This window comes from Magnolia sinica, chromosome 6, assembly GCF_029962835.1.
Source record: "Magnolia sinica isolate HGM2019 chromosome 6, MsV1, whole genome shotgun sequence".
In the NCBI taxonomy this organism is placed as follows: Eukaryota; Viridiplantae; Streptophyta; class Magnoliopsida; order Magnoliales; family Magnoliaceae; genus Magnolia; species Magnolia sinica.
Window position 1 is genome coordinate 15,087,479 of NC_080578.1, and position 72,089 is coordinate 15,159,567.

General features: G+C 41.3%; 3 protein-coding genes across 8 annotated transcripts in view; 2 read left to right on the forward strand and 1 right to left on the reverse strand.

Annotated features, from left to right (window-relative positions):
* LOC131248358 (ycf20-like protein) overlaps nucleotides 1–5,226 on the forward strand; it is an 18,435-nt gene extending 13,209 nt beyond the window's left edge. The window contains exons 2-3 of the mRNA XM_058248619.1: nucleotides 1,792–1,993; nucleotides 4,644–5,226. Of these exons, the coding sequence (XP_058104602.1) occupies nucleotides 1,800–1,993; nucleotides 4,644–5,169 (720 nt within the window). The 5' untranslated portion in view covers nucleotides 1,792–1,799 and the 3' untranslated portion in view covers nucleotides 5,170–5,226. The remainder of the gene's footprint in view (nucleotides 1–1,791; nucleotides 1,994–4,643) is intronic.
* Nucleotides 5,227–8,047: 2,821 nt separating this feature from the next.
* On the reverse strand, nucleotides 8,048–31,937 carry LOC131248360 (UMP-CMP kinase-like). 6 transcript variants are annotated; one of them, XM_058248622.1, is made up of 10 exons: nucleotides 31,496–31,937; nucleotides 29,443–29,496; nucleotides 26,928–26,982; nucleotides 26,197–26,314; nucleotides 25,929–26,085; nucleotides 24,625–24,705; nucleotides 24,409–24,516; nucleotides 21,974–22,039; nucleotides 15,201–15,390; nucleotides 8,048–8,579 (listed from the first exon to the last, which is right to left on the reverse strand). In XM_058248622.1, exons 1-10 carry the CDS (start codon nucleotides 31,565–31,567, stop codon nucleotides 8,452–8,454), a joined length of 1,029 nt encoding a protein of 342 aa, XP_058104605.1. In that variant the 5' UTR covers nucleotides 31,568–31,937; the 3' UTR covers nucleotides 8,048–8,451. The 6 variants fall into 6 exon arrangements, with proteins under 6 accessions (XP_058104605.1, XP_058104606.1, XP_058104608.1 ...); XM_058248623.1 differs by having other exon boundaries at nucleotides 26,854–26,982; nucleotides 31,496–31,536; XM_058248625.1 differs by lacking the exon at nucleotides 26,928–26,982 and having other exon boundaries at nucleotides 31,496–31,510.
* Nucleotides 31,938–60,396: 28,459 nt separating this feature from the next.
* LOC131249511 (non-specific lipid transfer protein GPI-anchored 7-like) lies at nucleotides 60,397–68,110 on the forward strand. Its single transcript, XM_058250320.1, has 4 exons — nucleotides 60,397–60,742; nucleotides 65,843–66,241; nucleotides 67,837–67,860; nucleotides 68,100–68,110. The coding sequence occupies exons 1-4, from the start codon at nucleotides 60,457–60,459 to the stop codon at nucleotides 68,108–68,110; spliced, it is 720 nt and encodes a 239-aa protein (XP_058106303.1). The 5' UTR covers nucleotides 60,397–60,456.
* The last annotated feature ends 3,979 nt before the right edge of the window (nucleotides 68,111–72,089 follow it).

Below are 72,089 nucleotides of genomic sequence, written 5' to 3' on the forward strand. Positions count from 1 at the left end.
TGGTAATCTTGAGGGCCTATGAGAAGCTACAATGAGAAGAAGAAGAAAAAAGGAGAAAAAAATGGAAGAGAGAAACGATGAGGGAGAGAGAGAGAGAGAGAGAGAGAGAGAGAGAGAGAGAGATGCTTAGCTTATGTTGAAACCTTAGCCCTCTACTCTTATTTATAATTGTAAAAACACGAATGGGCCCTATGTGCCTTATTACATGGACTTCGGCCCAATGGGCCCTATTCAACTATCAATCTTTCAACACTCCCTCTCAAGTTGGAGTATCCTAATGAGGCCCAACTTGAAACAAGGGCTAACATAATCAAACCTAAGTAAATTTTTTTAAAAATAAAATAATAATAAATAAATAAATCTTCTCTAACAATTGGAAAAAGCAGAATTCGGAAGATTACCTCAAATAACTAGAATGGCTGTGATGAAAATGATGAAGAATAGTTTATGGTGATGGTGGGCATGGATGTACTATTGACTTGAGTTGCTACTATTTGTCTAATACATAGTTCATAACCCAAAAACTTACTCAACTCGATGTCCAACCGGGTCAGTCAACCTGAACTCTTAACCGAGTCTTTACTAGACTCGACTTGATATTTAATAATAGTCAGATTATAAATTTTCATAGTGGCTGTAAATATTTCAAAGTGTTAGATAAAATTGCTAAATGAAACAGCACTGCACTTGATAGTGTGCTGGCAGCTCACTTACACTTCTGGTCCGCATGTCTTGAGTTTGAATCATGCATATAGGTTTTTTTTATTTTTTAACCAAAAAAAAAAAAGAGATGGATGAGCAACATGGTGTGCCGTAAAGGCAGTTACGTAAAGTTAACGGTGGCAACCATTACACGTTATGGGGTCGTAAAGGTCGTAATGGCCGTTATGGATATAATGACCCGTAAGGCCGTTACAGCCCCCGTAACGGCCCATTACATCCCCCTTAAAGGCTGTAACGCCGTTACGGGGCTGATACAGGTTTTTGGGGTTTTTTCAATAGAAGAGAGAGAGAGAGAGAGAGAGAGAGAGAGAGAGAGAGAGAGAGAGAGACCGTAACAGCCATTAATGGGGCCGTAACGGCCGTTACAGCCCATATCGTAAAGGTAACAATGGTGGCCGTTACCGCCACTGTTACCATTACGGAATACCTTGATGAGCAACTTGCTTCGAGTTACGACTAGTCATATAGAGTCAACTGAGTCTTTGAGCAGATTTTGTGACTCGTGCAGAGTCCAGATCAAGTCACTCAAGAGTGAGTTTACCAAAGAATCGGTTCAGAATCTCGTTGAGTTGACTCACCAAGTTGTAGAACTATGGTTTAATTAAGGGGAGATGACCAAATTGTGATTTCCTCACTGGCATTTGTATTGAGGGTATTGATCCTGAATTTCAGTTATGCCTATTGCCAGTTGGACTTGAAAGAAACTTAACTGCAACCTAAGGGCAACTACCTCATTATGATTACTAGGAAACACCATTACTCTTTGTCACTCAGTCTTGATCAAACTGAATCTTCTCAATCATTTCACCTGTGCTGCTGTGCATCCAAACACAGCCAAAACTGTGAGTGCAATTCCACATTATAACATCGTGTTTATGGGCGTGTTTGTCGGTCCCGGTTTTGTGGTGGAAGTGGAACCAATGTAATTGCTCTGTTTATCCTGATAGAAGTTGTTCCCAGTTAGACTAGATGCCTTTCCTAATGGAATTAACGAGTCATATCGGATTCTCAAACTCATGCTTCTTGATATTCTCTTTTAATCATGGTTGCATTTTTTTCCATTTGCAGGTACATATATGGTAATGGCAACAAAATTGTCAGTTTTACCTGATTATCCGAAAAGTCTCATACTTCCATCTTCAAAGTGTTTAAGGTCGAAATTTCTAGTTTTGGATTGCCTTCACCGGACGGCATTTGCATGTAGTTGGAGACTCTACCCTGGTCTCTACCTTTGTCATGTAGCTATACCATCTTCCCTCAATGGTTCTAGGTAAGGCTTAACCTTAATCTCTCCTTTCTGATAAATAACACGTTTTTTTAACCTTAAAAAAATAAAAATAAAAAATAAAAAAAGAAGCGAAAAGTATAACTATAAAGGAATAGAAACCCCGATACATAAGAAGAGCCAAAAACTCCATCTTATGCATGTCTACTGAACATGTGAATTAGATCTCTACTGATTTAGTTATATCAATAATTTAACCAGTGGTACCAGTACTGCCATAAGGTTACAGTGGTACTGGCAGATGTGGGGCCCATATTATGTATTCACACCACCCCACATGTCTATCAAATGCGTCACCTCAGAAAACCCTTAGGACCCAAAACTCAGCCTGATCCAAAACTAAGGTCGGCCACAGCAAAGGGAACGATATGAGAGGGACACCCGCCCTTGAATTTCATAGGGGCCCACATGATTCACCAAACAGCCCAAATTTTGGCATGAGCATTCATCTGGATTAGACGAAGGGTTTGAACGGACTTGATTATATATATACAACACGGTGGGCCCACCATGATAATAAATGGCGGGTGTTCCCCCTCAATATGTTCCCAATGCTGTGGCCCCATCTGAGTTTTGGATCAAGGTGATTTTTGGTATGTGAGGGTTCTGAGGTGACACATCTTATAGATGGTCATTGGGACCCACATCTTCCCAGTACCAGCATAAGCTTAGGGTGGTACTAACACCACTGGAGTATGCCCCTTTCATCAATATCGGATATTAATATCCATGGACCCAGGGTTTGGTGCCCATGAGGTAACATTAAAAGATTGTTGGGACAATAGTACTTGCAGCTACCATACACGATGAATATGTACAGATGATTGCATCTTCATTATGGCCCTGGATGACTTGTATCTTGGGATTTGGTGGGATCTTGCTTAGTATGCATTGACTGGCTTTGTTCACAACTTTCAGGGGACATGATGTCAGTAGATGAAATATTGATGCAGGACAATTAACCACTTGTAAAAGCTCGAACTAATAGAACATGGCGAATTAATCCCTTTATCTTATAGCCCATGCCCCACATCCATGGGTTAGGTCCTCGGCCGAACCCTTCTCGCGGGCCCCAAATCACATGGGTTCTGCCAAGGTGTTTCATAACGGTAACAGTGGCCGTAACGGGCACCGCCGTTACCTTTACATAAGCTTAGGGTGGTACTAACACCACTAGAGCATGCCCCTTTCATCAATATCGAATATTACGAGGCTATTATGGCCTTTATAGGGGATGTAATGTTTGATTAAAAAGTATGAAAAACCTATATATGTCATGTAATAGACCATTACGATGTAATGTGCTGTTAACGGCAATTACAAGTCGTTTTTTTCCATAACGGCTGTTACAGCCGTTACGACCCCATAACGTGTAATAGTTGCCATCGTTACCTTTACGTAACAGCCTTTATAGCACACCATGGTTCCGCCTCACATGAGCCGCCCACCCCAAGTGTGCTCCCGCATCCCGCAAGCCGGCCACCCCACTCAAGCCCGGTGTGAAAATGTCCCTGCATTAATCATCCCCGATGAGGTGTCTCGAATACAAGATCTCTCGCTTTGATACCAATTTGATGCAGGACTATTAATCACTTGCTCTAAAATCTCGAACTGATAAAGCATGGTGAATTAATCCCTTTATATCATAGCCCAGGCCCCACATTCATGGGTTAGGTCCTCGGCTGAACCCTCCTCGTGGGCCCCAAATCACATGGGTTCTGCCTCACACGAGCCACCCGCCTCACATGGACCGCCCACCCCGAGTGTGCCCCCGCATCTCATAGGCCACCTGACTCGAGCCTAGTGTGAAAATGCCGCTGCATTAAAGATAGCACAAGATATATGAAAGGAACCGACTTCAGTGCACATCTCGTACAACCACTCTTGGTGCACACTACATATGCACAATGTTTTCCCTATACGAAGTTACCTAGCTACTAAAAATGATATCTGCTTGATGGTCAGTATATTTGACTAATTTTGCATGATTTACAGCTCATATGGAAACACCCTCATTTTCTTTTTGTCAGCGTAAGAATGAGCTGTGTGTTTAGCATGCCTAATACCTATATGTTCAAAGCAGAAAATGCCTTTCTGAAAAACGGAACGTTAATTGATCTTCATGGTATATTGTCATTGAATGTGTGGCCTTTATACTTGTGAACTGAAATACCAAATGATAGAGTGATATGCACAGTAGCAAATGACGGAAATGCTGTTAGTTTTAGCTTTAAGATGAAATAGGCTCATGGGTACACAATGTCCACAAAGATCTCTTGTTTGTATGTACACATGCAATTTTAGTGGGATTTCCATGTACCAAAAAAAGAAAAGAAAAGAAAAAACCCTCTTGGCATTATCACCATTACCTTGAAGACTTGACTCAATAATTGATGCCCATGGGCTGGTGTATCTGATGATTGCCTTCATGATTTAGTATACAAAAATTTTCAGACTTACTGACACCTTTGATGAATTTATTGAGAAATACAGAATTTCATAACCAATTTATATAGATACGTAATCTCCTTTTTGTTTCTTCATTTTACCGGGGGGGAAGAAAAAGCTATTGAACGTGTCCATCTTCAAATAATTTATCAATATGTATAATCTGATAGTTATTGAATTTGTTTAGGAGGATGGACTGGTCTGTCAGGAGTAGTGCGGATGGTGGTTCAGAACCTTCCAGGAGTGGCACCACTGGTGGGACTCGTCTCATTAGAGCTATACAAGCTTTTCAAATCAAGTTAAATGCAAGGATTGCAGAGACGAGGAAGGGTTTTCCGATGAAGGTGCTCTTTTTCTTGGTCGGTTTTTACTGTGCAACTGCATTCGCCACAGTCATAGGGCAAACAGGTGATTGGGACATTCTGTCTGCTGGATTGGCTGTGGTTGTGGTGGAGGGGATTGGGGCCCTCATGTATAAGGCTTCGTTGCCTCTGCTAGAGCAGCTTAAGAGCCTGATCACCATGTTTAATTATTGGAAAGCTGGTCTTTCTCTGGGTCTTTTCTTGGATGCATTCAAATATGAAATGGATTTTATTATTGGGTTATGTAACCCATTTCGTTTCTTGGATGCTTTCAAGCACAGAATAGATATGATTATTGGATTATGTAACCGTTTCAATTTTGAAATAGGTATGTTTCCTATATTTTGGTAATGCTTCTCTTCCCTTGAAAGCTGTTGACATGTGTGTGCATGTGTGTGTTTACTTAAACTTGGGTTCAAACTTCATGCACTAGTCTTTGTGAGGATGTATTGATAGTAGTTTCTGGGGGTTTGATCTTAGCTTGCCAATTGAAAAGAGATGAAACTTCAAGAATATTTTTGTTTTTGGCTGTTGCAGCTCTGTGGACACTGGCTTTTAGTTTTGAAGTGGCTCATGCAGACTCCTAGAAAGGAGCAGTTTGTGAGTCATCACCTTCCACATCTTGATTTGTGCCCATTATTCAGCCCATAGTTGAAACCTCAAGAGAAAAAACAGGAAACTGCCCAGTTGAGTTCTTGAGCTTTTAGAACTGGACTTTTGCTTATCAACTGTTTTTCATGAATTTGGTATTTCTTCTGTTTAGCTGATAATAGTTGGGACTTGCCCTGATTCTGTAACTGATATTCTGTGTCAATGGCAGCACCCTAGGAGCAAGTTTAGGTTTGCATCCCACTTCCATTGCTACCTTGTACGGGGCCTCTTGTTCAACATGCAACCTTAGTTGGAATGCACAGGAAATTACCTATTGTCCATTGTAATTAGCATGAGTGGTGATTAGTCCTGTAACGTGGTCGTCAGAGATATAGGGACCTCTGACATCCTAGGCCAGCTTCACTTCTTTGGGCTTCTTGTAAAGACTGATTAAGCTTAACACTGATGGTTGCCAGCCAGCACTGTAACCATCATTGTATTCCTTATTTGAAACTATTGTGGACATGCTTGGTATCTTCAAGATTTTACTTTGTACATGTGGGGGTCATAATTCTGTGATCTGGACCATTCGTATGTTGCAGGCCAAGGATAAACCATTCCATGAAAATCCAGCAAGTTAGAAACAGGCGCGGCTTCGGATCCACCGAGGAGGTCTGTGGGATCCGTAACCGTGGGGCCCACTATGATGTATGTGCCTTGTATCCATGCTGTCCATCCGTTTTGAGAAGTCATTTTAGGGCATGATCCAAAAATTGAAGCAGATCAAAATCTGAGGTGGACCATAATATAGGAAACACTGGTAATGGACAATTAAAAACTTCTTGTGGGCCACAAGTTTTGGATCAAGCTGATATTTGTGTGTTCTCTGCATCCAGGTCTTGTGACCTTATCAACAGGTTGGATGGCAAATAAACATTGCAGTGGCCCCTATAAAGTTTTTAATGGTAGAGATTCGTTCACGAATGTTTCCTGTGGAATGGCCTACCTAAGATTCAGATCGGCTTCATTTTTTGGATCATGCCCTAAAATGAGTTTTCGAAATGGATGGATGGTGTGGATGTGAAGCACATACATTACAGTGGGCCCCACAGGGATCCACTAATCTCAGCGGATCAACCCAAACCGCGACTGTTAGAAACCTAGTAGTTACCTATCTTAGGTCTCCTTTTTCAGTTAAATGTGAACTGTTGATGTATCTCTCTTCTTAGCAGTCTATTTGCAGGCCACAAATTGAAAGGTTAAGATCTTCTTATTAAGGCAATTCTCCTGGATGGTTCATCTACAACTGGGTCATCAATGTTCATTGAACCATAAACCACCCCTGTATAAACTGAAGAAACAAGTATAAAGCCTGCAAGAACTGGGGGTTTGAAAGGCCAAATGTTTTGAGAAGACAAGGCATAGCCCTATTTTTGAACATGATGACCTGTTCGGTTCTTGTTTTTTTAAATTTCCACATCTTTCTTCCCTTAGTTTTGCAAGGCTCTCATCTCCCTTCCAACTTCGCTTGGAAACAGACCTGTAAAGCTGAGACAAAGTATTTGGTTGTGCAGTAGGCAGATGTAATAGACAGGTTCCCACACCACACAGATACTGATATTACAATCCAAGTCCAACAGTCATCAGTCCTCACCTTTTCCCCTTCCTGATCTACCTACCATGAACCTTCTCACCCTACTGAGTTCCAACTAGAATAGTCTTCTGCAGCGGTCTCACCCAAATCATTTTTTCATCGAACCAAGCAAGCACCCCTGGAAGGGTCTCTCACCTTTGAATGACATCCTCCTCTTTGCTGTTATTTTGTATGCTCCTGCAGTTGCAGCATAAGAGGTAGAGGTTCACCATTCACACATAGAACTCATGCACGGTCTTGCAGTTGCAGCATAAGAGGTAGAGGTTCACCATTCACACAAAGAACTCATGCACGGTCTTGTTACCGGAAATCCCATCCATCCATCTTTGCATGCATGTGAACTGGATAGCATGTAATGCAGTAGCAATAATGCACACGGGCTTCAGGGGGTGGGTTAACAATCTCACACTAGCATACATATAGCTTGGACTGGATTTCTGGTGTTTTCGGTTGCCGCAGCATTACACACAGGTGGGTCCCACCTTTTCAGTGATCTAGACCATCCATAACGAGCATGCCTTGATAGACGAGCAATGCTGGGAAGAAAAGAAAATAGAAAATAGAAAGCCCTTGATCGACCATCCTAGCCATTGTGTCATTTGCCCTGCACATGGATGATCATCTGGACAAAAATAGAGTGGCAGTCCATAATGCAATCAGATGGCTGGGTTGTTCAGAGGAAATTTTTGTTCATGCCAATCCATGCTAGATCTGAAGAAAATGCTGGTAATTGAGAATGAATGTGGTATAACACAAAAACATAAAATTTTCCTTCAGAAAAAAGGAAAACAACAACGACAACAACAAAGTAAAACTACAATTCGTCCATTTCCATGTTTTACCAAGGAATGAGAGAATGAAACTATTTTCGAAAACGCAAATATGCAAACAGCATATAATCAGAGATGATCATTAAATTAGTTCACAGGTTTCTCCCATTTCAGATATTCTTACATATAGCAGACTTAGTAATAATAATTCATGGCAACAAGCCACACAATCTTCTTTTTCTTTAAGCAACAACCCCCCATCCTTTGATTTCCTCAATGTAGCATATATACATTTAAAAAGCAATCAGAAGCTAGTACCAGATAATAATCATGAGATGAAAAGCAGAACCAAGTACCGAAATTTATGCCTATGAAATAGATTGAATTCCAACTGTACAACAGAACCTTGTATACGCCACACGTGTAGCAGTACAGATGAGCCTGTGGTTTTAGTACATAAGGAGGCAGTTCACTGCAACATAACTCAGACCACAAAACTATGGTCTAGTCATGTGACGCTTACAGACACATGTAAGGACTGGCTGCAGTAATAACTACACAGAAGATTGACAAGGTCGATCAGTTCTTTGCAGTATTTATCTGCACACGCCGTAAGCATCATGCATCTATGTTGGGACCCGGATATGCAGGTAAGCTCATTATCCGCTTGTCTACAACTGGACTTCCCAGTGTGAAATGATAAAGGCTCTGGAACTCTGAACCTGTAAGCCCGAGAACATCGTGCACTGCAGAAGATCATAACAAGTTTTCATTACATATATTTTCAATTACCCAATTCAAAAGCCACTGATTATAGAGATATTCCAAGAGATGGAACTATATTTCAAATTGCAGATTATATGCTGATTCAACGTGAAGTATCGAGGCACTCATTTTTTGCAAGGAACGGTTTGCGTTGGTAATGTCAGGCCCAACTGCAAAACCTTGCCAAGCCATGGGATGAGAGGTGTGAGTCATGATATGACTATCCTTCTTGCACAAAATTCTTGTGGCATTAATTTTGAAAGTTAGGTCATCTCTTTGAGTAGGAATCATACAGTGCATCTCGATACTAAACAGGGTAGCCCATGGGATTTATAACAATCTTCTTTTTTTTTTCCCAATTTATGCCCATTAGCTTCTCGAAGAGAGGTTCATCCATTGGCTTCCCAAAGAGAGGTAGGGCTTTTCAACAAATGTCATTTTATTTGAAACGCACATTAATATCAGCAATTAAATTTTGGTTATCATTCACCGCAAATATGGAGTTGTATCAAGCCATATTGCCGTGTGTCGAGCTGTTTCAGCCTACACAGCCATATCGTTCACAGGCGATACCAGTATGTATGTAGTGATTGCATCGGTTTCAGATGACACTATAAACCTTGATCAGTATATAATCAAGAACCATAAGATGATTTAAAATGGAAAGCATCAATCATCATCACAAACTTGATCAATATATAATCAAGATTCATAAGATGATTTAAATGGAAAGCATCAATCATCATCAGCAGCAGCATCTAAGCCTTATCCCAATCAACAGAAATTCCAGATATGTTTTTTTCTCTACACTTCTTCAAAGACTGTCCAAGGAATATCACCCTTCAGGTTTGTAGATCCATGCTTTAGTTTGTGTCACTTGCACATACACGCTAGCTTGAAGGAGGGAGAGAGGTGTCAACTAAAAAAGGATCTATACCCACTGATTACCATGCAGATAAACCCAACAATTATTACCAATTTCATCATCATCATCTAAGCCTCATCCCAACTAATCAGGGTCGGCAAGTTTATCTTGCCTAAATAAGGGAGCAATTTATCATGATTCATGAGGGCTAAGAGATTTTAAGTTCATTCAGGCTTTCAATTTGAACAAGGAGACCCATGGTTCAATGATGTAAAACACTGAAATGATGGTCTTGGAAGCAGATAGAAGCCTAAATAGCACCTGTAGAGGCATAGGCTGTCAATCACTCATCAGCAGAAGCAGGGCAAGCTAGGTTGGTAAGTTGCATCTGGGCACCAGTTTAAGAGTTAAAAAGAGTCTCTAGACTCAGAACTAACTGATCACAATTTCATTACAAATTGAAGCAAAGGGCAGTTAAAGATCCAATTGCAGATCCTGTTGTTTAGACAGAACCAGCTCCATGGCACATCTTGTCTCACAGTTTATCTGATTTGATCAGCTTTATTAGAGTTTATGGCTAAATTGCCATGCTCTCTACGTCGGAATCCACATGCTAGGGCATGGTTCATAACTAGATTAGCACCTCTCAACAGTAGATAGAAAAATCAATGGTCATCCAGTTCATAATTCATATATGATAGGGGCATGCAGTTCACCAAATATCCCTCAAGTTGGAAGACGCTCGCTTGCAGGCAACCTGGCTTAAGGCGATAAGAACAAGGGCTGTTTGGATGACAGTATTGAGTGGTATTAGGATAGATGGAATTGCATTTCGTAATGATTACTAAGGCAAGGAATTGTTGATTGATCCCATGGGCCATTGAATTTTCAAGACAATGTTTGGATAGCCATTGCAAGTGTAATGATTAATGCTACAATGATTACAGTGTATAAGCACTGTTTCAAATACACTTATATTTGACTTTGACCATCAGATGACCCACCCAAATACTACTCTCAACAAATATGTTGGTATTTATGTAATGATTGCATCAATAGATTACAATTCCACATAATCCCGCGTGCCGAACAGGCCCTAAGCTCGTCCATGGTATAGCCAGTACCAAGGCCCAAGCCAATTTCATCTCCTCCCTCTTGGTTAATGCTGTTTGGACTTCTGATAAGGGTTCTATTTGTGATACCATTGTCAATTTTCATTCCACTTTGCCCTCAAGGGAATCTTAGGGCCTGTTTGATTTTCTGGCTCGAATGTAATTACCTTGTAAATGAGTAATCATTATTTACCAAGGTAATTACATGCATCTTTCCCAATGCTGAATTGACCGGTTACTTTTTAAATACTTAAATAGAGGAATTTGTAAAATAAATATGGGGCCCACCATAATGTGTGTGGCTTATCCACACCGCCCATTCATTATGCCAAATGAATTTAAGGCATGAGCCCAAAAATTAGGCAAATCCAAAGCTCAAGTGGACCACACCACACGAAATTGTGAGAATCGAATGCCTACCATTAAAAACTTGTTGAGGCCCTTAGAAGTTTTAGATCAGGCTTATATTTATATTTTTCCCTTATCCATGTCTATGTGACCCTATGAACGGGTTAAATGGTGAATAAACCTCAATGTGGGCCTAGTAAAAGAATCAACTTCCAATGGTAGACAAATTAAGTCCATTGTTTCCTTTCATGTGGGCCAATTGAGCATTAGATCTTCCTAATTTTTTCGGATCATGCCCTAAAATATTCTAATAAAACAGATGGACAACACGGATATATTATATACATTATGGTGGGGCCCATGGATTTAAGTCAACATTTTTGGACCGGTTTTCTAGGTGGAATTACAAACTCATTTTCAAACAAGTGAAAAAGTAATAATTACTTCTTTACCAGGGATTTACCGGGATCATGGAAAATCAAACAGGCCCTTGGGTGCAGGTGAATCTTGATAACCTATCCTTTGACTGTATTTCCTTGGAAGAGGCTGCCAATTTTGAGGCGGATGTTTGCAAGGAGGAAGTTAAGACTGTTGTTTGAGATTTAGAAAGGGACAAAGCTCCCGGGCCGGGGTTTCCTTTGGCTTTCTTCCAGGTTTTCTGGGAGATGTTCAGTCAGATCTGCTGGGCTTCATTCATGAATTATGTCTCTAGTCGCAAGCCACCTTAGATTGGTTGCTCCTTCATCGTTTTGATCCCAAAAACTCAAGGTGTTGAGTGTCTGAAAGATTTTAGGCCTATCAGTCTAATCAATAGTGTCTATAAAATTGTTGCGAAGATTCTTAGCCAAAGGCTGAGAGTTATTCTCCCCAGTGTTTGAAACATCAGTATCGCGTTACGTATCACATCCTTAGGATACAGATATATATCAATTAGTGCATGTGATATATCGTTTGTAATGAGTAATTTATTACACTTTTTGCAAAACATTGGAAAATGGTTGATTTTTCAATGGAACTTCAGGAATTGTTAAAAAAGACCTTAATACACACTTTTAAATTACATCTCAAAAAAAAAAAAAGTGCACATGATAGGTTTCCTTTGCATAGGGTCCTAAGCTATGTGACGTCTGACTAAACTAATGTAACTATATTCAAATTGAATGCGTAAAATTTAGAGTGTATGTGATGATCATTACATCAAACACTTTTAAATACTTCGAAATTAGTCTCAATTGACAGTTGGTTGAAGAGAAATTTTGAAAAAATAATAATATTTTAATAATTTTAATTAAAAATGATTTTTATTTTCCGAAAATTGACAAGGACTTAACAAATCAGTAAATCAGCCCTCATACATGCTTGATTTCATATTTGGAGTGCAACATTGCAAGCAATTTGGGAGAAATTGGAAAATTTTCAAACCCCAACTTTCCCAAATCAGATCACTTGCACTCAAATTTCCTCAAATCGGACCAAATACTCCTAAATACTTCAAAATCAATCTCGAATTTTGAAAAGAAAACATGGAGAACATGAAGAACCAATAGATATCGAAATCAAAGTTCCAACTCCATAAATTTTCACGCGAAACATGATGAACCAATGGATTTATAACCATTTGACACTGATTTAACATAATTTCAACAACAACAAAAAATGGATCATAAATTGAAAATGCTCACTGGATCGAACATGTGGGATATATCGGCACTACCTGTGCATTTCATATTGCACAGGTGGGATACAACATACAAGATATATCGTGGGATATATTAGCCAATATCGTCAATATTTAAAACATTGCTTCTCCATAAGATGATATCCCCATTCTAAAGTGACTTCATTTTCGGAAAACAGATCATCGATAGTGCTCATATTGCCAACAAGTGTCTAGACTCTTGTCATAAGGCTAATAGGCAGGGCATTCTTTGTAAGTTGGATCTGGAAAATGCATATGACCATGCCAATTAGTCTTTCCTTGATTATATGTTGCCTTGTATCGGATGTGGGGCTAAGTGGAGACTTTGGATCAAAGCCTGTGTTTCCTCAGCAAGATTCTCGATTCTCATGAATATCTCTCCATTTGGTTTCTTCCGAGCCTCTACGGGTCTTCGTCAGGGGATCCTCTTTCTCCTTTTTCTATTCGTGGTGGTTTCTAAAGCCTTAAGCAAGATGTTGATTAAGGGTCAATTTGTTGACCTTTTCCAGAGTTTTAAGGTAGCGAATGTTCCCCATCAATACCCTCATTTTTTACGAGGTTGACACATCCATGGCGGACACTCTCGGGAAGATAATCAGATGCTTTGAAGTTCTTTCAAGTCTCAATATTAATCTGGAATTCTCTTGTCAGAAGAGGGGGCTCGGCTGGCTGACATTTTCATATGCCACGCTGGGTCTCTTACATCTTCCTATATCAGCTGGCCTCTATGCATTGGCAAGCTTGCCAAGCATCTTTGGGATTCGGTGATTGAGAAAATGAAGAGGAAGCTCTCACCATATAAAAGCAATCTCCTATCCTTTGGAGGAAGGCAGCCCTCTCCAATCACCCTCTTTATTTCATGTCGACGTTCCGGTGCCCAAAGCCAATCCTTGATAGGATTGATGAACTCGGGAGGGACTTTTATGGCAAGGGTAAATTCCATGTGCTTAGCTGGAAGGAGGTCAGTAGACCCTATGCCGAAGGTGGTGTGAGATTTTGTAGGATTGAAGATGTGAATTCTACCCATTTGGGTATATGGGTTTCGAGATTTAGAGTCGAGAAGGGCAACTGGTGGAAGTCCATTGTTGCTGAAAAAAATGGTTATTCTACCATGGGTTCGTGAATAAAGGAGTCATCTCTTTTCGGAGTGTCTTATCTTTGGAAAACAATCACTCGTATTGTGAGCAAAGTGATTTCTCATGTGGGCTTTACAATATGGGATGGGTCGAGGGTCAAATTCTAAGAAGATATTTAATATGGGGATTCCTCGCTCCAAGATGATTTTCCTTCTCTAGCCCACCTATGTTTTGTTGTTGATGCTTCGATTGACTGTTGTTTCTCGGCTTTGGGAATGGGGATGTTTGGATTCCTCCTTATCGTCAGAACTTGTCTGATTCTGAATTCGATGATTTGGTGTTGCTTCTCTCTCATGCGCAGGGGTTCCAACCTTCTCTGAGAGTAAAGGATTCGCTGGTTTGGCTTAAGAATAAGTCAGGGATCTTTTCGGTGATGTTATTCTACTCGTTCATTGCACAGCACAGGATTTCTGGCCCTATTATCATACCAGTCTTGTCCGGTCTTACAATGCTCCCCCTAAAGTGGCAGCTTTTACGTAGCTTGTTGGCAAGAACAAGATCCTCAACATCAAGAACCTTTGCTAGAGGGCAATGGTGTTGCAAAACATCTGTCTTCTCTGCCTTAGTGACGTGGAGTCAATGAATCACCATTTCATCCATTGTCCATTTACTTTGGAAGTCCGGTCCACTAGTCTATCCTCCTTGAGCATTTCCTGGGTGATGCCCATCTCTATCAAGGGTCTTTCCCTTTCCTAGCATGCCAGTGAGATAGAAAGGAAGGGTAGGTCCAGATAAAGAGTTGCTCTTCTCGTTGTTCTTTGGTCAATTTGGGGTGAAAGGAACAATCATTGTTTCCATAAAATAAGTGACCCTTCAGCGGGGGTAATCAGTCAGGTTGTTTTGTATATTAGGGATTGGGTGCCCTGAAAGGGTGGTTTTTTGTTTTTCTTTCCTTTGTTTTGCTTTATTGTTTTGTTTTGGCCTCTTGGACTTCAATAAAGTGCATTATCTTTAAAAAATATATTTGAACTTTTATTGTTTGAATGGGAACTCTTGCTGTATTTTCTTTCCTAACCATTTCTTTGTTAATTGTCTAGTGGAAAGTTCAGGTTTTCCATCAGGGAGATTTTTGGCGCATAGACCATTCACAATGGGGCCCATAATAACAACAGTTTGAATTCCCAAACAATGGGCCAAACTTGGACAAACTAAAAGCCAAACAGTACTATACAATCTCCAGGCCCAAGCAATGTATAATACCTCATTTATCATCGTCTCATCTCATGTAAAGGCATGTTATCTAGAGGCACTTTCTAACACTAACAGATTAATGTAATCACTGCACCAGTGCTTGATTTGTTTGATGAATAACGAATAAGTTGGCCTTATGGAACTTCCATCATCATCCTCTCATTCCTCTCTCATATTTATAAAGCTTGAAAAGCTAGCTTGCGTTTTTTAGATTTGGGCTCAAGAATTTTAGGAAAGGGAAAACAACATACCCGCATCATCAAAGTAACAACCGATTCCAGTGGCAGATATTCCAACCGCATGTGCCTCAAGGTACAACACTTGACCGAGAATGCCAGACTCCCAAAACAACCGGGGGTACATCCAGGCATCCTTCTCACGGAAAGTCGGCTCGAAATGAGCAACCATGCCAAGGCTGAAGCAGCCGTCGCTGGCAATGTCCTGCATTTCATGAAAAATCAAACCAACATTAGTATGCTTACAACCATGTGGAAGTTCAGCATCCCCACTAGCTATCAAAACCAAAATAACCCTGGGAATTGATCCAATGAGCAGTGTTGTCAAAATCCTATGATTTACGATTTGAGTAGAATCTTAAGAAAAAATTATTTGAATCTCACCTTGAATCCCTTTTTATATGAATCCTACGATTTACGATTCAAATCCCAAATTTACAATTGAAATTATATTTGTTCTCTTCTATCTTAAGCTTCACTTGGCTTCATTTTATGTTTTTAAATTTGTAGGGGCTATAAGAATAATTTAGAAAAGGTAATTTATTTTATTTTGTTCTATAAGAGATTAAACGATATATATATTCTCTTCAACGTTAAATCATGGAGCTTTTTTTAATGATTTCTTACATGTTAACTGGTCGAAACACCAAATCGATGTATGACTTATCAAGAATGTTTTTATGAATGGTTACGATCATGCTGATTTATATGTATTGTGGAATGATAGTTAGAAATCAATCTTTTTTTGTCAGTCTACAGCATTCAAGAAAGGTAACAAGAACATAAATACTAAAGGATCCTTGCATGTTTTTTAAGGAAATTTTCTTTAAAGACAAAAAATAAAGGAAAGATGAGAATCCTTTAACACTATCACGACATGGTATTACTTCGTGAATATTGATGACTTTTTATTTTTTCTGATTTATTTATATTTTTCAATTTTTTAAGAAAATCATAAAAAATAAAAATAAAAAATAAAAAATAAAAATAAAAATAAAAAACTTATGATTTATGATACGATTTGCAATTCGATACGATTCGAACCCAATTACGATTTGTGATACGATAACAATTTTGACAAAATTACCAATGAGACGTCATCCTTCACCAATCCTCCTTGGAGCATATGAGTTACCAAATATCCAAGTCTATTTAGCTACCACACCTACATTGAAATACACAAAATGTCGAATACAAAAAGGAATTCCTTCAACACAGATCCTCCTACTAAGTTTAAAATCTAAAGGAATTCATCAAAACAGCCATTGCCTCAAGAAAATCATTGTCAGAAACCAAATTACCTGATGGCATGACAGTCTCTTGGAAAGCTCTTTACAATCACCTCTTGCAAGTCTATAGAGAGGCAGCTCCGCAGGGCAACCTTCTGGTTTCTCCCACTTGAATTCAGACTTCATAGCCCGCTTCAAGCTATCAAAATGTCCTTCATTCCTCACCAAGAAATACAAACCCATTGGTAATTCCTTCACTCGATGAACGAAGAGGACTGCATGTATCTCCGAATCCCACAAAAGAACCCGATAAGGAAATGCCAACTGCTTTCCCTGCTTCTTGGAAGAGCCCGAAGGGAGACAATGCAGGAGAATCTGATAGAAGGTCCCTCTCTCCATGACATGAACACCATCCATATCGACGGCACTCCTCCGCTTCCTAACAACTTCCCTCACCGTCAAATCCTTGTAAGAACCCTCCGAGAAAGAGCCATTGCTGCCTTGAAACGGCACGGCAGAGAATCCCGCTTCGATCGTCAGAGGCTTCTTCACAGCCTCTGCCGTCCTGTAAATGATATCCCAACACACATGATCTTTACTGAGAGAATTCGGGCTCCCATTCCACTGGAGAGACGAGAACAATTCAGCAATTGCAGCACTCAAATCCGTGTAATTGATAGTAAACCCCTGCGAGGAGCTGGGAAACACAAGCAATAGGCAATCAGGGTGCTCCAATTCCAGCTCCGGTAACCGACCCTTGATCGGTTGGGGCGGGATTTGAAACCCGTGACCAAACCCCAACCCCATAACCTTCTCCAAATCCGAATACCCCAGACCGTCAAGCAGCTTAACATCCCATCCGAGCGCAGCAGCGGCGAAAGCAACAGCCGCGATCGCATGGCCAACATCATGGTTGCAGTAACGAAATGCCCGCTCGCCATACTTCCACGATTCGCGCCAGAATATGGAGGAGAGGCCGACGAGGAAAGAATTTTCAGGGAAGAAGCGGCGGAAGAAGGAGGAGGCGGACGAAGAAGGTGGGAATTGGGAACGGAGCTCAAGGGAATGTTGCTTGGGGGCGTAGTGGGAGACGAAGGGAGAGTCGGAGAGGGGAGGGAGAGAGGGGGAGATGATGTAAGCTTCGGTAGGGTGGAGATTGCCGCTGCTGGGGTTGACGCGGAGAGACCAGGTGGAGAAGCCAGTGGTTTTCCAGGCGGAGAGGGAAAGAGAATCATAGAGGAATTGGGAGAGGGTGGAGAGGGAAAGGGGTTGGGGAGGGGTAGGGAGAGAGTGGAAGAGGGAAGGGTAGAGAGGGTCACTTGGTAGGGGTGGGTGGGGAGGGAGGTGTTGGAGAGGGAGAAGAGGTGATGGAGGGTAGAGACGGAAGGGATTGGGTTGATTGGCCCAGTCCAGGCCGTGGGGCCCACGAGCATATTTGTTGAAGGAGTGCTTGGTTTGGTTGTGGTATTTGAGGACTTGGGAGAGGTGTTGCTGTTGTTGTTGTTGTTGTTGCTGCTGTTGTCGTTGTTGTTGTTGTTGTTGTTGTTGTTGTTGGAGATTGGACGACATGATTTTTGTTGAGGTTGTTCTGGCGATGGTGATTGGGAAGAAGAAATGCGAAGGATGGATTGGGGAAGAGATTCGAGAGTGGAAATGAATTAGCATTTTTTAATTTTTTACTCTTTCGATATTTCTAGTTCTTTCCTTTTGATGAGGTGTTTGTTATTCGTGAGAACGAGTTCGATTCCTTCTTACTGGAACTTTTTGAATGAGCGAGATGTTTTCGGCGGTTCGGCGCGAGGAAGGTTTGACGGGTCGGGTGTTGTGTGAGATCACAGCCATTCGTCAGGTGGGGCCCACAGTCGACATGACCCAGCGCAAGAGCTGGGCTAGTCCCTCTCGTCGGGGGAAGCCGCAGGTAGTTGCTGCATACACACTTGCGGCCATCTGGGAATACTGACGGACCTATCATCTTGGATCAGCGGATGTGCAGAGTGGTCCAGCATGATGAATGGCAGGGATTTTGGCACACGTGAATAGCTTTCCTTTTCAATCAAGCGTCAATTAAACGCGTTACATGCTGGCACATGTGCCGTATACGTGTGCCTGACATGAGAGCTTTCCATCTGATGGGCCTACCTTGTGAATATCCTGGCAGGCAGGTCCACTCTGAGTTCCAATGCATGATCCAAACGGACTGCCAAGATGAAACTTGGCACCTGCTTCATCATGATCAGGTCCGTCAATCTGTTGGAACAATACATGGCCGGTCTGCGTATGGATATCATATCCTGACCGCTATGAATGCCCAGTGAGAGTTAATCAGCCCTTGGTAAGCTAGTGATAGTATGGCCAACATAGGAAGCTTTTCTTATTCTCTTGACCATCAAAACCGTTCAAGTGCCACATGCTGCACGAGATGGACCACCAATCGAAGGGCCTACAGTCCACCAATGAATGGAGAAACACGGAAAGGATTGGCCTACAATCCATAGGTGGAGCCACATTGTCGAAGCATTTAGGTAAAAGCATTTTGATTGGCGTATTTTAAGGGCGTATGCCATTGCCTGCCAAAAGCTGCATGGCACCAATCACTTATAAGTCTCACCAGTCCAACACGACGAGTTTTGCCATGTCTGGACTGAGTTACTCTCTGCAATGAGTTTAACCGTGGCTTAGTTGAAATCCCATCGAGTTTATCGGACTCAGCCGAGTTTTGAGTCGAGTCAGCAACTTTGAAATTGCAGCAACAATAATCTAACTGCGAACTATTGATTATTCTGTTAGGAAGAACATCCAAACAGGCCCATTTTTAAGCTATGGCCCATTCCAAAGAGCTGGCTCATCAACTAGATGGTCCACATCAAGGGACATTGACAGTTACTAATGGGTGCATTGGTTAGCTATGACAAACCAACCATTTGTCAAAGCAATATTTCAAGATTGTGGCTGCTCTGTGCCCAGATTAACCTGAAATAGCAAAATAGCAACAAATCTAGCAGCTATAATGCAGAAGAGACCACCAGCCCAATGGATAGACGTGGGGCCCACAATGCATACAACTTAAACGTGTTGGATCCCACTGCACGATCAAATCCCAAATATTTTTATGAAAACATTTTTATAGTATCAAATCCCAAATCTCTCTCTTCTTTTCTTTTTTTCCTTTTCTTTATCATCTTCCATTAATGGCTTCTTCCTCCACCGTGACCTATCCTTACCCATCTTCTCTCAACACAAGCGATTTTGTTTCCATCCAACTTGCCCAAACCAATAGTAATCTGAAAACATCTTTCCTATATTCCAACATGAAAGTTGAATGAGAATGGCCAATTAGACAGCTGCTTGTCTATTAACAGTTCAACCGATAATCTATTTCTGGCAGACTATTGGAAAAACAATTTCTTTATTTTTACATACAGTTGCTCTCCAACCAACCATAAGCTGGTAAGTACATCCTATGACCTAAAATGGAAAAAAAAAAAAAGTATGTACCATCAGTGCCAGCTCCAACGGTAGAAACTGTAACATGGGAACAAAGGATGTTTCATTGTACTCTCTCATTACATGGAAGTTAGAAATGTTGTGAAAATGGCAGCTCATCTGAACAAGGTATCTCCAAACAGATGATATCGTTTCCTTGCTTATTCTGGTCACTTCGTTTCCTTCCATTCAATCAGTTGCTGTACAAAAGTAAGTACTGGAGTCATTGGCCACTGCAGAACATCAGCATTGGATGCAATAGTTTCTCACTTCAAAAAGCATTCATTATAGTCATCAGAAACCCACCAAGTTCATGGATGTTAAAAAGTCAAAAATAGAATTCATTGAAAGTTAGAGCATGTAGACAAAAGCAACAAAGAAAAGGATGACTCAATAGACAATAGCAACCAAGCTGATTTATACCCCCATTGAAAGTGAGCATGTTTGCAACGGTGTCTAGTTGGATGGGTAATAGTGTCACATTCATTGAGAACCATCCACTAAGAAACATCAGATTCATGAGGGGTAGAAGCTATCGAAACCCAATTTCCATGATATTATATTGCTGGCTGATTATACTTTGTTGAAGGAACAAGGACAGACTATTTTGTCTGGAATATGTTTTAGTCATTTCATGTTTAATCTTTCTGCTAAAGATAGTTTGAGCCCATACCGGTAGAATTTCATGTTTAGTTGGTAGAATTTCCTACCTCTCGGTTTCCTAAGAATCAATACACTGTTATGCTTCATGTGTATATGCTTCGGATGATCAAGGAGATTGGGCCTAGCCCATGAGGAGGCTCAGAGACAAAAAGTGGCTGGATCCCAGGCTAGACGAAATTTTCACTAAACTGGGTAAGAGATCATTATGCATCCTACAACTTTGTGAATGATGGCCCTACTCTTGGAATCCCCAGTGCAAAAAATATGAATATAAAACAAAGAAAAATTAGGTATATGCTTTTATAAATTTTGGAGGTGAACCAAGAGGCCCCTTGAATACAAGGGAGTAAAAAGCTACAATTCCAAAAGCTCCCCAGAAAGAATTTGAATTTTGCAGAGCAACCATCACACGATGATTTTGCTAGAGAGCTGATCACATGCAAGCGCTATATGAACTTTCACACAGGCCACATCTTTCTCCCAAACACGATACATGCTGTAGGGTATTGGACCCACGCAAAAGGTGGGCTTCACCATGACGATCACCTGGAAATCAAATCAGGCTAGTCCACTCTTTGACCAGGCCCCACAGCCAAAATCAATGGACAGCCAATGGTCTGAGTCAATGCACAGATATGGCCCACCTAATGAGTGGATTGGCCTAATGTTAGTGCTAGGTGGTCTAAATGGAAAGGATCAGGTTATCTATTCTGCATGTATGACATGGTGATTGGAAAGACAAGGCTGTATGTTTGAGTGCACAGAGTGGTCCACTCTTAGTTACAGGATCCTTCTCACTAGGTACTGCTGTCGCTTCAGAGTCTTGCTCCCGCTGCTGCTTCTAACCTATTTATACTTGCTTACATTTTGAAAGAGATGCTTCCCCGCTCCCGCACCTGAATTTTTTGCTGCTTCGCTTCACGCTTTGTGCAACTATAGGCCCACTCATCCAGTAGGCCCCACTGTTGAAATCAATGGAAACTAGAAAGTCGATTGTCTGACTCAATGCACAGATCTGTGATGCCTGATAAGTAGCTCAGCCTTAATACAGTGCTAGGTGAGGCCGACATTTTCAAGGATCTGAATCCCTACACTGGTGACCTGTTGGCAGGAAAGACAAGGCTATACGTGGAAGTCTGCATACAGTGCCTGAACATGATCATTTCTCACTTCTTTAATAGTCAGCTCAGTTTCTTCACTGCCACTAGTATCCAGACAAATATAATAGGTATGATGCTTAAATTGTAAGGTGTCCTATGATCTACATTAAGTACTTTAACCCCAACCATTATACGTCCCCTGAACGAATCAGAGAAGATTACACATTCCAAACCACAAAATATAAGTGAGTAGGTATATACTACTAGTAGTTAGCAAAGGGCCAGAGAACAGTCCTAGAAACAGTAGACATACCTTGTATGCAGCAAATATCGGCCGAACCTTTTCAAAAATCTCATCTACATCTCCTACCGCATTGATCTGTATGAATTGATGGTCATGATTAGAACAACTGGAGTTAAGGTCAATAAAAATCACTTTTCCAGTTGATACATGAAATTATTTTGAAAAGCTCCCCTATTGGTTCGGATAAGGCTTAGATGATCATGATGAAGATGATTTTAAAAAGTTAAAAAAGAAAAAGACCATAGATTTGGTTTCTAAAAATTCATCATGCTTCCCACAAAAGTAAAGCATGCAAGCCCGGGATAAAGATAATTAATTAGAACACTACGAAGTCATTTTCTCTGAAGTATATAAGCACAGCAGAGAGAAATATGCCAACTTCTTATGAGCAAAAGAATTCAATCCTTGCACTGAGTTGTCCATACAAAATGCACTCTATATCATGGTACTGAAAATATTAGCAGGCAGATGGATTGAATAAAAGAAGAGTCGGTCAAACATCCAAGCTCCAAACAATAGCATGCACCCACAATGGAAACCATATGCCACCATGAATCTGATGTTTATAATAACAATCATGCCAGCCTCAAATCCAAACGTTAACAACTCATGCATGTAAGCACAGGCATGCACTCACATACAAGGGAGAGTCTACAAGTGCACAAAAGGTTAGGGTAACTGGTAACTGCATCTTTCCACACTTCATGTAAGCAACATTCACATATCTGCATGGGCAGAAGCATCCAACAGCAAGCTGATGGCCTACACTAGTTGGTGCCAAAATTTATAGAGTTGAAAAAAAAAAATTTAATGCCAAAATGAAAAGGTGTAGGGCGGTGAAGAAAGTAAACAAGGCAAAGTAAGGATTGCTACATTCCTGATTGGTGAAGGGCAGTGAGGCCTAAACAACAATGGTGATCAACCAAAGATATTGCTGCCCATTAGTTTATGTGATCTGGTAAGGGAAACCCTAAAAACAAAGAATGAAGATATCTTTTACGGGGAAACCTTCAACAAAAAAGGACAATAATAATTAAAGAAATTGGATTCATAGTCAAAGGTGAGACAGGTGTCAGTAAAGGTGCCTAGTAGACAAGGGATACAAAAACGGTTATGTAATGATATTGGCTTGGGCAGTGTTACACGATACAGGTCATAACGGCCGTGTCAAAAATTTTGGACCAGAACAGGCGCATAACAATCCATTATGCATGTATACGTCCCCTTTTGAGGGCTGTTTTTAATTTTTCCCAATCCATTTTTTTCTCTTTTTAACATTTTTGCTTCTTGCGACTATTTTTAACTCATTTTCGACTAGATTTGTGTTATTTTTGAAGATCAAAACACAAGATTTAAGCCATTTTTGAAAAATAGAAGATCCAAGGCAAATTTTAAAGAAATTTTTTTTTTTTTTTTTAAAAAGGTTTTTAAAAAAAATTTCCTAGCTGCATATGTATTGGTTTAACATTATCTTACCAAATAGACCTAATATTGCTATATTTGTATTCGATTTGGCCATGTTTGTATTTTTTTTTTTCATTTTATGTTAGTTTTATATAATTTCCAGCAATTTAAATTAGTTGTTATAAATTATTTGAAGTATAGATTGTTCAAATACATGTATGAAGTTTAGATCTACATGTGCATATACTAAATCAATGTTTTTCATCTATTTTTCTATTTTTTTGGTATTTTTGTAATTTCAAGTTATTTTTTAAATGAATAGTGATAGATTTTTTTTAAGTATTTTCTTCAAATTTCTTGAGGAAAATGATGTCAAATCCAAAGGAATATGCATTGGTGGAAAGAATCCCATGGATTGCATGAATTTCAGCTCATTTGGGAGCATGCTAGTGGTCCCAAATCGGTCAAACACTATTCATCTAAATTTATTTTATATTTTTTCATCAAATTTCTTGAGCAAAATGGTGTCAAAGGGTTAGAGATATAAACTAGTGGGATTAGTTCCACATATTGCATGAATTTTGAGCCATTTTGGAGGAATTCGAGTGTACATTGACCCAACACCATTCATCCGACTTTAATTTTTAATTTCTTTCCTAGATTTATATTGAATCATTTATATTAAATATAGGCGTTTTGAGGTCAGTTAAAGCCTCTCACTTAATAATATCATCAGGCGACTCGAGACAACATTCTTACTAAACAATGACTTGTTACACCATCATAAACATGCTCACAATCAGAAAATACATATTTGGAATCCTCTCATTTTTTCTGAATTTTTCTAGTATTTTTTCACAGTTTTTTTTAAAAATAATAACAATAATAATTCGACCATTTTGGGGCCATAACAGCAGTTACGGCTTGTAACATAATGTTCCAACAACTTGCCATTATTGTTATTGAATACCTTTCCAGGAGATCAACACAACCATGAATTGTAAAGCAACAGAATTCGAGATTATAGCTCTTCCAAATACCTTGTGTAGTTTTCCCTTTTCCGCGTAGTAGTTGATAACAGGAAGGTTTAATCTAGCAAAAACTTCAAGACGTTTCTTAACTGTGTCTATATTATCGTCAATTCGTCCCTGGGTAACACAATGGCCAATAGCTATATTCAAACTGAAATCAAGAAAGCTCCCTGAAACTAGAATGAGAAGAAGAAAAAAGTTATATTCTTTCATTATAAAAACAACCTGATTACGGCTTAGAACCCGTTTCACCATCTCTTTTTCAGGACAGTCAAAGAAAAGCACAACTTCCGGTTCCATTCCCATCTGCATTTGCAATCATATAATATTCACTATACTTTCTTCTCCTTTTTTGGAACGGAAAATACTCACTGTACTTCAAATCAAAATCACTAAAACTGTATATGAGAAAATAGTTCACAGTGAACAAAATAATCAGCTAAATGTAATAACAAGTTATGTGAGTTTGGCCCACTGGGTTATGAGAGCATAGCATATGACAAGAGGATCTAGGTCATGGTTCTAAATATCGGTATCAGGAGGTGTACCGGTCCAGCCGAAAACCGATACAATACGAGCATAGCATAAAAATATCGGATTCTATTGGATCGTATCGGCAAAAACAATTAAGCCAAAGATTATGAAAGATATCAGGAAAAAAAAAAAGGGGAAAATGAGAAATGCAACAATCTTTTCTTTTCTTTTCTTTTTCTTTTCTTTTTTTTATTTTTTAAAGACATTGTGGTCTATTAGACCATTTTTTTGATAACCATGTTGTCTGTCAGCTTGACATGCTGAGTGTCAATCAAATAAGTCCTAATTGAACACAAATCAAGGATGATCTAGTGTATTAGGGTCATTACATTGAAATAGAACAAGAAGAAGCAAAAGGGGAAAAAAATGAAAAGAAAAAAGTGAGAGTTTACCTTTTTTACCCCGATTTTCCCAAATAGTCCGTTCTGCTTTGAATCATCGAATCCCACTCAAATCATGTGTTTTGATCCCCAGAATAAGGACATTTGGTCTAAAATAAGTTTCTAAGCTTCCCCCAATGTTGAAATGAAAAAAGAACAGAAAAATGAGAAGAAAAATCTAAAGAGGGCTTTTATGGCCTTATCATCCCACAGAGATGGCTGATTCATGAATTTTTCTTGGGGACAAGCCAATACAGTTTGCATTGTGTTTGACCACAGTTGATACAGCTATATTGGCTGACACAATTCATATATTCCAAGCCATGACATGGTATTATTTGGAAATCCAAAATGAGGGTTACAGCCTACCGGGCAACCTCACATCCAGCCTTAAGAAGATTCTTCAGCAACACAGAGACACAGACACACGGATGCACATGCACACCCACACACCCGCAGACAGAGAGATCAATGAGAACTACATTAATTCCCTGGAGTATATACAATGCAAGTCTCAACAAATATTCATAACAACGATCCATATGACAACATGATTTGAATATCGAAAAATAGCTTTCATCAACCTCTTTCACAAAGAAATGAAGAGCAACTTACAATCCGTTCAAATGCAATACGATTTTCATCACTTCGTGGGAAACCATCAATGAGAAACTTATAATTCTCGCTTGATTCAATAGCTCTTTGGATCAACTTCACTGTTACCTCTGACGGAACAATATTTCCATTTTTAATTATGTCAAGGATCATTGCTCTGAAGACAAAATCATAGCATGAGTCAAGATCATCTTTGGCAATAACCGTGCATGCCAATAAAAAAATAAAATAAAACCTAAAAAAAGGACCACATAACTATCATATATACCCATTTTCACTGTTAGAACTAATCTCCTTCCTCAAAAGATCTCCAGCACTCAGGTGCGTGAATCCAAAGGTTTCCACAATCTTTTCACATTGTGTACCTTTCCCACAACCAGGGCCACCTGAAAACAGAGGCATAAATACATTTCACAAGCCGACAAAGCTGAAAATATGCTCACAATAATAGAGATCTCCAGGTATAAAAGCAAGGCATGCTTGCTAGTACACAATTATTACTTAATTGTTGCCTTCCAATTACTTCCCAGAAAAACATTACAAGAAGAGAGGAGTTGAAGAAAGAATTTCATGTATGGAATGTAAGGCAAACTCCAAATGATTTTAGTATAAGATTGTGTTCAGAGGCTATCTGGTAAGGTATCCATGCACATTTTCATCCCAACACCAGGCAACCCCTGCGAGAGACGTCTCAACAGGAGGCCTATTGCATTGCGGGAATCTGCGCCAAAAATCAGGATGAAAGATTTTTGGAGGATAACTCAACCGGCTGTAGTTAGCTGTCACTAGCAAGCTCCTTCAATACCAAGATCAAAAAAAAAAAAAAAACTTTTCATCTTGATATTTATGGTGGGATACCCCATGAACAGAGTTCATCTATTGCCCATGGGACCACCAATACAAAGATGAAAAGACACCAACGTACCTTGTTCTTCTAGAAACCAAACTTTGCCTTTACACATTAAGTCCTCTGTATCATGAAGGAATTATGGTGCTTACCTAGTACAAAAGTTATGAATGGGTTTTTCTGTATAGAGGAAATTCCGTCTTTCACCTACATCCAGGCATATTGCTCATCAAAGTAAAATAATGTGACTTAATCAAGTTTATAATTTTGGGCACTCCCTAAATGAATGTATCCATGGAGAAATAGAATCGCATTTCACACAGATCACCGCATCAAATAACCCATCTTTTTTTTGAAATGACACAGAACTTTATTGAAACAAGAAGACGAGCTACAAAGCTATGGAAGCATTACGGAATAGGCCGCTAACAGCCAATGCTGAGTGGCCCTCTTGTTACTCCCTCTTTTGCAAGAGAAGCAGCAATTGCATTAGCATCTTATGAGAAAAAGGGGAAACAGCTCCTGGGTCAATACAACACTTTCTAACCTCAGCAATGTAAAGAAGATAAGACCCAAGGGCCTGACATCTTGGAAGAAACCCAGTTAATAATATTCTATGACCCATCAAATAACCCATATGTATTAAAAACATTATAAAACAATTGTGACAAAAAAGCCTCGACAATAAGGCCGAGATGCATTAACATGCATCTTAGCTATGTCTAATTGCCCAAGCTCTAACATGTAAAATCCATATATCCCCTTCGAACAATGTAAACAGCACAAGCTTTTTTGTGCCATATCCATTAAAAAGCATCGTCAAAATGGATACAGCATCCTGCATTCAGTGGTACCAGTAGATTAAAGGCTCAAAAGAGTGGGAATCCCACTACCATGTGGATTGACGCAATTTTTCTACCGTGTGTACATTCCCATAATGATGGTGCTTTTCTAAAATCAAACTTTGTTGTTTAGCATCTTGGACTAGATGAAATTGTAACTGCTGCAAGGGGCTACATAATGAGTGGAGTAATGCACCAAGCGAAGAAGACCGGAACCATCTGTTTTGTGATGGTCTCGTAGCAGAGAAAGTTTGGATGCACTTCAGCATTGTGTTACTGTTCGGTGTTTCTTTCTATGTAACTAAACAATTATGAAGCACAGTCAGCAATGGCTTACATTGGCCAAAGATGCCAATCCATTCATGATTCTTAGCCTGTTGGTCCCTTATGTTATCATATAGGAGATCTGGCTTGAATGTAATAGAGGCCGGTATGAGGGAGAGTCAACTATATCTGGCAAGTTGTAAGAGTTATTAGCAGTTAGTTAAAGGGGAGTAGCATTTAGAGGTACCATCCTCTCCTCTCATTCAGGTATGCAATTAGAAACTATTTCATTGGCTCATATTGGTATCAAATGTATGTCTGAGAATAGGAAGCAACTGTTGTTGGTCAAGTGGCATAAACCTCAATGGGGATTGATCAAGCTTAATGTGGATGGGACATCAATGGAGAGTCCAGGCCCAGGCAGAGATGGTAGTAAAGGGACCAAGATGAGAAGTTTTCATTGGTTTTGAGTCTTTTGACCACCGTTTTGGTGTGGTAACTGATATGGCTGCTGAAGTGAGAGCAATGTTGATTAGTTTAGCCTACTGTGAGACATTAGATCTGTCCAAAGTGGAACTTGAGAGCAATGTTCTAAGTATCGGTATCGCTACAAGTTTCGCTAGCCAGGGATATGGAAACAATATCGATATCACTAATAACCGGAAATGCAGGGAAACATGGGAAAAACAGTGGAATTTTCAGCGAAACTTTAGGAGATGTTAAAATGTACATATTTGCATATTTAGAAATTAAAAATAAAAATAAAAAAAATGCAAAAAGAATGCATACATAACAAGTTTCCATTTAATGGGGCCTTAAAAGCATGTGTTCTTGTAAAAAATCAGTCTAACCATCCCATCCAGCCTATCTAACCATCCAACATTCCATCCAAACATTTATTGATATTGCAAAAAATCAACAACACATGATATTTCACCAAGAAATCATCAACAATTGTAAAGGAAACGAAAGATTGTGGTCTCAATATCGTGCATATTGCGTTATCGATAATATCGAGATATTATCGATATTATCAATGACAAATTGAACACTACATACAAGTTGAGAGTGACACCAAAATTGTGGCAGATGGCATCATGAAAAATCAGAAACCACCTTGGACAATGTGGTATTTTTGGTGGGACCTAAAAAAGGAAGTTGAGTGGTATAAGCTCCAAAATACCTGACATACATATGGAAGGAAATATATTCCAGATGGATTGGCAAAGAAGGGGATCATGTGCCTGAGGAAAAAAGCTTTTTGCTTGTCTAGACAAGTTGCTGAAGGAAAATAGAGGGCTTGTATTAGTGGATAAATTGGGTTACGGAAGTTTTAGAAGTGAATGATTTGAGTAGGTTGTAAAGTTTGGGTGGGTTTTTTTTTTTTTTCTTTCACTTTCATAATGCATGAGGGTTGTTTTTTGAGACGTTTGGCTAAAAAGTCCCCCTTTTTATGTATCCTTTTCTCTTTAATCAGTAAAAAAAAAAAAATCTCAATTGCAACACATCACTAAAATCCAGAAGATACATAAGAAAACCCCAAAATAAAATAAAAATTTACCGGATTCACAATCTCAGTGGTGAATACTTCCACAAACTTCAATCCTTGTGGTGCCTGCAATAGATATCCACAAGCAACAAATTAAAGGCTTGTAGTGTTTGCAGAAAAGAATGTACAAATATGGAAACACAGATACAGCCTTAGGGATCCAAATGATACAGCAATGCCAAACAAAACAGCTAAATGTGCATTTGGAGGTACTCCAAATCATCAGCTGTCTGAAGTTGGTGACAAAACATATGGCTGTCCATCCATCTATGCATGTGAGGCAGAACAGAAATCGGAAACCACATTAGGTGGATATCATTTTTTATAATACCAGCACCGATTCCTGATATTGATTTGAACACAATAATCAGAGTAGAAAACAATCTAATGTGACTTTCTATTTCCACCCCGTCCAAATGCATGACGAAAAAAATAGCCATCCATTCTACCAAAATATTCAAGCCATTTGTTGTCCAGGGCACATCCAAACGCAGCCTTAGCTTCTGCAATTATAGCAAAGCTAGCATGACAAACTACAGCGCTGATTCCTGATAATGATTTGAACACAATAATCAGAGTAGAAAACAAACTAATGTGACTTTCTATTTCCACCCCGTCCAAATGCAAGACGAAAAAAATAGTCATCCATTCTACCAAAATATTCAAGCCATTTGTTGTCCAGGGCACATCCAAACGCAGCCTTAGCTTCTGCAATTATAGCAAAGCCAGCATGACAAACTACAGCACTGATTCCTGATATTGATTTGAACACAATAATCAGAGTAGAAAACAATCTAATGTGACTTTCTATTTCCACCCCATCCAAATGCATGACGAAAAAAATAGCCATCCATTCTACCAAAATATTCAAGCCATTTCTTTTCCAGGGCACATCCAAACACAGCCTTAGCTTCTGCAATTATAGCAACGCCAGCATGACAAACTACAGCGCTGATTCCTGATATTGATTTGAACACAGTAATCAGAGTAGAAAACAATCTAATGTTACTTTCTATTTCCACTCCGTCCAAATGCATGACAAAAAAAATAGCCATCCATTCCACCAAAATATTCAAACCATTTGTTGTCCAGGGCACATCCAAACGCAGCCTTAGCTTCTGCAATTATAGCAAAGCCAGCATGACAAACTAGAGCGCCGATTTCCTGATATTGATTTGAACACAATAACCAGAGTAGAAAACCATCTAATGTGACTTTCTATTTCCACCCCATCTAAATGCATGACGAAAAAAATAGCCATCCATTCTACCAAAATATTCAAACCATTTGTTGTCCAGGGCACATCCAAACGCAGCCTTAGCTTCTGCAATTATAGCAAAGCCAGCATGACAAACTACAGTCAATCTTGCTCGAGGCTTCAAGAGCCAGGGCATCATAACATCCATGGTCAGCCTCTATTTGACCCTCGAGTAAAGCCAAGTACCACCTCCCATTTCAGAATTTTCACAACCCAAGTTGGCAACCAGCAATCCTCAACCTCAAGTATTAATTTTCAATACAATAGCCATAGGCCAGTACATTAAAAGGAGGTTGATTTATGCGCTTCCTTCAAACAATCTCACTGTTTATCATCTCAATCTGTCAAAAGACTCAAAACCCACCAATTTGCTCTTCCATCAATCATTCCCAATGGAATGTTGCCATGACCATTTTTAAGGTAGGATGGCACGACCGCATTAAAGACAAACCACCCGCAAAATTAAAATGAATAGACGAATTGACTTGTCCCATTTCATCACTTTCGATCTGAGCCATTCCCCCTACCTACGTTAGCTATAATCAAGCATCGGTCCTGCCCGTCCATCGAATGACAAAGCATCGCTCACAATACATGTCTGCTTCCGTTGGTGCTTCGTAAATTCTATGTAGCTGCTAACATTTTGGAATTAAGTTGTATACTAACAACTACAGACATCGATTTTCCCGACCCGGTCATTTGAACGGAGATCTAAGCTAACCTTTTCAATGGTAGAAGACCTGTCGCAGCATTGATTCATATAAGCGATCGCTAATTTACCAGTCGTGCAAGGGTTTTATTTATAACCTGATGAACTTGAAGGAGAGATGATTTGCGTGGGTGAATGCAAGAAGAAATGAACGACAGTCGCCTCCACATCTCTGTTTTGTTTTTTTGTTTTTTTTTTTAGTTTTTCTCTCTTTCTTCTTCGCTAGCTTTGGCTATGCTTGGATTTGTTGATTATCTTTCAGCGAGGCGATCTGTCGAACGTCTCACCTGCAATGAGCTTGTGGTTAGTTGTAGCGGGAAAGACGGGGATGTAAGAAACATATATGAAATGAGCGGTTTTGGCGGTGGAGAGAAAAGGGTTCTGGAAGCGTTTCTTTTATGAGTGGTGAGCAGAAGATGCTCGGAAAGTCTCTTTCTAGCCATGCTCCTAATCCATGGGCGCGACTTGGCTGCGAAGTGCGAACCCGAAACCAGCCACTTGGGTGCGACCCTGACCGTAGGTCCCACATCGATGCATACGCTTTATATCCACGCCGTCCATCTATTTTTCAGATTATTTTAGAGGGCGGTCGCAGAAATGAAGAGAGAAATTTTTCATATGGACCACACCACAGGAAACAGTGGTTATTGACCATTAAAACCTTTCATGGGCCATACAAGTTTTGAATCAAGCTGATGTTTGTTTTCTTTTTCCTTTCATACAGGTCTTTTTTTACCTTATTAATAGTTTGGATGGTCAAAAAAATTACCGTGGACCTAGGAATTTTTAACAGTGGCATTCAACAACCACTGTTTCATATGGTGTGGTCCACCTGAAATTTTTATCTTCTTCATTTTTTAGACCAAGCACTAAAATAATCTGGAAAAACATATGGACGGCGTAGATATACAATGCATGCATCGAGGTAGGTCCTAGAGTCAGGGTCGCACCCACGTTGCTGGCTCCGGTGTTGCAGCAAGTCCCGCTCCCAATCCATAGGTAGGCTGCTAGGGTGAGTCACTGCGACGCGGATTCGGTGGATCCGGGAACTACCGATCTCGGTGGATCCGGGACTGTGGGGCCCACTATGATATATATGTTTTATATCCATGCTGTCCATCTGTTTTTCCGGCTTATTTTTAGGGCAAGACCATAAAAATAAAGCAGATTCAAATCTCAGGTGGGCTGCGCCATAGAAAACAATGTTAATTGAACGCCCACCGTTAAAAAAATTTTAAGGGTCAAAATTTTTTTTGATCAATCTGATTTTTGTTATTTCCATTCATCAAGGTCTATGTGACCTTATTAACGGGTTGGATGGCAAACAAACATTACGGTGGGCCATAAGAGATTTTTAACGGTGGCATTCAATCATCCGTGTTTCTTGTGTTATGGTCCATACGATCATGTCCTGGACGGCGTGGATATAAAACACATACATTATGGTGGGCCCCGCAGTCCGTATCACTGCAGCATCCACCCAATGAAAGCCATAATCCTAAATCCGCCGGCTGAGAAATGGTCGCCTTCATGATGACGGTGCAGAGTTATCGTGTGACCCACCAACTGTTCTGACTTCAAACTGCCAGCGACAGGTTTACGTAAAGGGCAGCAGCACGTGGGATGCAAGCTTCAGTGCATCCCGGGATTGACAGAAGTCAGTGGATCCCTGACTGTGGGGCCCGCCTTGATGCACGTGTCTTACATCCACCCTGTCCATCCGTTTAACCAGATTTTTTTAATTAAGACAAAAATGCAGCAGATTCAAAATATAAGTGGCCCACACCACAGAAACAGTGATATTGAACGCCCACCATTAAAAGTTTCTTGGGGGCACTAGAATATTTATTAGCCATCCAACCTGTTGATAATGTCACAAGGTTGTGGATGAAAGGAACATACAAAAATCAGCTTGATCCAAAACTCTTGTGTCCCTAGGAAGTTTTTAATGGTGGCCATTCAATCACCACTATTTCCTCTTTTGTGTGGTCCACTTGAGATTTATATCTGCTGAATTTTTGGTATGCTAGAGTGAAATGATCTTGCGAAAAGGATTGACCGAGTGGATGTAAGGCATATGCATCAAGATGGGCCCCACAGGGATCCACTCACCTCAGCGGATCCGGGGATCCACCCAAGCCTCTTCCCGACACGTGAATGCTAGAGGTGGACTGCGGTTTCTATCTTTCAATTAATGCGCGTACAGCCCAGCTGGCAAGTGATCCATCAGGACTTTTTATATTATAATTAAATGAACATGAACCGTATGGCCTACCTTACGAACGGGTCGTATGCTGCGCACGTGTCAAATCGACGTGTGGGTGCTTTCTTTTGCCGTTGGAAGATGGGGGCACAGATCCCCGGATGATACACTAGACATCGTGGAACCACGTCAAGGTAAACGGAAGCGGATTGCGTACTGAGTAGCTGAGTAAATTCTATGGGGCCCACCGTGATCTATGTATTTTATCCACTCCGTCCATCCATTTTATTAGATAATTTTAGGGCTTAGTTGCAAAAGGAGCATATCCAAAGCTCAGGTGGGCCACACTACAGGAAACAGTGTAAATTGAATGTCTATCGTTGAAATTTTCTTGAGGCCAAAGAAGTTTTTTATTTCGCCCTCATTTATGTCTGTGTGATCTGATGATCAAGTTGGATGACAAATAACACTACGAGGCCCAGGAAGATTTCAAATGTGGAAATCTCTACTCCCATGGTTTCCTGTGGTATGTTCCACTTTAGCTTTACCTGGACTTCAATTTTGGGCTGGACCCAAAAACTGAGCTCCAAAAATGAATGGACAACGTGAATAAACTACGTATTAAATCTCAAACACAATCTGATTTCAAGGTAAGCAACATACATGGTGGAATGAAGTAGAGCTTGCTAAAATGGAAGCGGATTTCCCTTGCTAGCATGGTCAATGGACCAAGCTGGCCCAATGGGCTTCTGGGATTAGCCTGCTGCGGGCCAGACTTGGGTTGGAATTAGGGCCGAAAGTTGGCGGGCAACCCTACCGACCCCACATTGGATTGGACTTGGGCATAATGTATTGGGTTCGGTCTCGGGCTTAGGCTATACAAACACCAACTTAATAAAACTTATGTTGGGCTCAAGTTGACATCTGGGGTTGCCTGACCCAACCCGAATCCGTTCGATAAATAAGTTACTTGTAAAACATAATTGAATGTGGATCGTCTGGGTTGAAGGCACAAGAAATTTTAGTGCCATCGGGTTTCATTGGTCCATGTTATTTCCGATGACTTAAGGCAAGATATGCCAAATTTCTCCCTCTACACAATACGACTTTTAAAGTAGTTATCCTGTATTTTAGCTTGTTTGTTTAGAAAAAAAAGAGGCTATTTACAATAAATAGCTACATATATAATTAATAAAATTATAGGTACAAAAAATAATGTCTATATTGAAAATATAATATACTAATATAATAATAAAAATATTAGCATGTATCAACCTAACAAACCCAAACCGAGCCCACTTGAGTTGGGCTTGGATTGAGAATTCCAAACCTGAGGTGAAGTTGGGTTAGGGTTGAGGTATAGGAACCCTGGGTTGGGCCAGGGTTAAGCACCAACCCAACGCAACCTGCCCGACTTTCAGCCCTAGTTGGAATATCAGACCCGGCGGCTCCGTTTGGTCTTAAAATTCAGGCTCAATTTTCAAAGGAGTCTTCGACATGCCTGCCTAAAAGCTCGGCCTAGCTACTTTTTTCAAATAAAAATAATAAAAAGCTAAAAGCCTCTTTTTCCTTCTAAAAAGCAGATCCCTCTTTAAAGCCTCTCTCTCTATATTTCCAAAAATGAATCCTTCTTTAAAAAAGTATATCTCTCATAAATTCCTCCATGAGAAGCGAATAGGAAAGGAGAGAGGAGAGGTGCGGAATTGCTGGCGGACTCAAAAAACAGATGATGAGTTTTTGTCTTTTGTTTTTTTTTTTTTTTTAGAAAAAAAAAAAAAAAAAAAAAAGTCGAAGATAGATTTTGTTTTTGCCTTAAAAAAAAAGAAGAACGTATGTTTAGTTTATGTTTATGTTTATGTTTTTTTTTCCCCCCCCTAGAAGAAAGGGTTTTAATGGGTCTTTTGTTAATAATTTTTTTAGATGGGTTTTCAGGCTTGGGATCAGCTTAGACATGCTGGCTGGACCCGGGCTTGACTCTTTTGACTTGTTATAGACTGACTCAGGTTGGGCCAACATTGACAACTTAGGCTTGACTTAGATAGAACTCGGCCCGGCCCTAACTTGACCTGTTGACACCCCTACCCATGACCAGGCATAGAGATATTCTTGTGCCTGAGGTTGTGGGGCGCCTAGAGGGTGTTTGTGACAAATCCACTTCGTTCATCTATTTTGTAATAAAACATGAATTTGAAAATAAAGTAAATCCAAAACTCATGTGAGCCATACCACATGAAACAATGTGGATTGAAAGTTTGTGATGACAAAAGTTTTGTGTGTTGTATTTTAAATTATTTTAAAATAATTTAGTGTTTTAAAATATCCATTGGAATGAGCTATGACTGTGGCCATAAGTGCCCTATAGATATGTCTTTTCACTTAAGTCTGAAAGGTTGCATCCTTTCATATTTTGTTTTGAAAAGTTGTCTTTTGAAGCCTAAGGGTCGCACCAATTGGTTTAAACTCAATACTCACAACCCCTTGTGAAAGGGTGTCTCTACACCCTTAAGGGTGTCTTTTCAGAGTCTATAAATAGACTTCTACATTTTGGCTTTAAGAAGGATTAAAAAATCAGGTTTTCTCTTAAAAATATATTCAAGTATTTTCTAGTTTGGGTTAAAACTACAAGTGGTTCGAGCCCGTGTACAATGAGTACACCGCTAGAATCGGGTCATAGTCGTTGTATCCTAGAGGTTGATTGCTCTGGAAACTTGTTGCACTTGGGACACTATCCAAGAAGAGCAAATTCGATTTCAAGCCGAGTGACTCACGTCACGCCTCGACTTCTATAAACCGATAAATTTTCTCTTTTTCTCAATTTAAAATTTATTTTATTTAAATAGTTTTTCAAACTCCATATCCCAATATTGCGTTAGGATGATATTTGTGCCTATAGTTTATCTGAATGGTGATAACCCTATGAACGATTTGGATGGCATATAAACATCATGGTCAGATTCAGGATGGTTTCAATTGTGGACGTTTATTTTGCCACTGTTTCATTCAGAGTGGCTCATGTAAGTTTTAGATCTGCCTGATTTTTATACTCATGTCCTATTATAGACTTTAAAAATGAATGGATGAATTAGATTTGTTATGGACATCTTCGTGGGCCCACAACTCCGTGCACAAGGTATATCCATGTGGAAACACAATAAGGCAGAGAGCACACGTGGCATATGAAGTACCAACCGAGACTAACCATAAAGCAAAATGAAAAAAAACAAAACAATAATCACCATTAAGTAGGGAGAAGTAAAGAAAATAGTATTGAAAACAACAAGAAAAGTAAGGGAAAAAAAAAATAATAGCAACAACGGACACCATTAAGTGACGAGAAGTAAAAATTAAGTGTTGGAAATAACAATCACAACGGACACCATTAAAACGTCGAGAAAAGTCATTGCCAACAGTTTTTAGCTGTCGGCGTTTCCCTGTTTTTTGGTAATGAACCTACTTTAAATAAGTTTAAACTTAGCAAAAACTATGTATGCAAAACCCTTGGTAAGCTTAGATTAGAGTTGGTTTAAAATTTGTGTAGATAGAAGCAATTTGGTAAAATTCATGTTCTATCAATTGCAATCGAGCAGCTTCGATGGCATCAAAACTATGGCCTAACAGTCCAATAACCAAATTATGAAAATTCCGGATATGTTCGATATCGAAACTTAAGTTTTGATGGCATCAAACCTACTTAGATAACATCGATATAAGGCCATTTATCTCCATAAAGCTTTGAAAAACTCTAAGTATATTCGATGCAATCGAGCCTCTTTTGATGGTATCGAAGTAAGTAATCGATGGCGTCGAAGGCAATTCAATAGCATCAAAACTTGGACCAGTTTGTCCAGCAGTTTGTCCAGCAATCTTTTAAAGAAAATTGTATATTTCGGATGGCATCGAAACACTTTCGATGACATCGAAATTCAAATTTCGATAGCATCGAAAGGCTATTCGATGGCATCGAAATATGGACAAAACTGTCCAATGAGTTTTCATAGGAAAATCAGTTTATTCTCTATGCCATCGAACATGCTTCGATGCCATCAAGCTCATGTTCGATGGCATCGAAAAAGTGTTTAATCTGTCGAGCAATCAAAGTGTATTTTTTGAGAAAAATCTCAATGGCATCGAGCCATCTTTCGATGGCATCGAGCCATCTTTCGATGACATTGAAGGGCCCTTCGATGGCATCGAAGGATGATCGATGGCATCAGACAGAATTTGTTCATCACCTATATGAAAATCTTGGTGCATGAAGTCGATGACATCGAACAAGGTTTGATGACATTAAAGGAAACTTCGATGGCATCGACTACGACAGATTCTGCCTGTTTTTTTTTACCGTTGGGATTTGACTTTATATATCACTTGGGTTGCTAAGTGAGCATTGAAGAGAGCTTTGAAATAGTAATTACTATATTTAATACCCTTACTCTCAAGCCCTCTTTTCCAAAGGAGTTCATCATTCAATTCATGGTTCAAAGGTATTTATTGGTTTATTCAGTCTTGATTGAACTGTGAACTTCAGTCTTCATTGATCATTCAGCAGCACTCTTTAATGACAAATCATTGTGTTGGGATCATTAAATGTTTAGCTTTTGGGAATCTTCTTTAGCTCTTAAAGATCCATCATTAACTAAAGTAGATCAAACCAAACCCTAACCCAACAACCTCGGTACCCTCGATTGGAGCCTACAAGCGGTTGCAATTCAAGGGAGCTAAAAACTCTTCATCAAAATGAAGATCTTCATCAACATGTGCTAAAATGGGGCTCACTCACTTACAAGTAAGTTCTAAAGTCCATTATTTTTAAAGTCATTTTCTTGTGTAGGATTGAGATTCAAAGTTTGGTTCTACAAACTTGCTAAGACCTTTCGTAAGTGTGAGACCTGTATCCTAGTCCGTACCATTCCATAGACTCCCGCGATCCTCCCGGTCGAATTTCAGCAAACCATGACTTGTAATCGGTATTTACACGCATCCCTGAGTCGTACCCTGTCAATCTGAGTTGGCTCAACTCGAGATTTGCACCCTTGCGACCGCACCGTCGCCGCGTCTCGCACGTCGATGCGATACCCAGGCCAGGAGATGTGGGCATGCGTTCAGTTCGAGGAAAACGCCCCGCATTTGCAAACCCAAGAGAATATGTCTCATCAATCATGTTAAGTACATATCTCATCCACAAGTACAAGCAACCCCTAAAGTCAACTCTCTCTCTCTCCACCTATCCATTTTTAAAGTACACCCATCACTCACCCATCACCCATCCCTTACATCATCTCTCTCGCTCTCTTTCTCAAACCATTCTCCCAAGTAAGAGAGCAACCGTCCATGGCTTTCCAAGGAGAGGAAGAAGCTAGGTGTGGCCCACCTTCCTACCACCCAATCCCACCCTCCAAAGATCATCTCAACCATTAAAATTTATCCCTTGGAGCTCTAGAATCCATCGATGGAAAGAGGAGTCCAAGATCTAACAGTGGGTGTTCATAGCATGAAATGGTGATTTTGATTTAGGGCCCACATGATTTGGGACCCATATTAATGTAATGTATATATTGATGCTTGTGTTTGAGGGGCCCATAGTGGCGGACCCCTCCATCGCTCGTCTCTCTCTCTCTTTCTCTCTCTATCTATACTTTATTTATTTATTTATTGCGGTCCACCTTGATGAATGGATTAGATCCACACCGTTCATCAATGGCAGCCACCTTGCTATCCACTTTACTACCCTGTTGGGCGGGCTTTGTTTGAAAAGAAAACACAAATATCAACTTTCTAAGACTGGTGGGCCCCACACATGTGGACCCACCTCAGTGGAGGCATCTCAACCGTCCATCTATTGGACGCTGGGCCAGCATCCCAACAGTCTAGCAGCTGGACGTTGTTATTGACGCCAGTAAATTCTGTGAGCCCCACCATCGGCAAGTGTTGAATCCAGGTCGTCCGTCTGTTTGGGGACGTGGACCCCACCACCTTGGTGCATGTGTTTTATACACACCGTAGATTTTTTATTTTTTTAAAAAAAGAAGCAAATTCAAATCTTTGGTGGGCCACGCACGTAGGACCCACTTGCTATTGAAGAGGATTGGCTGGTGTATGCCTCCACTAGCTATATAGCTACTGTATTATATCAGCAAGTTCTGTAGGCCTCATCACGAGATATGTGATGTATCTACACTATTCACGTGGGGCCACCTTGATGTTTGTGGTCTATCTAGACCATCTGTCCATGTGAGACGTGTGGACCCCACGAGATGTATGGGTTTTATCCCCACCGTCCATCCCTGGACGTGGGACGATGGGAACCCACGTTAATGTACATGTTTCTCCATGCCGTCCTCCATTGCAGTGCGTGGGCCCACCCCACACGTGTGGCACATGTGGGCGGGTGGGACCCACCTTGATGCATCTATTTTATATCTAGTCCGTCCATCTGCCCTAGACGCTGGACTATTTTATAGTAATATATATATATATATATATATAATATGATAATATATTAATATCATATTATGGTGGCCCCACGTGGGACCCACCTATGAAGAGATTGGCTGGTGTACGTATACACCAGCTATATAGCTACTGTATTGATGTCTACATGATCAGTGGGTCTGATCATGTGGTACGTGTTATATCCACACTGTGCAACCGTGGGCCACACCGTGATATATGCTACATAGCAGCTGTGGGACCCACACACGTGTGGACTCCACATGATGCATGTGTTTATCAACGCCGTTCATCTGTGGACGAGCAACACCCTGGCTGCTATATTGACGTCAGCTTGTTCTGTGGGCCACACCATGATGTATGTGATGATCCACATCGTCCAGATGTTGGATGGTGGGCCACGCATGATGTAAATGTTGTAATCCCCACTGTCCAGATGGCTGGACAGTGGTGCACACCATGATGTATATGTTATACTAGACCGTCCATCTACTGGTGGGCCAGCAGCCCAGCTACATAGCTGTTGTATTAACGTCAACAGTGGTGGGGAACTAGTCATGAGATATGTGTTAAATCCGAACCATCTATCAGGTGGACCACACTGCAAAGATCAGCGGAGGATTGAACGCCTACCATTGAAACCAGTTGGGGTCCGAGAAGTTTTGGATAAGTATGAAATTTGTTTTCCTCTTAATTAAGGTCTTTGTGACCTTATGAACAGATTGGAAAATAAACGTTATGGTGGGCCCTGGTAATTTTAAGGGTGGAAATCATTATCTCCACTGTTATTTGTGGTATGGTCCAAATGATTTTTCGATATGATTTATTTTCTTGAAATATTCTTAAATGATCTTTAAATTAGATGAATGGTGCAGATGGTGCGGGCCTATTGATGCGGCCCACTTGATATATATGTGTCACGCCCCAAACTCAGAAACCGGGCTCACAAAATTTCCGATCGCCGAATCCGGCGCCGACAGCCTCCGTAGTGTCTCATTCTCAGATTTCGACACTTATATATTAGATTCCGATCCTGGGATCCTACAAGGAGGATTTTTCAACGTACATTTGTCTCATAAGAAGCATAACCACAAGTATACCCAAATCATAAAGGCAACATCATCACCACATATCCACTAATATAATCATTTGAATACAATGCTGAAAGGGGAATACATATATCGAAATCAAAGCTCCAGAGGACAGCTGCACGCTTCAAGCTCAGTGCTGCTGCAACCTAACGCCACCTGCACGCTTCAAGCTCAATGCTGCTGCAACCTAACGCCACCTGCACGCATCTATCGTGCATAAGCTTACAAAAACTTAGAAGGTGGTGAAAGTGTGTGTACAAGATAAGTGCCAAGTGTACAATAAAGCCCATAAATCATACATCATCGGAATAAGCGGAAATACTGACAAGATCATGAATCATACGGTATCAGAACAAGCGGAAATATGCGGTAAGTCCATGAGTGCTATCAGCCGTACCAAGGCCATGCGATGCAAAACATAATAAGATAATAACAGATGCTGAGGATGCAATACAATATGCAAATTCTGACGAGTCATGAATACCATCAACCTCATCTAGGCCATATAAGTACAAAAACATAGTAACCCAAAATGCTAAGTACTGCAGATGCAATGTGATATGCGGTGCGAATGAAATGACCATGCTGGAATGTGAAGTCGGGAGGATAGTACGAAGTATCACAGGCTATGGGGTCCATCACAAGGGACTTCTATCCAAACCAGTCCCATACCTAAATTTGGATAGTTAGACACAATGTGGTAAACTCCTGATCTCAGGTTAGTCGCGCGCCCAACCGAAATCTTGGCCATGCAATGGTACATGTAACAAATAGTTACGCACCACCTGCCTGAGTGGATAGTAAATGAATGAATGGATATGCAATTCCTGCTCATGATTCTACATATTAGTATGGTTGCTCTTTGGAGAAATCACCGAAATTTATTACACTCGACATCGACTGCCTCTTCCCTAGCTGCACAGCCCAGCGAGCAGAATAGACCTCACTATCCGCCTGACCAACAGTCTGCCAATACCTACCCGGCTCGTCAATAGCGGACCCATTTACGAGCTGGTCATACTCAGCCTAGCTTATAGCCCCCTCACTCTGGCGAATAAGGCCACACCCCCTCCCAACCGACCACGATACAGTGGGAGACGCGGTCTACCGGTATTCGGCACTTGGGCGCTCATGTTCCACTCGGTCTAGACGTTGGGGCTCCTGGCCTTGAAAGTTCTAGGATTTTCACCCAAGGACATCCTAAGTGCCTATAATGTTAGAACCAAATATTTTCGGTGTCCCATCTAGCCATCCACGATGTATCTGTGGAGGACACAACCCTGATGTCGTTAGGTCGTACAATGATCAAGTCACACATATGCGAGATGCATGAGTCACACTATCCAGTCATGAAGCAATCCTGCGCATACTGCGTGATAATGTGGGGCACTCCGTCTCATAAGGAGTCCCGTAAATGGTTTACCCAATGGCGTATGCTATGATCAAACATTCCTCATATCAGGCATACATATGATGCGTATGGGCATGAATTATGGAGTTATACTAAGCATGTTATATGGTGATGAACTATCCTCACAACGAAGATAGGCCTAGAGGCCTATACGTAACAAGTATGGGCCTATCAATGGGCCCTAGAGAGAGTTATAATGCAGACATTTAACCAACATTATTCTTACAATGTGGATGTTAAACCAACATTGCTCCCAAGGCATGGCCCGCCATAAATGTCATTACATAACCCATAATGGAATCACACAATGCAATAGACCTTGTATACATCCCATTGGGCCTCGACCCATGGGCCTTATAATACATCAAAATGGGCCTCATCATATGGTCCTCATACACATCAAGGTGGGCCTCAATAACGGGCCTTGAATACATCACAATGGGCCTCAACCCATGAGCCCTAATACAACTCAATGGACCTTAACAAATGGGCTGAAAATATATCACAATGGGCCCCAGCCCACGAGCTCAAATACAACTCAATGGGCCACACCAAAATGGGCCATAAATACACAACAGGTGGGCCCTACACATGGGTCTCATATGCATCAAACAGGATGCGTCAATGGGCCTCATGTACATCAAGTGGGATGCATTAATGGATGACATGGATATACAATACATTCATCACGACAGTCCGCACAAAAGAACGGTCATGGATATAAAACAGATGAGTGGCGTGGAATACACCACATAAATCTAGTGGGCCCCACGGACTTGCTGGCATCAATACCTCAGCTATTAAGCTAGTTTGAGGTACTCCAGTCAACTTGCATCCCTCGTCCATGGATTGGATGGTGTGGATGCAATACTTTAAATCAAGGTGGGCCCCACACGCTGCCATGGTGGGGCCACATCTAATGAATGGACAAGGTGGAGAAATGCATACATCATGGCCGGTGGAATCCCACCGTCCTTGCACTAGACGATGAGGATACAACACTTACATCAGGTGGGACCCACGCTTATGGACGGCGTGGATTAAAACCCATATATCCTGGTGCGTGCCACACCAGCAAATGGATACACGGTTGGGATATAACTCGGACCACATGATGGGGTCCACGTGGTCAGTCAATAGCAATACAACAGCTATATTGCTACTGTAGGTACACCGTCCATTAGTTTCCACCAAAGGTGTGTCCCCCATGGAGCCCACCATAATATATAATATCTACACACACACACACACATATATTATTATACTATTCCAAAATGTCTTAAAAGGATTTCAATGGTTGACGTTCAATCCTACACTGGCAGTGCAGTCCACCTGATATATCTGCCTCATATGAGATGGACGGTGCAGATGAAAGGTGAGTCCACGTTGGACGGACTGGATGTAAACACGGTGGCCCCACGCGTGCATCATGGTGGAGTCCACGCCCAGCGAACTGGACTGGACGGTGTGTACAAGACCCATACATCATGTTACCACCCACCATCCATCCATCTGGACAGTGTGGAGTACAATACATGCATCGGGGTGTCCCATGTGGGCCCCACCATAACGTTTATATGCCATCCATCCGTTGGTAAGGTCGCACAGACCCGGATTGAAGAAGAAAAACAAATTTCATAACGTTCCAAAACTTCTGTGGCCCAGGAAGGGTTCCCCAGGAAGGGTTCTAATGGTAAATGTTCATCATCATCGTTTCCTGTGATGTGGGCCACCCGAGCTCCACACACGGCTGATTTTTGGAGGAGCCACTGCCCAAAAAGGGGGCCACCAAATGCACGGTTTTGATATTCTACACACATCACGGTGGGGCCCACAGCTGGGACCGTGGGTCCCTGCTGTCCGTCCGCCAATACAGCAGCGTCCTGCTGCAGCGTTAGCAGTAGTAGGCACTACATGCATATATTATATTTTTTTATTATTTTTTTAAACAGGGTTTTTCTGCAGTTTTTTCCATGTGGGGCCCGCATAAGGAAAATCCACCCCAGCCATTGGTCTCTACAGACCATAACAAATCTATGCCCAATATTGGGCTTATTTCGGTGTACAGAAACAGCAGGGTGTATTTTAACGGTGAACACCACTATTTCCTATGCTATGGCCCACCAGATACTCAGATCAGCTTCATTTTTCGGCTCAACGTCTAAAATGACTGGGAGAATGGAATGGGGGGTGTGGATTAAACCCATACGTCAAGGTGGGGCCCACATGAGCAGTCATTCCCAAAAGTTTTTAACTCATGATACTATTTGTATTTCCAAGTTCACGTCTAGAAGCACGCTGGACTGTTTTTGGGTATAGGAATATATTTAAGATAGGCCCTGCTTAGGTGGGCCACCACATGGCTAGGTGGTGTAGAACCTACACATATATAAAGTGGGCCTCGCCTACAAGTGGCTTGGATCATGCTTCATGGTGGGGTCCATCCAAGTGGGCCACACTGCCACATCAACACACAAAGAAAATAAATGAAAAAGAGAGGGAGAGAGAGAGAGAGAGATCGAGGGACACGCGTGATGGAGGGCTCCGCCACTATGAGCCTTCCCTTGCATTCAATCATACATCAAGTGGGCCCCAATACATGCGGGCCCACCAAATCAAAGATCAACAGTGAAAGTTCCTTCTCCGCCCAAAATGGACGGTCTAGATGACCTCTATCCATGCAAATTAAGAAAATAAACATCATGATGGGGTCCATGGAGAATGGCCCCACCATGGAATGATCATGATAATCAAAATGGGCCATCGGCCACATCTTAGGGTACAAAGTGAGATTCATACCATCGACCGGTAGGCCTCACTTGGCCCATCATAAAAACATGAAGACTATCCAATAAAAGCACCCACCGTTTGATCTTCTTGGTCCGTTGGAACGTCGGTCTCCTTGTGCTTCACTTTGATGGAGAGGATGAGAAATGAATGGCTAGGATGATGAATTTTTGGGATGGAAAGGTGGGCCACACAACTCACTTTTCTCTCATGGAAGAACTTGGACGTGAGCTCATTTTGGTTGCTGGGAACTTGTGAAGGGAAAGAGAGAGAGAGAGAGAGAGAGAGAGAGAGAGAGAGAGAGGGTGGTTTTGAAAGAGAAGTGATAGGAGATGGGTGATAGATGAGAGTGATGGGCGAGGTGATGGATTGGTTGACTTTTGGATTTACTTGACTTGTGGAGAAAGAAAACATGAGTTATTTTGTACTTGATATGAGGTGATTGATGGGATTGATTTGACATAATGTAGAGATTCTCTTGGGATTGCAAACGCGCGACGTTTTCTTTGAAATAAACGCCGACTCACATCTCTTAGCCAGGGTATCGGATCAGTGCGCGAGTTGCGGCGTTGGAACCGCGGCGACGATGCGGTCGCAATGGTACAAGTTTCAAATTAAGCCGACTCAAATCTACGGGATACAACTTAGGGTCATGCGCAAATGTCGATTATAGGTCAGGATTGCCGGACTCCGACGGAAAGGATTGCGGGAGTCGACAGATCAGTATGGACTAGGATACTGGTCTTACAATATGAGACCCATTAGTGCGGCCCATTAATGCGGCCCACTTGATGTTTATATAACCCATGTGGTGAGGCCCAATGTGATGAATTCGAGGCACATAAAATGCGGCCCATTGTGGTGTATTTGAGGCCCATCGGCAAGGCCTAATGACGCAGGGATGAACGTGATGAGGATAACTACCCCGAATCCACGGAGCTTCTCTGGACTCCTCACAGAGACTTCTCGAATCCACGAGGAAAAGAAAGCAGAAAATAGAAATAAATTCTAATAAATTCGAAATTGATTAATTGATGAATAAAAACGAGTTCACAACCCTTTAAATAGGGCTACCAAGCAATGGGAAAGAAATTAGAAGCAAACTACAACTCAAACTCTTAGAATCCGCGACTTACTATAAATAGTAAACTTACTATTTATAGACGGTCGTGATGTCTACTAGTGCATAAGGTTTTCGGCCAAAAATAGTAAGTGTCCTATTTGGCTTCACCAAACCGTTCTCCTAATTATTCTAAGCTCTTTTCATGTTGGGCGCAACTCCTAAAGCCCGACGGATGAAGAGTTATAATCAAACTAAAACTTACTATTTATAGTAAAAACGAAATTAAAACAGGGAAACGACCATCAATCCAGGGGTTTTTCGCAATTCCGGGCTGCGTAACCCTGCGTAGCTGGGTTAGTTGGCTTCAGTAGCTCGTTCTACCCCAAAATCATATATTTTACGTCAGATAACTCATTCCGGATTGCAAGATACGCCCGATTTAAGGTTTGATGGTCTGGATCACTTCTGTCGTCGACCGGGCCTTTTCTGATCCATCTTGGCCATGTAATTGTCTGCGACCCACTCTACATCAGTCTCCTCCACTTCAAAAGAACTCGTCATCGAGTTCTCGTCATGCTCTGGTTCATGATACTCGGTCAGGTCCGCGACATTGAAAGTCTGTGAGATTGCCATATCATCTGGAAGATCAACAATATAAGCGTTATCATTAATCTTTTGGATGATTGGGACGGGTCCAATCTTCTTATTTTTCAACTTGTTGTACGTCCCGGTCGGAAATCTCTCTTTGCGCAGATGGACCATAACGCGGTCGCCCACCTCGAACACTTTTTGTCGCCGATGCTTGTCCGCTTGTTCCTTGTACTTATCGTTCGAGGCATGTAGCTTGGTCTGCACTTCTGCATGGATGCCCATGATCTTGTCTGCCATATGTTCTGCTGCAATGCTCGTGCACAGGTGCTTGGGCGGAGGGACCAAGTCAAGTGTGTGGCGAGGCACTCGTCCGTATATAACTGGAATGGTGATCTCCCTGTTGAGCGGTTCACCATGTTGTTGAATGCAAACTCGCTTGAGACAAGGCCAAATCCCACGCTTCAGTTTTCTCCTGAAATACGGCGAAGGAGGTTTCCCAACGTGCGATTCACAACTTGAAACTGCCCATCAGTCTGTGGGTGGTAAGCACTGCTGAATTGAAGTCGTGTATCGAATCGATTCCATAAAGTCCGCCAAAAGTTGCTAATGAACTTCGTGTCACGATCGGAAGTAATGGTCTTGGGGACCCCGTGTAGCCGAACGACCTCCCTGAAAAATAAATTCGCCACGTGTGTTGCATCGAGCGTCTTCTTGCATGGGATAAAGTGCGTCATCTTTGAGAAACGATCTACCACCACGAACACCGAATCCATGCCGCGTTGTGTTCGTGGGAGACCAAGCACGAAGTCCATTGATAAATCCTCCCAAGGACTGTCAGGCACAGGTAACGGGGCGTAGAGGCCCGTATTCTGAGATTGTCCCTTGGAGGTCTGACAAACATGACAACGTTGTATGACTTTTTTTACATCACGTATTAATTGCAGCCAGTAATACCACTTTTCCACAAGAGCTCGCGTCTTGTTTCGCCCAAGGTGTCTACCGAGGCCACCTCCATGTAGCTCCTGAATAATCTACTCCCTCAAAGAACTTTGGGGATGCACAATCGATTCCCTTTGAAGAGAGAATCGTCTTGTATATGAAGGTCACTGAGGTGACCTTCTTGACACTTCATCTAAGAATCTTTGAAGTCCTCATCCTCGGTATACAGCTCCTTGAGACAATCGAAGCCGACTACCTCGTTGCTCATTGTAACTAGTAGTGATGCACGACGGCTAAGTGCATCGGCCACCTTGTTCTGCTGCCCTGACTTGTGCTTCAGAACGAACGTGAATTCCTATAAAAACGTAACCCATCTAGCATGCACACGATTCACGTTAGTCTGACTATTAATAAACTTTAATGTTTGATGGTCAGTGTACAAAACAAACTCTCTTTGAATCAGATAATGCCGCTAATGTCGCAGCGCCTACGGACAACTCAAGCTCATAAGTCGACCACTTCTTTCAAGCTTCATTGAGTTTCTTACCGGCCTGCCTTCCTGTGATAATACTCCTCCAATTTCGACGTATGAAGCGTCACACTCAACCTCAAACAGTTTGTCGAAATTAGGAAGCACCAAGACCGGTGTTATAGACAAACGATGCTTGATCTCATGAAAGCTCTTATCAGCTTTATCGGTCCACTGGAACGGTCCTTTTTTCATGCAATCTGTTATAGGCGCGACTATGGTGCTAAAATCTCTCACAAATCGACGATAGAAAGTCGCCAACCCGTGAAAACTCCTCACCTCATGAATGTTTGTCGGGATCGGCCATTCCCTAATAGCTCGCACCTTTTTATCGTCCACACGAATGCCTGTGGACGTTACAACAAATCCTAGAAACAATAGGCTGTCAGTTAAAAAACTACACTTCTTCAAATTGAGGTACAACTTGTTAAGTTGTAGGACCTGTAGCACCTGCCTGAGATGTTTCCTGTGCTCCGCTTCATCTTGGCTATATATCAATATGTCATCAAAATATACTACCACAAATCGGCCATTGAACGGTTTTAGAACTTGATTCATTAAACGCATAAAAGTACTCGGTGCGTTCGATAGGCCGAAGGGCATAACCAGCCACTCATACAACCCTTCCTTGGTCTTGAATGCCATTTTTCACTCATCACCGGGTCGAATACGAATCTGATGGTACCCGCTCCTTAGATCTAGTTTAGAGAACACCTTGGCCCCTTCTAACATATCGAGCATGTCGTCCAATCGTGGTATTGGAAACCGATATTTGATGGTAATTTTGTTGATTGCTCGGCTGTCGACACACATGCGCCAGCTTCCATTTTTTTTTGCGTTAATAATGCTGGTACGACACATGGGCTCATGCTCTCTCTCAAGAGACCCTTACGGATCAATTCCTTCACTTGCCCCTGAAGTATCTCACACTCCTTCGAACTCATCCGATAATGAGGGCGATTGGGCAGGCTAGCCCCAGGGACGAGGTCTATGTGATATTGGATGTCCCTCATGGGGGGCAATCCATCAGGTAAATCCTCAGGCCAGACTTCTTTAAATTCGTTTAGCAACAGTCTTAAACTTGGAGGGATGTTTAAGGGTTCCTCTTCCTCGCCCTTTACTATTACGGCGTATACCTCGCTAGTTTCCTTGGATTCCTCTATGAAATCCCGAATGGTCAAGAGGGAACTCCCCTCCACTTTAGAGGCTTCAAGGTGGTTCTCTGGTGCCATAGGGGCAAGGATTATTTTTCGACTATCCTTGACGAATACGTAGACATTATCTCGTCCCCGATGGGTCGCATCACGGTCCGACTGCCAGGGTCGACCGAGTAACATATGACAAGCTTCCATATCGACCACGTCACAAAGTATTTGATCCTTATAATTTTTGCCAATTGAAAACGAGATAGTGCATTGTTCAGTTACCTTGGTCTCATTCACCTTTTTTATCCAGCCAATAGAGTATGGGGAAGGATGCTTCATCGTTGGTAGCCGCAACTTGTCCACCATTACTCTCGAGATGATATTTTCGCTACTACCACTGTCTATGATCACATCACAGACCTTTCCGTTGACGGTGCACCGAGTACGAAATATATTGTGTCGCTGTGGATGTAATTCCTTTCGTGGGGCATACAGTAATCGCCTCACAACTAGAAATTCGCCATGATCCTCGCCCGTCACTCCATCGCCACCTGCTATTTCTTCAGTGGTTTGTTCATGTTCATCAAAGCGATGGTCTTCTTCTGCGGCCTCATCTTCAGTGCCCCCTTCATTTATAGTCAAGTGCGTTGCGGGACGTTGAGGACAAGTGTTTGATAAGTGGCCTGGTTGGCCACAGCGGTAACAATTGTTCGACCTTGGCCGAGTATAAGGATTTGGAATCCTACTCGGACCTGCTGTTGTGGGTGCTGCACGTTGAGGTCTGGATGAGCCGCTCCCCGTATCACGATTTGCGGTTGTAGGAAGTTGAGGTACTGGATCTTTTCCTCGTGGCAGCACTGGATCCTGCGTGGGACCCGTCATGGGGGGTCGATTTGAAGGATATGGACGAGCAGGAGCTCTTGCAAGTTGTGTTTCTGCCCTACCCGCCAATTGAACTGCTTCATCCACGGTCCCGACTGAGTACATCTGAACTCGATCCTGAATTATCGGTCGCAACCCACCTATAAATCGTGCCACCTTCTGTGACTCAGATTCTGACAGATCGTTTCGTGTATCCAACCGTTGAAATTCTTCTGTGTAATCTGTGACAGTTCGATTTCCTTGTCTGTAATTTTGATATTGCTGGAATAATATCTGCTCATAATCACTGGGGAGAAATCGAGATCGAAGAAGACGTCTCATCCGTGGCCATGATGAAATGGGCGCCTTGTTCTGGCGGGCTCGTGAGAGTTGTAATTGTTCCCACCATGCAGAAGCACCAGATTTTAATTTAAATGCTACCAATTTTACCCTTTTATGATCTGGCACGTCCATGTAATCAAAATATCTCTCTACTTCGGCTAGCCAATCGAGAAAATCTTCTATACGTAATAAACCGTTAAAACTAGGAAGTTCAGCCTTACCTCGATAGTCTCTTTCAGCACGATCTAGATGATCACCTCCATGGATTGGTCGTCGAGCAAAACCCTCATTAAGGTCCTCGTCGCTAGAACTTGAATCATCTGGTGTAGCCCTACGGTTTGCCACTGGTAGTGCTCTACGAAAATCGGGATTGTGTCGTACAGCAACCATGGGTGGTGGAGCCACCATGGGTGGTGGAGCACCGCCTAGGGCTCGGGGCGGAAGTAGCGCATCCGCAAGACGGTCGAGAGTTGCCTGCAGCCCTTGCATGGTCAATTGACTCTCCCGGTGGAAAGCTTCCATTCTTTCCGAAAAATAATGAATCCCTGGATCACCGTCCATAGGATTTTGATTCATACCTTCGTTGTTTGCCATCGGCTCAAGGGAAATCCTCGCTCTGATACCAATTGACGCAGGGATGAACGTGATGAGGATAACTACCCCGAATCCACGGAGCTTCTCTGGACTCCTCACAGAGACTTCTCGAATCCACGAGGAAAAGAAAGCAGAAAATAGAAATAAATTCTAATAAATTCGAAATTGATTAATTGATGAATAAAAACGAGTTCACAACCCTTTAAATAGGGCTACCAAGCAATGGGAAAGAAATTAGAAGCAAACTACAACTCAAACTCTTTGAATCCGCGACTTACTATAAATAGTAAACTTACTATTTATAGACGGTCGTGATGTCTACTAGTGCGCAAGGTTTTCGGCCAAAAATAGTAAGTGTCCTATTTGGCTTCACCAAACCGTTCTCCTAATTATTCTAAGCTCTTTTCACGTTGGGCGCAACTCCTAAAGCCCGACGGATGAAGAGTTATAATCAAACTAAAACTTACTATTTATAGTAAAAACAAAATTAAAACAGGGAAACGACCATCAATCCAGGGGTTTTTCGCAATTCCAGGCTGCGCAACCCTGCGTAGCTGGGTTGGTTGGCTTCAGTAGCTCGTTCTACCCCAAAATCATATATTTTACGTCAGATAACTCATTCCAGATTGCAAGATACGCCCGATTTAAGGTTCGATGGTCTGGATCACTTCTGTCGTCGACCGGGCCTTTTCTGATCCATCTTGGCCATGTAATTGTCTGCGACCCGCTCTACATCACCTAATGTGATATATATGTGGCCCTAAGTGAGGCCCATTGTGATGTGCATTCGGCCCTTGAGTGAGGCCTATGGTGATGTATATCAGGCCCTCATGTGAGGCCATGGGCCCACTTTATGTTAGGCCCTATATGGGCTACTTCTTGGGAGCAATGTTGGTTAAATGTCTACATTGATGGACAATGATGGTTGAATGTCCACATTGTGACATTCCCCTAGGCCTTGTTAGGCTTATTATCATTGATTCCGATTGTCGAGGCTGATTCCGATTGTCGAGACAGATTATTGAGGCCAATTCTGATTGTCAATGCCGATTATCGAGGTTGATTATCGATACCGATTATGAGTATGTGACAGCATAACACCATAATACATGCCCATACGCATCATCTGCATGTCTGTTATAAGATGTGATTGACCATTGCATATGTCATAGGGCTGGTTGTTTATCAGACTCCCTGAAAGACGGAGTTGCTCCACATGAAGAGCACTACGTACAGGTTTGATGCATGACTGGATGGTATGACTCATGCATCTCGCATTTTGGGATATGACTACTGTACGCCCTAGCGACATCCCTCCATAGGCATATCGTGGATGGCTAGATGGGACACCGAAAATCTTTTTCTACATGGGGTGCCATATATGTCCCTGAGTGAAAGTCCTTAAACCTCCGTGGCCAGGAGACGCTCTAACGTCTACACCGAGTGGATACATGAGTGCCCGAGTACCGAATACCAGTAGGTCGCGTCTCCCACTGTGTCATGGTCGGTTGGAAGGGGGTGTGGTGGATATATGAGCGCCCGAGTGCCAAATACCAGTAGACCGCATCTCCGACTGTGTCATGGTTGATTGGAAGAGGGTGTGGCCTTACCTGCCCGAGGGTAGGGGGCATAACTAGGTTGAGTTTGACTAGCTCATAAATGAGTCCACTATCGACGTGCCGGGTAAATATTGGCTGATTACTGGCCAGACAAATAGTGAGGTCTCTTCCACTTGTATGGTTGCACGTCCAGTGGGCGGCGATTGCATGTAGAGTGGTGTACTAGACCCCAGTGATGATCCTAAATATGTACAGTACTGATATGTGGACTTATTGAGAAGGAGTTGCATACTCAATATTTTACTCATTCATTCATTCACTATCTACTCGGGCTGATGGTGCGCAACTAATTGTTATGTGTACTTTCGCAGTGGTCAGGATTTCGGTTGGGGCGCGCGACCAATCTGAAATCAAGAGTTTACCACATTAACTATGACTATCCAAATTTAGGTATGAGACTAGTTTGGATAGAAGTCCCTTGTGATGGACCCCATAGCCTGTGATACTACGTACTATCATCTTAACTTCACACTCCAGCTTTGTCATTACATTCGCACCGCATACTGCATTTGCGGCATATGACATTTTGGGTTGCTAAGTTTTTGTATTTATATGGCATAGATGATCCTGACGGTATTTGTGGACTCATTAGGATTTGTATATTGCACTGCATTCTCAGTATATGATATTTGACTTATTATGTTTTTGCATCGTATGGACTTACAAACATGTTTTCGCATTACTTTGATATTGTACAATTTATGGATTGCCAGTATTTTTACTTACTCTGATATTTATGTGCTTAACACTTACCTTGTGCACACACTTACACCATCATTTAAGCTTTCTATAAGCTTATGCACGATAGATGCGTGCAGGTGGCGTTAGGTTGTAGCAGCGTTGAACTTGGAGTGTGCAACGGTCTTCTGGAGCTTTGATTTTCGATATATATATATCCCTTTCAGCACTGTATTCAACTGTTTATATTAGTAGATATGTGATGATGATGTTGCCTTTGTGATTTGGGTAAACTTGTGGTTATGCTTCTTACAAGATAAATGTACGTTGAAAAAATTCTCCTTGTAGGATCTCAGGATCGGAATCTGGCATATAGGCGTCGAGAACCGAGAATAGAGTACTACGGAGCTTGTCGGTACCGGATTCGGCGATCAGAAATTCTGTGATCCCGGTTTCCAAGTTTGGGGCGTGACAGTAAGCCTCCAGCGGGAGAATACGTGTAGTGTCCTTGTGTAGGCATTTGTGTTTACCTTGTGTAAGCATTGTTAGTGACCTTATGTAGGCACCTCTGGTTGTCTGTGTAGGCACCTAAAGAACTTTGTGTAAATTGTGAAGGTTCATGGTTAACCTGATTTAAAACAATTGGATAGTGAAATCCAGTACACTCGTAAGGATGAGTGTGTCTGCCGGGAGTGGAGTAGACACATAGCCGAACCACTATATATTGTTGTGTTTGTGATATGCTTTTGTCTATGATGTGTTGATTCATGATATGATTAATTTTTACACACTACATGTTTGATGCATTATAACTTTTGAATATTTCAATATCATAACTTTTGATTGTGAATGGCTTTATTTTAATCATGTTTGATTAGAATTGTTGGCATTTGTTTTTAAGCAGGATTAAAGTTTTGAAAAGTCTTATTCACCCTCCTTTAGGACACTTGGATATAATTCCGTACTTTACTAATAGCAGTTTACCACAATTTCGAGGATGAAAATTAGAACGAAAGACGGACTGATTCATATCCTGTGACTAATTTTCAAACTGTCTTATACATCAAAAAGGGCATTCTTTTCTCCTCCTCTTCCTCCTCCTATAATTATTGATGGAAATTGTCATTGTCTCTCCAATTACCAGCAGCACACATGATGCACGTGACAAGAGATGCTTTCCATGCTTGCTCCTGTCCTTGCTGGCCTTTTGAAGCAAGTACTTTTCAATTCCATGAATCTTTTAATTTGTAATTTACATTTTACAATGTTTTAATCTTGTTTATAGTTTTGAAAGAAATTAAAAATAATATCTAGTTTTCCTAATTTTCTATAGTGTACTATTCTTAGACGAAATGCTTCCTTCTTTACAAATGAATTTTCTTTACCAAAATCTATTTGGTGGGCTCCATCATAGTGGGCCATGGTGAATGCGCGTACACAATTTAAAAAGGAGTGACTCACTAAATGGATGATTAAATTTTCAAACTGCTTACCTTTTTTTTTTCTTTTGATTTTCCACGTGTAGCCTAGTAGACGGGCCTACGTTTGAATTTGGTGGATCCTACTATCTTTTAATTTTCAAACTTTTGATTGAAATGGAATCAAGTGGAGCCCATTTTCTATTCATTGCCAATTAGGACTAGCAATAGGTGGGCCAAGAATTTTTTTAGCACAGGTTTATGGATTTTCTAGTGGTTGTTATGATTTACTTGACATTTTAGAGGAAGTGCATGATGTCTTAATACAATTGGGTAGAAATGAGAAGAAATTATTGTAATAATTAATCATTTTTAAAATTCAAGTATACTTTTCTATAATATAATTTATATGGTGTATGGGTTTGGACCATAAATATATAACTTTCTTAGTTTGAAAATATAAGATTTTGTTTCAAATATAAAATTAGTGGGTGTGTTTTTATGGGCTATGTGAGACTTGAAATTGTGTATGTTTTAGTTTAATTATATATTATAATGAGCTTATTATAATAATTATCTAACATGTTATGTAAACATACTATTTTATATTTCAATGAGCTTATTATAATAAGTATCTAACCTATGTGTGTGTGTGTGTGTGTGTGTTATTTTATAATATTAAAGGTATTTACTTTATTAAATTAGCTATTCCATGATACATCATAAAATTTCTCTTTACCCAAAATTGGGCTAAACACAATTTTAGAATTCCACAAAATTTTAATTACAAATTGCCAAACACATCTGAATATTCCAATTCACCTCAATTTTATATATAATTGTGATTTGAATTCCAGTTTAATAAAAATATAATTGCCAAACAATTCCTTAAATGGTTCACATGATGGGCTTATTGTGGATTAAAGAATATAGGTCAACTCTTGAATTGACCTTGATCGATTGATCAGGACATGTGAGCTATGGACCAAATGTTAATTGTAACTGTGCATTTTAATTAAATGAAAGGAGTTTTGTTTTTCTCATACACACATACTCATCCGCAACCCCACACCACATGGGTACTCAACTCATTATCTCAGCGTTAAAACATAGCCTGTCTTTCACGGCATCCATAGAATGGAGCCAAATAAAAGGAGTTGTCTACTAAGAGAGATATTTAAGTCTGCAATGATGGGCCAATTAAGACAAAATACAGAAATGAAAAAAGATGGGTCCCACAAGAGGCAATATCCTTTCCATTGAGGATCATGAAATAAGGAATGATCACATGCAGGGAATGCATCAATTATGATACAGCCTTTTCACCATATAAATAAAAATATCCTATCCACACAAAAGGTGGGTCACCATGATAATCACCTTGCATGAAAATTAGCCACTTCACATTTATTAATCATGGTAAATTAGTAAAGATGCTTCCTCTATAGAGAGCTGATTAGGTGAGACCCAGCCTCACCAAAGGTGGCACAGCCCTTATTGTGGAGCCGACCTTGCTGTATGCATTATGTAACCATGCTGTCCATGCATTTTTCTAAATAATTTTAGGGGCATTGTCCCAAAAATGAAGCAGATCTAATTATTAGGTGGACCATATACCATAAGAAATAGTGGTGATTGACCATTAATGGGCCACAAAAGTTTTGGATCAAAATGATATTTGTTTTTTCCCTTCATCGATATAGGTTTATGTGACAATAAATTTGATGGTAAATAAACACCACGGAAACATTAACATGCACTCTAAGAAGCTTTTAATGGTAGGACGACGGTTAATCACCACTGTGTCTTATGGTACGGTCCATCCGATAATTGGGTCTGCTTCATTTTTGGGATTAGGCCCTAAGATGATCTGAAAAAAATGGATGGATGACATGGATGCATAATACATACATCAAGGTGGTCTCCACAGTAGCCCCACAGTAAGGGCCGCACCGTCTCCGTCTCTCGGGTGAGGCCGGGGTCTCACCTAATCCGCTCTCTTTCATAATGGTGTTGTCTAATGCGCTCTCTTTCAAAAACCAATGGTGGAAATATGTGCATCATCTGGTACTAAAATCGAGTAAGGCACGGAAGTCAATTGACTGTGACGTTATGCATAGAGATATTTCTTTGCCTGGGGCTGTGTGGAACCCACAGAGATGTGGGTGACAAATTCATTCCTTTATGTGTTTTAAAAGACAAGTTACTTAGTATGCTTTTATAGTAATGAGAAAACTCAGTTGGCCCTACCATGAATGTATATGGGTTATCATGCTGTCCATCCGTTTTTTCCGGCTCATTTTAGCCGTTGAGCCCAAAAATTAAAACATGCCCAAAGCTCAAGTGGATCATATTGTAGGAAACAGGGGGAATAATGACTTCTGCTGTTGAAACTTATTCATGAGATCACACTGACATAAAAAAGGGAAAATATAAATAAGGGTAAGTTTTTAGTATAGACCCAATGGACTACCCACGTTATTTCATTCGACATGAAAAAACTTAAATTACCAAAGTAGACTATCATTCGTACAGACGAATATAAAAAGATGAAAATATCTCTGCCTTTTCTAGCTGCTTATCCTAATAGACAGAGGTATTTTTATTAAAAAATCAACATCTATACCCTAAAAATTGCCTTTATTGAAATAAGTTTTTGGGTAGCCAAAAAAAAAAAAAATGTTATACGTACTCGTCTACTATACTAATTTTTTCCACAAAACTAAAGTGGCTCATGAGAAATTTTCAACGATAGAATTTTAATTCATACCATTTTTCTGGGTAAAGTTCACTTGAGATTTGGATATACTTTATTTTTAGGCTAAGCCTTCAAATTAGGTGTTAAAAACGGACAGATGGGGTAGATAAAGTATGTAAATCATAGTGGACCACACAGAGTTTACTCAGTACACAATCCGCTTCCAATTGGTAGGAATCTAAAAACCCATTGAGATCCAAAGTCAGGTGGGCCATACCACATTAAATCGTGGGGATTGAACACATGGGGTGATAGAAGTTTTGTATGAGTATGGTATTTGTGCCTACATTTTATTTGAGTGGTAATAACCCAACGAGCGGTTCGGATGACATATAAACGTCATGGTCAGCTCCGGGAAGGTTTCAACGGTGGACATTTCCCTTCCAATTGTTTCATTGGTGTAGTCCACTTGGGTTTTGGATTTGTATGATTTTTATATTCCTGTACTATTCTGGTCTTTCAAAACAGCTGGACGGAGTGGATTTGTCGTGGACATCTTTGTGGGCCCCAGACAGCACCGGTCACAGGTACATGGCCAGGGTTCACCGGCAATCCGCTTCCATACCGCACCTGTTTTGCTCATTGGGTTACATCTGTGGGGTTCACTATATTGTACGGGTCGAATCAATTCGGTCTATCTGATGAGCACAATTATATTAACCGTACATCTAAAAAAACTCGGATGAGCCAACGACAATGTGAACAATCTAACATTATGGTTCACGCTATAAGTGGTCCACTTGAGTTTTGGACGGGGATGATTTTGATACCTTCCTTTCATCCTTGTAAGCCACACATGATTAACGTGTTTGATGAAAGTACTCGTCATGATCCATACACACGAACCTATGTCCGGCGTCAAATCCCCATTCGCCTGTGGTATGGTCCACACGAGCAAACGTTTCTGGCTGATTTTCGTCCCCAACTACTAGCATTCAGATAGCATCTGATAAACGGATAGGATTTCACACAGACAATATGCGCTGTGTAAAACAGTTGTTGTAGACGATTCCGTTGCGATTGCCTTACGTGTGAGATACATGCGCCCTGTCCCGCTGCGCAGGCATAGCCTAAGAAATGTCACGTGAGTCTGATGAGTGTATATTTGACGTAGGCGGCTTGGATGGTGACCCTACCACTAGGCAATGGTGATCCGTGAGCCCTGCAATGATGTATGCGTTTCATCCACGCTGTTCATTTATTTTTTTTAATACCATTTTATTGTAACAGGCCAAAAATGGGGTAAATCTAAATATCAAGTGGACAACATAACAGGAAACATTGTTATTGAATGTCGACCATCAAAAACTTCCAGTGGTCACAAAAGTTTTGGATCAGATATTTGTTTTTTCTACGTTATTGAAACTCGACCATCAAAAACTTAATGAGGTTTATAAAAGTTTTGGATCAAGCTGATATTTGTTTTTTCTATGTTACCGTATTAGCTAAATCCTTTAAATGCATCTCATTTACGGGAAAAAGAAATGAATTTCTCACAAACATCCCAGTGGGCCCCACCTAGCTTCCCCTTATCCACCCAAATCATGGCTGAGGTGGGCTAATCCGGGTGTGGGTAAGGTGAGTCCAGATTAACAGCTTAGTGGGTTAATCCTTGATCATGGGCCACCTGAATGTGTGTATTGTATATATGCGTTGTCCATCTTTTTTGTCAGTATGAACTCAAAATCAAGCAGATCCAAATCTCAGGTGGACCACACAAAGAGATAGGGGTGATTGATCAATAAAAACTTTTGCCAGTGATAAAAAAAATTGGTATTTGTATTTTTCTTTAAGTCCCTGTGATCTCATTAATAACCATTTTTTCTTGTGGTATGGTCCACCTGAGATTTATATCTGCTCCATTTTTTAGGACTATGTCCTAAAATGAACTGTAAATAAGGATAGACGGCGTGGATACACAAAAGATACATCCAGGTAGGCCCCACGGCCTGCTACTCACCCACTAAGCTGCTACCCCGGGCTCACCTAAATCCGCGCCCGGCTAATCCGTTGCATGCTGACGTGTACGGTGCGTCTGCATCACGAACGCTGGTAGTCCGCGAGACAATCAGTTAAAGAGTTACCGTTCCCTCTGTCGCGACTCGGTATCGCCATTATGTATCGCTCCACTGGGTCCACATGCTGAGATGGTGTAATCATTTCAACCGTCCATCATATCCGTACTATCAAAAAAAAAAAGTTTTACCCCATAATCACTCTTCACCGACAACTGAAACCATCTATTCATGAATTCGAATATGGGCTATTGAAAATCTTTTTTTCCATGCTCTAAATTCATCTCACATTTATGATCAGAACCATGAAAAATTCTTAAAATAGAAATAATAGCATAGAATCCATGACATGAACGGTTCAGATCATTGGAAAATCTCTTAATGTGGCCCCCATTAGGGAGACACATTCTGACAATCAATGTCGCGACAGATGCAAGAACACTGATATAAAAATATCTCTCCAGTACTGAAATTCCCACAAGGACCCGGATCCGAGAGAGAGAGAGGGAGAGATGGGTCCGTCTTGCAAGGGCTACGAGGTAGGGGTTTGGTTTATAAGGTGGCAATGGTAGTAATGGTGGGGGGAAAGGGCGTTTGGGCTCAAGACACGCCTGCGTGCGCAGCGAAGCTGGTACTGTGCTACGACTACCTAAATAATAGCAAGCCACCCGATTCGTGCTGCAATCCGTTCCGGGAGGCGGTACAAAACGAGCTACAATGCCTCTGCAACCTCTACTCCAGCCCCGACCTCTACAAATCTTTCCGCATCAACCTCACCCAAGCTCTCGAGCTTCCCAAGCACTGCGGCATCAACTCCACCCTCGATCGCTGCAACACCAAAGGAGCTACAGGTTTCATTTCTCTCGTCTTTTTCCTCTTAAAATCACTGCGGCATCAACTCCACCCTCTTAAATAGCAGTGGGGAAATTGATTGTCACCGTTAAAAATTTTGTAGGGCCCACCATAACGTTTATTTTCCATCCAATTTATTCATAAGTCACGGACCTGAATGAAGAAGAAAAACAAATTTCATATTGATCCAAAACTTCTTCGACCCCTAAAAGGGTTTCAATGGTATACGTTCACTCTCCCACTGCTTTTTACAATGTGGTCTACCTGATAGTTAGATTTATCTTATTTTTCATCTCAAGCCTTAATACGAGCTCACCAAATGGATAGACGGTTTGGATATAACTTATACCTCATGATAAGACCCACAGAACTTGCACCAGCCAATCCAACAGGGCAAACTAGAAATTGAGCTGGGCAAACTAGAAATTGAGTGTTGTGAATTGAAAATTCAGCGGGGCAAACTAAAAATTGAACAGGGCAAATTAGAGATTGAGCGGGGCAAATTAGAGATTGAGCGGGGTAAACTGAAAATTGAGCGAGATATACTGAAAATTGAACATGGCAAACTCGAAATTGAGTGAGACAAATTGGAAATTGAGCAGGACAAACTAGAAATTGAACGGGGCAAACTGGAAATTGTAAAATTATGCTTGTTGGACCATGAAATTGTAATCAACGGACCAAATTCACCATGGATATCGTTCACTTGTACATATATATAAGTTGAGCGGGACAAACTAGAAATTGAGCGGGGCAAACTGGAAATCGAGTGAGGAAAACTAGAAATCGAGCGAAATAAACTGAAAATTGAGTGGGGCAAAATAGATATTGAGTGAGGCAAACCGAAAATTGAGCGGGTCAAACTAAAAATTGAGCGGGTCAAACTAGAATTTGAATGGGTCAAACTAGAACTTGTGCGGGGCAAACTATAAATTGAGCGGGGCAAACTAAATATTGAGCGAGGCAAACTGAAAATTGAGCGGGGTAAAATAAAATTTGAGTGGAGCAAACTGAAAATTAAGCAGGGTAAACTGAAAATTGAGCGGTGCAAAATAGAAATTGAGCGGGGCAAACTGAAATTTGAGTGGGGCAAACTAGAAATTGAGTGGGGCAAACTGAAATTTGAGCGGGGCAAATTAGAAATTGAACGGAGTAAACTAGAAATTGAGCGGGGCAAACTGAATATTAAGCGGGACAAACTAGAAATTGAGCGGGGCAAACTGAAAATTGAGCGGGACAAACTGAAAATTGAGCGGGGCAAACTAGAAATTGAATGAGGCAAACTAGAAATTGAGCGGGGTAAACTAAAAATTGAGCGGGGCAAATTGAAAATTGAGCAGGGCAAACTAGAAATTGAGCAGGGCATACTGAAAATTGAGCGGGGCAAACTAGAAATTAAGCAAGACAACCTGAAAATTGAGCGAGACAAACTAAAAATTGAGCGGGGCAAACTGATGCATGCATTTGATCTATGCAGGATTTTCATGGATTTTGAAATCCATTACACATGTGGGTCCCACATTGATGCATACATTTATTTATATCGTTCATCTATATACGCCATTTAGTTTGCCCTGCTCAATTTTCAGTTTGCTCCGCTCAATTTCTAGTTTGTCCTGCTTAATTTTCAGTTTGCCCCGCTCAATCTTCAGTTTGCCCCACTCAATTTTTAGTATGCCTTGCTCAATCTAGTTTACACCGCTCAATTTCTAGTTTACACCGCTCAATTTTTAGTTTGCCCCGCTCAATTTTTGGTTTGCCCCACTCAATTTCTAGTTTGCCCAGGTCAATTTTCAGTTGCCCCGCTTAATTTCCAATTTGCCTTGCTCAATTTCTAATTTGCCCCGCTCAACTTATATATGTGTATAAGTGAATGACATCTATTGTGAATTTGGTCCGTTGATTACAATTTCATGGTCCACCAGACATGATTTTACAAATTTCAGTTTGCCCCTTTCAATTTTCAGTTTGCCCTGCTTAATTTCTAGTTTGCCTTGCTCAATTTCGAGTTTGTCCCGCTCAATTTTCAGTTTGCCCCGCTCAATTTCCAGCTTGCCTCGCTGAATTTTCAATTTGCGTCTCTCAATTTTCAATTTGCTCTACTCAATTTCTAGTTTGCCCCGCTTGATTGGCTAGTGCAAGTTTTGTGGGTCTTATCATGAGATATGTGTTATATCCAAACCGTCCATCCATTTGGTGAGATCGTATTAAGGCTTGTGACGAAAAATAAGATAGATCTAACTATCAAGTGGACCACACTGTAAAAAGCAGTGGGGGAGTGAACGTCTACCATTGAAACCCTTTTAGGGGTCAAAGAAGTTCTGGATCAATATGAAATTTGTTTTTCCTCTTCATTCAGGTCTTTGTGACCTTATGAATAGATTGGATGGAAAATAAACGTTATGGTGGGCCCTACGAAATTTTTAACGGTGAAAATCAATTTCCCCACTGTTATTTGTGGTGTGGTCCAGTTGATCTTTGGATATGATTTTTTTTTTTTGATAATGCTTTGAAATGATCTCGAAATATGGATGAACGTTGTGGATATAATAAATACATAACTGTGGGGCCCATGTAACTTTGATCTCTTTTGAACCATTCGTGCAACTTGGAGTTCAAGGAGCGTCAGCACTCGTCTTTGCACACCAGCCAATCCGCTTCCGAAAGGAAGGCAGGAGTATTTTGGTCCTCAAATGCTCATTCGCATGTCCAACATCTAAGTTGGGAAGGTAAGTTTTGAACTCTCCAAAAAAGAAGCTAGGTAAAAAGTTGCGTCTACAGTGGTCAAATTCTCCGTTGCATGCTAACGTGTACGGTAGAGTTGTACACGAGCAGCAAAAGCTCGGTAACTCACTTGACTCGGCTCGAAAAAGCTCGACTCGACTTGGAACTCACTCGACTCGAGTCGAGTTCGAGCTAATTTTTGGAGCTTGAAACGAGTTCGAGCTTGCCCCTGCTCGACTTGACTCGACTCGAATACTGCTCGACTCGACTCGACTTGAATACTGCTTGAACTCAGTTTGACTCGGCTTGACTTGGTACAGGGTATATATACCCTTTAAAAATTAAAACCCTAGCTCCCATTCCCAGCCCAAGCACTCGTTCCCCTTAAAAAAAAAAAAAAAAACCATTGTAGAAGAAGAGAAGACATAAGAAGCAGAGAAATCAAAGAAAAGTAAATCAAACACAATCTTCTCCTGTTGCAATCCTTCTCGAACGTCAGAATACCATCTCTCTCTTTCCTAAATATAATGCATTTCTTTAGTATTTCCAGCACCTAAATTCCATAGCCTATCTCCCACCAAAGAAGAAGATCTTCCAAATAGAAGCCAACGACATAGAAGAATCACTCTCCTTCTGCGATCTCCCGATCACTAAAGACGTAACCGAAGGTGGAATTATCGCTAGAGAAGAAAATGGGAGACCCCCATATCAAGATTTCTTCAATGAACTTGGCGACGACATGTCCGCTGCCAAAGACATCTTCCTACAGCGGAAGCTGGAAGCTGCTGCCGAACATGAAGAACGAATGCCAGAACTGTTGTAATTTTATAAAGAAAAGCTTCTGCTGCTCGAACTCGGCCAGAACTCGGTCAAGTCGAGCACCAGTGGCTGCTCTGAGCTCAAAGCCTGAGCCGAGCCGAGTATGAGCTGGGCAAAGCTCGGCTCGGCTCGTGTGCACCTCTAGGTGCGCCTGCATCACGAACGCTCGTAGTCTGCGAGACCAGTAGTTAAAGAGTTACCATTCCTAGGGCTGTTCACGAGTCAAGCTATCTCGAAAAGCTCGCTCGACTCGGCTCGAGTCAGCTCGGATTGACTCGGCTTGAATGGCTAATTCAAGCCGAGCCGAGCTAATTATTTGAAGCTTGAGTTGAGTTCAAGCCAAGTTCGACCAGGGGACATTTCAACTCGACTCGACTCGAAGCTCGAACTCGAGCTCGACTCGACTCGATTAATAAATATATTAAATATTATATTATATATATATTATATTAATATAAGTTTTAAGTTTAAACTTAAGAATTAAAAAATAAAAAACAAACCCTAAAGTCTCTACCCGACCGCACGCACCCCCTTCCCTTTCCCTTTCTTCACTTTCTCTGCCCACTGCCAGTCGCACGCCCGCCCCAACCACCACCACCAATTTTCATTTCAGCTCCACAATCATATGATTTCAATCTCTTGAGATCTACTTCTTAGGCGAGAAACCTAAGAAATTCGAGATGGGTTCTTTTCAGATTTGTTAGAGCTTTAAGGAAATCCAATGATCTGATTGGCTAGAGCTCTTTACTTGGATTTCTGATATGTGTTCTACTCTGTTTCTTTTCTAGTACTTGAATTTCTACTGGTGGAAGAAGATTAAGAACAGATCAGTTCTTACAGGTTTCCTCATCCGATTCGAAACTTTGTTTGATTTTTTCATCGGGTTTTGTTTTAATTCTCTTAAGATTTTTGAATTTTTCATCAATGGAGGAGGATTAAGAACAAAATCCATTACTCTCTCACCCAACAAGCTCAAACTCGACTTGACTCGAACCACTAGCTCGACTCGAACTCGACTCGACAGCTTTGGCAAACAAGCCAAGCTTCAATGTTGAGCTCGATGCCAAGCTCAAGCTCGAGCTCGAACTCGAGTACATCATGGACAAGCCAAGCCAAGCTTGGCCCACCTCGACTCAACTCGGCTCGATGCCCACCTCTAACCATTCCCTCCGTCGCGACTCGGTAACGCCATTATGTATCGCTCCACTGGGTCCAGATGCTGAGATGCTATAATCATTGCAACCGTCCATCATATCCGTACTATAATAAAAATATATTACCCCATAATCACTCTTCACGGAGAACCGAAACCATCAATTCATGATTTCAAATATGGGCTATTGAAAATCTCCTTTTCCATGCTCTAAATTCATCTCCACAGTTATGATCAGAACCATACAAAAGTTCCTAAAATATCAATACTAGCATATAATCAATGACATGAACGGTTCAGATCATTGAAACATTTCTTTATGTGGGCCCCAATATGGCGACAAATACTTGACATCCAATGCCGCGACAGATGCAAGAACACTGATATAAAAATATCTCTCCAGTACTGAAATTCCCAAAGGACCCGTATCCGAGAGAGAGAGAGAGAGAGAGAGAGAGAGAGATGGGTCCGTTTTGCAAGGGCTATGATGTTGGGGTTTGGGTTATGACGGTGGCAATGGTAGTAATGGTGGGGGGAAACGGCGTTTGGGCTGAAGACGCGCCTGCGTGCGCAGCGAAGCTGGTACCGTGCAGCACCTACCTAAACGTTAGCAAGCCACCCGAGTCGTGCTGCAGTCCGTTACGGGAGGCGGTACAAAACGAGCTACCATGCCTCTGCAACCTCTACTCCAGCCCTGACCTCTTCAAATCTTTCGGCATCAACCTCACCCAAGCTCTCGAGCTTCCCGAGCACTGCGGCATCAACTCCACCATCGATCGCTGCAACACCAAAGGAGCTACAGGTTTCATTTCTCTCGTCTTTTTCCTTTTAAAATCTCGCGATAAATTAAGAGTCCCTCTTTGTGTGGTATGATATCAGGCCCGTTGATAGGTGGCCCATATGTGATTAGTAAATCTCGGACGGTTGATGAAAATGATAGCCATCCGTATTCAGCATATACGTGTGGCCCACCTGATGTGTGAACCGCGTGATTTCGCGATAGCCTTCACCTGACGAATGGCAGGGATGCGGCACATTTTTTCCAGCAAAAGACGAAAATACCCCTATTTATTCGTTGCTCAGTAGTAGGTGATTTTGATCCTGGGTATTGCTGGCACGGTTTCCTTCAGTCACCGTTCGGTCGATTCGATCGGGTCGAGGTAATACCGAGTTCAGTCAGGCTGTCACTCGTGGGGCCCACTTTGATGCATGTGTTGTATATCCACGCCGTCCATCCGTTTTAACATATCATTTTAGGTCATGAGCCCAAAAACGAGATAGATCCAAATCTCAGGTGGACCACACCACAGGAAAAATGGTGATTGAACGCTCACCATTAAATTTTTTAGGGCCGACCGCAATGTTTTCTTGCCATCCAATTGATAAGATCACATAGACATGGATATATGGGAAAAACAAATATCAGTTTGATCAGTTTTGTGCTGGTCAATCACCACTGTTTCCTATGGTGTGGTCCACTTGATATTTGGATTTTCTTCATTTTTTGGTCCCATGCCCCAAAATGATCTGAAAAAATCGATGAACGGCGTGGATATACATAACGTACATCAACGTGGGCCCACGGTAACGGCTGACGGAATTCAGTGTTACACGGACTTGACCGACTTCAATGCGAATCATGGTGTCTGAAAAGTTCATATCATATGATCCACCGTCCAAATGCTAGAGGCGAAATAGGACTGATTTTGGTTCGTGCTGCATTCACACGCGCCCCATTCTTGGGCCGTACTGCCATGCATGTATGCAACGTGTCCGTCGTATGAATGATTCAACAACATTTTAAAAGCGGATGTGAACTATCACCATACCAAAACACGGAAACAGACTGCCTACATAGTAAATTCTGTGGGCGCATGGATGTATATGTAGCATCCGTTTTTACTGATCATTCAAGTACATTATCTCAAAATTGAATCGTATCCAAAGCTAAGTGGACCACACGACTCGAAACATTGGAAAGAATGATGTCCACGGTTGAAATCTTACTAGGGCCACGGTTATGTTTATTTGTCATCCAACGTGTTTGTAAGGTTACACGGACATGGATGAAGGGAAAACAAGAATATCATCTTGTTCCAAAACTTCCGTGGCCCTTAAGAAGTTTTCAATTGTATGCATTTAATTCACACTATTTCCTTTGGTGTGGTTCACTTGAGCGTTGTATATGCTTAGGTTTTGGACTCATGATCTAAAATGAGATGGTAAAACAGATGGACGGCCTGGATAGACACATACATTACAGTGGCCCCACAGAGTTTACTTCGTACGCAATCCGCTTCCCCAAAACGCCTCCCTTGCTCTAGTTTGTTTTTGTTTTTTTGTTTTAGTCACCCCTTCCCGGCTTCTTCTAACCTTGTGCGTCTTTGCTTCTCGCAGCCCCACCCGGTACCCCTACTCCAGGTACGAACCCCTTTTTCTCTAGCACAAAAGTGACCTTTGTTGAACTTACACGTTTTGGGACAGTCCATATGCATCCACGTCTACCTCCATCCAAACCGTTTAGCCGCAGGGCACAGATGTTTAGGCCACCTATCCTAAATCAGATTTAGGTGCTATCCGATAAACTGAAAAATAAGCTCTGAAAATTAAGTAAATTGTTAAAAACTTAAACTACTTAATTGTAATTTTGAATAATTTAGTGGTAGTTTAGTAAAAACTAAAAAGAAATTTAATGCACCACCACTTTCAGCATTTAGCCTTCATCATTAAGTGAAGGGATAGAAACGGAAATAAAAAGACCCGTATTTTCAATGAAAATTAATTCAAACGATCTAAACCGTTGAAAGCCACTGAAAATATTAAATTTCGGTGATAAGTACTGAAAATGAGCTTGGCCGATCCTATCCAATTAACAAGTGGCAATATTTGTACTTGCATTTTAGAGCTTTGCTAAGCCCACACGTGTGCGCCGCCGCACTCATGTGCCAGCAGGCACATCGGCGAGACCTAATCCATCCGTCAACCTCATACATGTTTTCTCAAAAATAAAATTGGTCTCTACATGTCAGTGTCAATACTAGGAACGGGTAGATGGGTTAGAAGACTTCAGCCATGTTTTTCCTAGCCGTACATTTGTGGCCCGATTGATCAATGGATTAACCTGATTCTTGGGCTAGCATATCAATACCGTGGTTTTGTTCTGATAGATGGATTTGATCACGGACCTATGGTGTCATGCCAGCATGTGTGATGCATGTACACGAGCTTTATTGCACATGCGTGGTGTATATTGCATCCCGCGTATGTCTAGATGAACCCGGTCCAGGCAGGGTTCTGTGGGGCCGACTGTGATGTGTGTTTTATCCACGCAGTTGTCAGATCATTTTAGGGTATAGCCCAAAAAGGAGACAGATCAAGGCTCAAGTGGACCACACCAACTGTTTGGTCCACTTGAGCCTCGAATCTGCATTATTTTTTGGGTTCATGTGATAAAATGATCTTTTAAAATGGATGAAGGCATGATAAAACACATACATAACGGTGGGCCCCTAGAGCCCCTGCCTCTACACGTGTAGGATGCGATATACGTCCCTGAGCAAGCTCGACATTTTTAACCGTTCATTCGACGGCTCCTATTGAGCAGCTGGATTGAGATATATGAGCGTATAGATATTCGTACTATCTAAGTGGAGAATTGGTGGTGCGATTCAGGGGACGAGATATGGAAGAGGCAGTTAGGGGAAATGGGTTGAGTAGCAGGGTCAAGCGCCTGCCAAGTGTGAACTGACAGTTGACAAAAATCGTCAGGGACACGTGCTGGCCCTGCAAGTGGCGAGGTCACTACATTGCAACCGGTTAGTACTGGAAAAGCTCTATGGGGCCACCGTGATGTATGAGAGAAGCGGATTAGTACTGGAAAAGCTCTGTGGGCCCACCCTGGTGGATAAGGGAAGCGGATTGCCCCTGTGACCCGTCACAGAGATGTTCGCCACCATTAAAAACTTATCATCAAGCGTGTTTTCCATTAGTCTAGGGTTAGATGGCAAATAAACACTACAGTGGACTCTAGAAAGTTTTCAATGGTGTGCGTTCAATCACCACTGTTTTCCTGTGGTGTGGTCCATTTGAGATTTGGATTTGCCTAATTTTTGCCTTGTGCCTAAAAATGAGCTGGAAAAATGGACGGAGGGTGTGACTAAAACATATGCACCCTGGTGGGGCCAGGGAGCGTAGGCTCTGTGAGGTTCACCATGATTTCTGTATTTTATCCACTCTTTTCATGGATTTTATCATATCATTTTCGGGCTTGAGCTCAAAAATGAAGCATATCCAAAGATTGAATGGACCACACCAAGGAAACAGTGTGAATTGAATGACTATTGTTGAAAATTTCTTAGGGGCCACAAAAGTTCCGTATGATCTTATGAACAGGTTGGATGACAAATAAACATCAGCATAGGGCCTTGCAAGGTTTCAATGGTGGAAGTCATTATTCCAACTGTTTCAGTTGGTATGATCCACTTGAGCTTTGGATGGAGTTGTACACAAGTTGAACATCTTGGCCTAATTCGGCTCGGCCAGCAGGCTACCCAGCTTGATCTTGGCTTCGCTGGGTCCTTGAACTTGACTGGGCAGCTTGGCTCGGCTTGACGCGGGCTACCTCGAGCAAAGTTCGGGCCAAGCTTGAGTTCCATTTTTTGAGTTGAGTTCGAGTTTAGGTTTTAGGGTTTTTAATATATATATAATATAATATAATTTATTTAAATATATAAATATAATCAAAATATTTATATTAAGCAAACCCGATCTGAGTTGAATCACGTCCAAGTTCCGAGCCGAGTCAAGTTGAGTTTGGTCTAGCTTAAACTTGGCTCGAAATTTCCTCGAGCAAGAAAAATATACCCGACTTGGCTTGAACTCAATTTTGAGTCAAGCGAGTTAACGAGTTAACCCAGTTCATTTACAACTCTAGCTTTGGACATGCTTCTATTTTGGGCTCAACCCTTTAAATGAGTTGGAAGAACGGATGGAAAACGGTGTGGATAAACCACATGTATTCACGATGGGCTCAATTGAGTTTACTCAATGTGATAAGGGTTTTTGTGCATTGTGATTGGTTCATGTCATCATTGATGTTGTCAGCACTGCTTCATTAAATGTAATATGGATGATATGGCACAATTAATTTAGTAATTGCAACAAATTAGGAATTCCTGTGTAGCAGGAATATAACACTTGTTGTAATCTAATTAAGCCACATCATCACACACTGCATTTAATGCAGCAGTGCTCACAATGTCAGTGATGACATGGACCAATCATGATGCTGGAAAGCATAATTCACTCATTCTCAAGCAAAGGATCTGATTTGATGTCCAGTGGTAGCGTGATGCGGTGGGACCACTGCAATTAGGAAGTGACGCGGCGGACATTGGTTCGGAAAAGCTCTGTAGCCCACCATGATGGCTACCATGATGTATGTGTTTATCCCGTTTATCCATTTTGCGAGCTCATCGAAGGGCATCAGCCCCCGATAAAAAAAAAGCAGATCCCGTCCAAGCTAAATGCCACTTGAAATAGCAGTGATTGAATGCTCACCATTAAAAAGCTTCCTGTAAGGTTTATTTACCATACAATCTAAACCGTTGATTAGGTCACACATACCTAAACGAACGGAAAACATAAATTCCAGCCTGTTCTAAAATTTGTGTCCCCAAGAAAATTTTAACAGTGAGCGTTCAATTATCACTGTTTCTTTTGGTGTGGTCCACCGAAGATTGGGATCTGCTTAATTTTTAGGCTCGTGCCCTAAAATGAGCTACCAAAATGGATGGATGGCGCGGATAAAATACATACATCATCATGGTGCCCCATACAGCACCTTCCATTAGCAACGTCGGTACGGGCAAGGTGAGTAACTGAGTAAGCAATCCGCGTCCTTGTTGGTTTTGGGCCGGGAATGCGTCCATTCGTTATCTTTAGCGTGCCAATACAAATGAGTGGTGATTGATCGCCCACATTGGAAAATTTCCCCATGGCCCATCGTGATGTTTGTTTGCCATCCAACCTGTTGATAGGTCACGCAGATCTGGATGAAGGTATAGGTCACACAGATCTGGATAAAGAGAACACAAATATCTGATCGAAAACTTTTTCAATGGTGGGAATTTTATCGCCACTGTTTACTTTTTTCTGTGGTGTGGTTCACCTGATATGTGGTTGGCTTCATTTTTTTGGGCACATGCCCTAAAATAAGCTGGTAAAACGGATGAACGGCGTGGATGTACCATACGTTCATCAAGGTGGTCCACACGGTCACGGCAGGCCTCGCCTAGTCTGCCTTATAGCATTTCGATGCGGTGAATGGTAGGTCCTGTGGAACGCTGCCAGGTGGCAAGCCATTTAATTAGGTTGACGGGACATTGCATCATATGTCTCTGAGTGGAGTCCCGATCCTCTGTTTACCAAAGCCACGACTTTCCTGCCTTTTTCCTCCTTCCATTCCAGTCAGCTATGCATTATTCAATGCATTACACAATCACACGGTCGATTAGACCGCCACAACCGGAATTTTGCTGCGAGTTGGGATCCTCTGTTTGCATCAAAGCAGGAAAATTGTGGTTGTTGCGATTTAATTGAACTATATTATTATACATTACATTTAATACTGCATTGTTTACTGCCATGGA

Bases quoted from the DNA above. Each gene is read 5' to 3' on its own strand.
- LOC131248360 (XM_058248621.1), bottom strand. From the start codon at position 18,079: ATGCTAATTCATTTCCACTCTCGAATCTCTTCCCCAATCCATCCTTCG. The intron at 15,391-16,486 runs GTAATTTGGTTT...CATGAAATGCAG, and splicing joins AGAGACTGTCATGCCATCAG to GACATTGCCAGCGACGGCTG. The intron at 8,580-15,200 runs GTATGTTGTTTT...GATCTTCTGCAG, and splicing joins TTGTTACTTTGATGATGCGG to TGCACGATGTTCTCGGGCTT.
- LOC131249511 (XM_058250320.1), top strand. From the start codon at position 60,457: ATGGTAGTAATGGTGGGGGGAAAGGGCGTTTGGGCTCAAGACACGCCT. The intron at 60,743-65,842 runs GTTTCATTTCTC...ATATCTCTCCAG, and splicing joins CAACACCAAAGGAGCTACAG to TACTGAAATTCCCAAAGGAC. The intron at 66,242-67,836 runs GTTTCATTTCTC...TGCTTCTCGCAG, and splicing joins CAACACCAAAGGAGCTACAG to CCCCACCCGGTACCCCTACT.